The following is a 60,948-nucleotide window of genomic DNA, read 5'->3' as shown; positions in this document are numbered from 1 at the left end:
TTAGTTTCTAAATAAGAAACAACATACCAAATTAACCAAAAATCAAGGAGATCACGAAAAAGTTGTAACAATCCCATTAGGCAACTATATCTCTTAAACAATTAACTATATAAAAAGCTAAAATGTAATCAAATTTATGAGGTTCTTGGCTCAAGTTTTGGGTAATAGAAATCAGTAAAACCCTCACGAAAAGTATCAATCCACCGGGAAAACTCAAAATTTCACCGCCAAAATGACGTTGTCGCCTAATTGCACCTCCTCCACCTGTTGTCGTTGTCGGACTGACGCCTTCTTCGAGCGCTCATTCATCTCAACAGGACGCCAGACAGTTTACCTATAACATCCCCTTTGCGATCTGTCGGCTACCGCTTTTCTGTCCGGTCCAGGCTCCTCTCTACCAAAGTGAGCTATACTTGGTTTCTTACGGTACTCTCTCATTGCTCTTTATTTCTTGGTTAAAGATTGTGAAGTGTGAACCGTGATTGTGAAGATATATAGAACAAAGTACATCTGACACCAATTGCTTTATCGTGTAAGATAGACTAAAATCATACACAATTGCTTTATGATAAAGCATGTAAAAATATTTATCATTTTTATACCGTGTTATTCTTTGAAAATGTAAAAACAATTTGAATACAATAAAGGGTATAATACGTAACATATGTTATCTTATATATAGTGAAAAGTAACTAAGTAACTTGTATTTTTCTCCAAACTGGTTGTTTGTTACATATATTTAATTTATTTGTTTAAAATTTGATAGTATCATATTTTGAAACGATTTCTTTACATGGTTATTATAAAGTTTTGATTTCGGCCCCCTCGGTTTTAGTATTCATGTTCCGCCCCTGATTAATAGCAACTTAAAAGTAAATTAGATTTGCAGGTTAATACTTATTTGTTTGAAAATGGATTCCTATGGCAAACTTATACATAAATCTTGTTTATATTATTTTAAATTGTAATCAAAATCAACTAAAACTAATAATTATACTAATGTAAATATAAAAACATCCAATTGCATTACAATTAAACAAAACGTTATATGCCTAATAAAAGTTTAGCTTGTCGAAAAAGTAATTAAATTAGACTCATAAGTTCAAACTCAATTGAGAACACTTAACACTCTAAAATAGAAAAAGGGCCATCAATAATTAATCAAGACATCAACGTGGCAGGTGGTGCATCGAGCACAATCGACAAAGCAATACTCACAAATATATTTAAATAAAATATCCAAATCAAAATTGAATATGAGAATATCTAATCTAAAAAGCAAATAAAGTTTAACCCAAAACACAATACCTTACTGTCATCCTCATAAATCCGAACTACAAATACAGAACAAGAAGCAAATGGGAGATGGAGATGGCGACTGGGAGGCATCAAGCGAGCAATCATTGTGTGTGTGGTCAGCAAAGGCAAGCGGCGTTGTGGTGGAGTGAGATGGAAGAGCGGAGGAGAGGGCGAGATTTTATATGAAGTGACGACTTTGTATGGGATGAGTTCTAAGGGTTATGGATTCAATATCTTTCGTTCCGTCTATTTGATTTATTTACATATGTTTGTTAACGATTTCAGAAAACCCAGGAGGCCAAGAGCAATATTATCCTTAGATATAAGTTAATTAATGAATTATTTATGTTAGTAGGCTAAAAAAACGGGGAGGCCATGGCCCCTTCTGGCCTCTTAAAGGATCCGCCACTTGGCACCTTACTGAAAAATTAATAAGTTATCTCATGTGGCTTAGGGATGTTATTCGGGTCGGAATCGAACCAAACCGAACCGACCCGAACAAACCGAAAACCGAATAAGGGTAATTGTATGAGCCGAAAACCGAACCAAATAAGCAATACGGGTTCGGTTCGGTTCGGTTCGGGTATTATTCGGTTCGGTTCGGTTCCTGCCCGAATAACTCAAATAATATGTACAAGATGATTAAGGAGTCGAATAACCCGAGTAACCCGAATATTTTGTATTACTTTTGTAGCTCATGATTTCATAACAAATCTTTTAAAGAAACTAAATTAAACACTAAAAATTAAACATCCAAAACACCCAAAAATCTATCTTTAAGTATATAACCCGAATAACTTCATCAATATGGAATAAAACAAGTAAAAGAACATATATGGTTGTTTTCATTAAATTCTCTTATTCAAGGTCAAAGTCCCCATTGCTTGGACTTATAGAAAAAAAATTAATTGTTAACATAGCACATTCAAATTTCAATTGATAACATACATAATAACACATTTAAAGATTGAGTAGTAGATTAACACATCCAATTTTCAATGAGTAACAATCATAATAACACATTGAAAGATTGAGTAGTAGATTAAGATATAAATTTTTACTTGTGTTTCTTGATTTGGAACCCAATTTTCTATGAATTGAATGGAGTAGAAACTAGAAAACAAGATGAGGAGATGATTCACAGAAGTTTGAAGTACGGAAGTCAATCTAAAACTAATGCTGATCAAAGACTAATGTCGTAAGGAGCAATTGTCGATCAAAAAAATATATCGGAAAGCGCAATTCACAATCATCAACTGTTGATCAAACAAAATTGTCGCAATCATCAATATGTAAGTAGTCGACTCGATTTGGTGTAATAGGATATTCAATTTGGTGTATTAAGTGGGTAATGATCTTCGATTTGGTTTTTTTGGGATCGATTGTGATGATCACAGAACCGAATACGTAAATTGTGTAAGGGAAAAAAACGACTCTTCGTATTCGGTTCGGTTCTTTAGACCAAATAAGCCCTTATTCAGGTAACCCGGACTGAATAACCCAAAAACCGAATAAGCGTTATATAGATACCCGAAAACCGAATCGAATTGCTTATTCGGGTCTAATTCGGTTCGGTTCGGGTTTTCGAGCCAAATTATCATCCCTAATGTGGCTTATCAAAAAGTTGGTTTATAAGCTACGATAAATTACTTCTAAAAAGTTGGTTTATAAGTTACGATATTATATTATTGGGGCCGAAATAATAAATTGCAATAAGCTTAATAAAACAAATTAGTTTTACATGTCAAACAAATTAAGCAATTTTTTAGTCTCACCAAACACTAAGACTAAAGTGCAAAGAATTTAAAACAAAAGAAATGAATAATAAATAACATATACTAACTAACAAAGCCTAAAACAAGAAAGATAGAATTTTGGCAATAATTTGATATGGTTTTGTAGTTGTGCAGGTATCGATAGCAGTGTCCACCCAACCTAAACCAACAACAAACAATGACCATCACAATGGTTATTGTGGTTACTTCGTGTTCTCATGCTCTTCTTTTCTCTGATACCAGACTCCTCTCTTCTTATGGACATGAAACTCGCTTAACTCAAAACAGTGAAACACTCAACTGTTGGAAATAATTTTTGGTAATATGTTTAATAGTAGTAGATTCCTTTTGGATTGGCCTTACGACCTAAATAGCAATAAGGAAATGAAGAAAGATAACTTGTTAAAGAAACTTTTTAAGTAATTAAAAAAATTGGAAATTATTTTGATAATTAATTAAATTCTTTTAATTAGTTAAAGGGCTTGAATATTAATTAATCCAAGAGATTAATTGGATATTCCAAAAGCTCCTGGAAACCTAACTAATCTAATTCTTTTAATTAATTAAAGGGCTTGAATATTAATTAATCCAAGAGATTAATTGGAAATTATTTTGCTCCTTTTGTTAATAGTACTTGATCTCATATTTCATTATTTTCTAAAGAGCTAACTAATCTAATTTTTCTTTACTTGCAATAGTCTTTTTATATGATCTTGGCTCATTTGAACCAATATTATCTTCGATTGTTGATACATATGCAACTTAAACAATGTCACAAGTATTAACACATCTTGCAAATTTAGCACACTTATGAGTATTCCTCTTTAGCTCCCTTCTTGCTATAGATTCTAATTGTGAAAATCATAATTACTGGCTCGGCCCTGTATACAAGAATATTTGTAATACTAAATAGGTCTCTCCACCCCGAACCCCCATGTGATAAGTGTTTTTTTGTGTACGACGTTAGGCCTTATGGCCTTTAGCCCACTTCAAACACTTAGCCTTACAAAATCGTCATTCGAATTTCTTCACTTCGTTCTGAGTCAAATTATCTATTTAGATCACCAATTTCCTACTAACACTCCAACATCTTTTTTAATCAAATTTAAACATTGTTATTTTTAATATATTTTGATTCATTTTTCACCTACATATAGACATACATTTATATTAAATCTTAAATTGCAAGAATTCCATTGGGACCATTTCTCCATCCAACTCTATCGATCATGTCTCTTAAATTAAAGCATGATGAATAAATCTTAAATTACATTACCACCTAAATAGACATACATTTACAACTAGTGCTTGCATCGATATAAAACCGAAAGTACTGAATTAAGTATACCAATTTCGTTCCGCTTCAGTAGATTCTTGTTCATTGTTGGTTTACAATTTCCTACCACATTTTCACACTTTTATTCCCCAGCTATGAATGGTATTGTTTCTTCGTTAGTTTTTTTTTTTTTTTTTCAGTCTGTTGGTTTCTAATTATATTTGTCTTTGATTTTTAATTTTGGAAAAATTATGATATAACTGCTTTTATAAAATACAAATTTTAATTATATGTTATTTAATAAAGTTTCTTTTAATCATATTTTTAAGAGAACAAGTTCCGAAAACCAAGGCAACGATTCTATATAAACAAAAGATACAAATTAACTAGAATTAAAATTCATGATAAAAAAAAATACTTATTAACAAAGATGAGGTAATATTTTGCATATAATCTTTAATAAACCATTCACAAACCTTATTAAATGTTTTATAATAACAAGATACACGAAAAATAAAGATCTCGAGAACATGACAAAACAGTATAGTCATGTAACTCCTCTTTATGTCTAAATAATTGTTGAAAATATATACGTCCAAATCAAACACAATGTATTTATCTTCGTTTTTTTAAACGACTGAGTTATCCTCTTTAATAAATGAAGGGTTTTTTTGCCACTTGTTAAATTCTTAAGAGTTTTGTCACATGTAATTTTGTGGGAGTTTTAGAATTATTATTTTCCACTTGTCATTTTTTGGAAGTTCTATTTTCTTAAAATAAAATTTCTTATAAGGAAAGATAATTATTCTATTAATTTGATAATAAAGTCTCATAAATGCTCTAAAGAATATTTGATTTCTTTTATAAATGTTCCAAAAAATTACATTATGTTATATAAAAGTATTATTTTATAAAATATTTAATGTTTAAATTTTTATATTAAATTTTTATTTTTAATAAACCCGTGTAATACACGGGTCTCACACCTAGTAAGTATATGTCAAGAATTGAAGTCATGACCTCCTTATTAGCCAAATATACTAGCCACCACTTGGATTTATCCTCGAACGAACAACAAAAAATTATCTACAAGACATGAAATGTACTTAATTGATCATATTAATTAATGTTGTAATTATCAATACATTAACCCAAAACATAATCATGGAATAATTTATTTTTTACCATTTGTTTATTAATGTATGGTGATAAAGTATTAAATAATATTGGATAAGAAATAATGATATTTAAACCCCATGGCTTTTACGTTATATCCAAAGTCTTACAATTATATAAAAAAAACATATAGTACTATATATCTACGACAAGAACAACCACAGAAAAGCATTCCTAAATCAGTATAAAGAGCCATATATGCACATCCACTCATCTACAAAAGCACACATTAAAGGGGGACTGGTTACTAGTGTCTTTTAGTTCTTCCTCTTTCTAGTTTCTACCCATTTCAATTTTCCATTTAACTTCTTATAAATTAGCCATGGAAGCCACTGTCGGCTGGTGCAACTCCGGCTGCCGGAGTCAATACAAGACCGGCCAATACCACGTGTTCATCCACGTGAGTATCAATATGGGTTTGAAAGGTGGGCCCATTTGGAGAATTTTGTGGGGGAAAATCAAGAAAGAGAAGATGAAGAAGAAGAAGAAGAAAAGGAAGAAGAAAGTGCATGGGGTTTTGAATACGACGCAGTTTAGTTATGATCCGTGTGAGTATGCACAAAATTTTGATCAGGGGTTGATGGTGAATGATTTCGATGATCTTTCGAGATCGTTTTCAGCTCGTTTTGCTGTCCCGTCTACAGTTTTCAACAAGGGATTGACTGTTTGATTGAAGCATGTACTATTTAGATGTAATGATCAATGTTTCCGAGTGGACTTAGTCAATGGAAAATAACGTAGTTTAATTTGTTTCTACTTGTTCATTTCATTTTCCTCCTATCTTTTTATTTTTACCAACAGGGGACAAGATTGGACATGACTAACAAATTTTGTAGGACTATTTTCTATGATGATGGAGGTTATTAAGGTCCATGGACCAGAGATCAAAAGGAGGTCCCCCTCTCATTTTATTCCATCCTTTTGGGTTGGAGAAAAGATTATACTCTATAATATATCTCACTAACATCCGTGTTAGTCTATAATCTTAATGGCAAACAAATTAAATAGACTTTTTTTTTTCATAAGGGGCCAACTTTGTTCATTCCTTTTTGTCTAAAAGAAAATGCAATTTCTGACTTAAAATATGATATAATCAAAAGTATGACTACTACCCGACCAATTAAAATAGCATACGATAACAATTAAATAAAAGGATATTAAGGTCTTGTTTGTTTTTTGGAAGCAAAAATATCTGAAAGTCTACATATCATCTCTGTAACCCTCTGTAGCAGAAGAGGGAAACCAAACGGCTGCAGCATGTAATAAAAAATATGTTCGTTTTTTAACATCTGCAGACTGCTACAATAAGTTAAAGTAAGGTGTGAAGATATTTGAAGCAGAGGGTCAAGTGTTGCGCCACACAGCACACGCGCATCAGTTTTTAAGTCAGAAGTCTTCTGAAAAACAAACAACTGCGAAGGGCCAAGTGTTGCACGACATAACAATAAGTGGCCAGAAGTGATTTTTTAGAAAAAAAACAATCACACCTAACTAACAAACTATATTTTAAGTTTATAATATTAAACAAAATAACCATTTTTGTAAATGATTAATATTTTTGGGATGGATCATTCCGAATAGGAGTGTTATTTAGTCGGTCCAATTGGTTATCGGATTCTTCGATTCTTTTTAATCAATTTTTTGGTTTTTAAAATATTAACAAAAACCGAATCAAATAAGATTCACTTTAATCAGTTGTCAATTTAATTGGTTAGGTTTGTTTTGTTAGTTTACGGTTAAATACAAATAACAAACTTATATTTCTCTTACATTAAAATGATTTTCTATAAATATTGTTAACAAACTTATATATTACCATGATACCATCCATTGAACTTTGCTTCTTACACTATCCTACACAAACATATTTGTAAGATGGTGAAACTTTCTAAAAACCCAAAGCCAATAATCATTTAATCTGTTAATTAGGTATCACGGACTTGACCCAGCACACTCTTGTCAAAGGTGACATGGACTCGCCGAACATTGGGTTGAACTCGGCATGCCGAGATCAAAAGGATAACTCGGCAATGGCAAGCCGAGTCTCGCTTCTTCTTCCTCCATCTTCCCCCTTTTCTTCCTTGGTGGAGCTAAGGTGGAGCTCAAAGAGCTCAACACCACTCCCCTTAGCCTTATAGCAGCCAAACAGTAAATAAATAATAATAATAATAATAATAATAATATTTGTGCTTGATGTCGTGGTCCTTCAATTTTAAATCACGAATGTGCACACAATTGACAGTGTTTCTTGCGCAAGATTAGAAGCAGATGAAGACCAAACATCATCTATAATGATTGTCATTATTTATGGTAACATATTAATTGTTTATTAATCTATTATAGAATGTATATGTTTACTTAAAATTAGAAAGTAAAAAGGTTTATAACTTTAAAGTCTTAATCATTTTGTTTGGTTAAATTGAATGGTGAAAATATTAAGTGAACTAAACTAAATAAGGCTTTAGAATTACAATTTACGAAAAATAAACCGAACAAGCTCAACCAATTAAATTGAACCTTATTCGGTTCAACCAGTTTATTTGGTTTCACTTTAATTCCGGACCACTCAAATCAAAAGTATTTTTGTTTCAAAAACGTTCATTTCGGTCCAAAATTCCGGATTTTGGAAGAGAAAAATTCGGGATTTCAAGAACGAGTCCGAAAACTAATGAACAATTTCGAAATTTCGAGAAAATGCTTCGATTATTTACTAAAGTTTAACAAAAAAAGCTTAAAAACATATCAAAGGGAAGTATATACATATAAACTCTTACACACATTTGATTAAAAAATAGTCTTATTAAACATTTCAAAATAGATATTTAAGACATAAGTGAAGAGAACTTTTAATAAAAATGTGCTACATTAAATATTTTTGGTCCATCCACACTATCAAGAACAAGTATGGAATGACAATTTAGGACAATACCATTTTCACAAAACATTAAAAAAAATGTTTCTTTTATTGAAAATCTTATTTATAATGATTATTTTAATAAATATCCTTAATAAATAGAGGAATTATGTAAACCAATATCAATCAATGTTGCTCGTATTTTGTAATGGTTGCTAGCTGAACAAAAAAATGTCACCGATTATAAGACATCATTCAATTGAAATTAATGAATCTATTTAATAAAAAAGTAGTACTTACTATGTTTACTATCTTTAAAGAGAGCAAAACAAAAAAACTTTATAGTAAAGGTGGTCAAGGTCTAGATTGTTAGACATTTTAGCTAATGAGAATTCATGATTCAAATTCAAATACATGTCTCCAATTCAGGGCCGGTCCTGACGGTGGGCAACCCGGGCGACCGCCCAAGGCCCACGATTTTAAGGGGCCCAAAATTTCTCAAATATATAATATATATACATATATAAAAAATAAAATTTGTGTATATGTCTTCTAAGGGCCCAATTATAAAATTAACCAAACTTTAGCCTAATGAAATAACCTTTTTTTGTCTAGACTATGGAATGCTTTTTGAAGTAACGTTAAGCAAACACTACCGTTTGGGGCGTCTTACAGGAATCCTCATCAAGCGGGAACCAATTAATCTAATTGACACCTCGTGAATCCTAATCGTTGCCTCGTGAATCAACATCAGAAGAATGATTCATAATCAGTTATGTCGTGTGACTTCTTCCCTTCTCGTAGTCTCATACCAGCCTTCGGATTATAATCAGTTATGTCGATTGAATGCAAAATTGCAAAGCACCAGATGAATGAGATAAAAACCATAAGGTTAGCTATAAAAAAATTTTGTTTGTTTTTTTCCTCTGATTCTTTTGTTCACTACTAGAAAAACAGCCTTTTACGACGCTCATTGCGCGTCGTAAAAGGCTCAAACGACGCGCAAATGCGTGTCAAGGAAGGCCCTGCGCGTCGTCTATAGACGACGCGCATTTACGACGCGCAATTACGACGCGCGTTTACGACACGCAATGCGTATCAAGAAAGGCCCTGTCATAAAAGAAGTCGACATGCATTCACGTGTCGTAACCTTACGACGCACGTGTTAATGACACACAATGCGTATCAAGAAAACCCCTGTCAAGAAAGGTCATGTCATAAATGAAGATGACACATATTTTTGCGTATCGTAAATTTAAATGTTTAAAAAAATATTATTTATAGATTTACTAATTTTCAAATTAAATTTGCATTTAATGTCTTATAATATAAATAAAGTACCATATACAAGAAATACAATCCATTGCATAAAATTTAATGTCATACAATTCTATTTCTTACAATATATAAATTTGTATTAATCTAATCTACAATAGGAATGTCATGGAATTGCAAAACAATTACATGTAGTATACTCTCTTAGGGGCAGAATCGTAATCAGCAGCTGGAATTGGCTAACTTGGAGTGGGTTTTGATAGCATAGGAGTCGTTAACTCTTCCAGGTTGCATTTTATTTTCTTGTCTACTGACTCAATCTGTAAAAATGAGGAAACTTTATGGATTAAGAATTGTCTATCATATGATATGAATTAAAAAAAAAAAAGGAAAACTCTTACCTTATGATCGTGCCTTTTTGATGTATTTTGATGACAGAAGTAACCATAGTAAAGTGCTTGGGTGGTAAGAGCTAAGGTAGTCACCAAGTACAGCTACATCCCACCCAAAAGTCAATAAAAAGTGCAAATTCAACTTATAAAAACAGAAAAATGAATTAAGACACTTTGTGGGTTAAGAACTGCTTACCATTGCCATATAGTACTGTGTTTGAAGCTTAAAGGTAAGAGAATACAGCCAAACACCATAATTAAAACAATGAAGAAGAAAAATAACATATCTTTAAACATAAATAGAAACTCATTGTTGCTTTCACAGCTGCAAGGTAATAACCTTTTTCTCAGTTTCTAACCAATCATACTTAGCTACGTACTTTCATATATTTTTTTCTTACCAAGACATTGGAAATTATAGCAATGAAAATTGCTTTGTGTTTGTATAACACAATGTAAAAAATTAAAAAAAAATACATGAAAGTAGTTTGTTATTTCTTACCCAATTACCTTTCCATATTGACCTTGGCCTCCACTTTGTTTCTTATGTAAATAATCAAATTCTGAGGCTTTCCAACAATTATGTCAACCTTTTGCAACATGAAAGTAAAATAGTAATAAAGGCTGACCAAGCATCATTTTACGTGTATAGATTTTACCTGTATAGATTGAAGCCTCATGGGTCCTTGAGACAACATCAATACCATTTTTGGGTGCAAAATAGTAATTAATAAAGGCAGACCAAGCATCATCTCCCTCAAAAACACTAGTGCAATAAGCATGCATTTCGATGATTATTTAATTTTCTAGTTTTTTTTTAATCGTCTTTAATGTATTAATTAGGAATAAAAAGGATCCATTACTAGTGAAAATCCATTGGTTCCTAGCCCCTCATAAGCATTGTCTGCATAAGGAAATTCACATAAAACATAAAAATCACAAAGTTAATCATGAAATAGTAAAAAAAAAAATGAAGTACCATGAAATTGGTATGCAAACTTGATTAATTTAAGTAGTTCTTCGTAGACAACATAAATAAAAGTATGAATAAGAGCAAATTTTTTAGCCAATCAGAGAAAGGGAATTTAAAGTTATATAAAAGTTAAGATTCAAGAGTATGAGACACGTACTCTTAGCAAAAGAGAAAATAAGAAAATAAGAATCTTGAAAAGTACCTTCATCTTCTACACCAAATGAATCCTCCACAGCTTCAACCCCAGATCTTTGTGCAGTGGGCTCCACATGGTTCAACTCAAAAGGCGTTGAACTTTTTGTGACGGGCTGCTCTCTTGTTGCTGATGGTGGTGCAAACTACCCTTTTTCTACTTCCAACTTCAAGGAACAAATGTGACAAAAATTCAGTATAAGGGTAATTTGGTAAATTGTATTTAGTTAAAGCAGCTAAAGATGAATTGCATATATTGGAAACATAAGTATGCTTTGGTAAATTGTATTTAGTTAAAGCAACCAAAGTCAAACGATCTTGTAATGCACTCACTGAACCATTTTACTTAACAGAATCGTTGTCTTCAAGACTGTTTTCAACCTCAGGAGCTTTCAACTGTTGCTTTTGGAAACTGTAACTGTTCACAAAACCAATTCTCATGTTAATATAACTCTGAATATAAGTAAACTAATATCTTATGACAATTTTACCTTGTTGCTCATGAAAGTAGTTTTTCTCTACGCCCATTCTTCCAAGAAATAACTTGATCCCCATACAGGAGCACCTAATTGGCTAGAAAAAGATACAATCAAATAGTAAGAATCCACACATCAACTAAAAAATCATCGTTCAATTATTCTAAGAAAAATAGGGGAAGAAGATACTTGACAATCGGTACTTCAGTAGTTCAGGAAAGCATACAACAGAAGTAAACAAACTCAGCATTAGAAATTATACACGGTGGCCTAGAAGTTTAAGCTAATATGGTCAAATTAACAGCTCATCCATACATGCCATTCAAATTCAAAACATTACTTTAGATAAATTCCTAAATAAACAAATGAAAATATGTATAGTTGTGTCGACATACTGCAACAATGGTAAACAGTTTTTTACTATTATGGAAATTCAACAACTTACGTATACTTAGAAGAACGGGGATCTTGATCTAGGTGATGTTGTATATAACATAAACCTTGCACATTCATCTAAAAATCAGGATTGAAAGCTAAACAACAATAAAAGATTTAATAATTTAATCACCACAAAATAAAATGACCAAAATACCCCCACAACCAACATAGGGGAGGATGGAAAATTATAAAGTGTCATAAGAGTAAGGAAGTTGATGCAGGGTCAATTTTGGAATAAAAATAAGTAATCAAAAGTTTTTCATAAGATCATATTTGATAGCTTTTAACAGAATCTCCATGATGTGAAGTGGTTATTGCAAAACTGCCTTTCACTTCAGTATGGTAGCATGAAAGGAAAGAGTAAGCTTATCAATCATGATGATGATATTACAAAAAATGAGTAAAATAACCATTGGCTCATTAAAGGATAGAGATAAACCTTGTCACAAACTTGTCAGGATATTGATCTGTCAGCGAGGTGGACTGCAGGCTAACTGATGTTGCAGTTCCAACTTTCAAGTCTAATGGATCAGCACCCTGCAAATAGAAAGCAACTTATCACATGCTTAAAGATAAAATGCTTCGAACATACAAATAGAATCTGTCAGTGTATGAAAAGGTCACCATACTTTCTGTAAAAACTCTAATTATCTTCTAAAATTTTCAACAACATTGAATGTATCCCTGCAATATATATAAATCTGTCAGGTTGAAAAAAGAAAGAAAAGGGAAATCAAAGAAAACACCTACAAACACAAGGAAGAACGACGGTTTTATATAACTCATTCCAGAGGAATTAGGTTGCTTGTTTCCTGAACTAGAAGAGGTCCCTTCCCCTCTAGCACATGCTAGGTTCTCAAATCCCTCTGAAATTATAAAAAAATGAAATCAGAGTTTCACTAATAACATTCCCAATAATTAAGAATATAAGAAATATTGTATTATTGATATTTAAATCATTTCATTATTAAACTTATAAAGAAATGCTAATTACCTGCTTCCCTCTGAAAGACCTCCTGTTTTTCATCATACACATCTACAGAAATATTTATGACATAAATCAGAATGTTGACAAATTTATAATAAATATAAAGAAAAATGTTGAAAGAAGATTATCTCAACTGTAGTCACCATCCTCCACCAGCTTCATGGCATCTTCAGTTAGTTGATCAGACATAATTTTTGTTTCAGCTGACATCTTTTCCTTTCTATTAGAACTTCCTTTCAGCCTTCTTAAAGCTTGCAACACCTGAAAAGAATATTATACTTATTATTTTCATCAATCAGTTTGAAAAATAATAAAAGAGAATTGAACAATTTGACATAACAAGAAACTTACTGTCTCCCTAGGTTGAAGCACATCAACAATTCATCTCTTGATATGAGACATCCTAAACACATACGAGAAAAATGAATACATAGAGTTCATAGAAAAAAAAAAAGTAGATAGAAACAATACATCGAAAAACTTTGTTTATGCCCTTAAATTTCTAGGCATCTGAATCTTTCTTTCCAGGTTTTGTCTTCTCCATTGAAAATCTCTGGTCGATAAAAACAATAGAAAACCTAGATTTTATGTGCTATCGATAGACAAGAAGCGTCTGGACTCTAGGGGGAGGGGTTTCGTTTGAAATCACGATGGTTTTTGAGGATTTTTATTCAAAAGCTTGAAATTTCTCTTCAAGGTTTGTCTGTGTTTTATGTGTTGAAAACATGAGAGAGGTAGAAGATCGAGTGAGTTACCTTACCAAATCTTCCTCATTCATAGATGCAACAGATCTCGGGGCAGGTTCTTGACATAGATACGCACCGATTCAACAACTACCAAGTTCGATAGAAAATTAAGGAAAATCTTCTTGAGAGGGGAAGTTATTTGGGAAGAACTTGAAGCATTTGAAACCCTAGACCTTGATTCGATGTAACTTGACAATAGCCATTGTAGATTGATAGATTGAAGACCTGGAGCGATCCCTTGTGAAGAAAGATGCGCGATTACAGAGAGTCCTTGTTGACCGAATCCAAAGATTCCGCCAATTAGGATTTTTTTAATGAAAAATGAAAGGGGTTAATGGATTGGGATGATGTCGTACCTGAGAAAACAAAGAAAAAGAAGGAGACCTCGCAGATCAATTACGATTCGCCTTCGAGGTTTATAGAGAGACGAGAGGTAGAGAATGAAGGGAGATCTAGAGGAGAGAGTATCAGAGAGGGATAGTGGATTGTACAGATGAAAAATAGATAGAAGATAGAAAAACAAGGCGGGTTGTTAAAATTTTAAGGATTTCGTTTCCCCCTCGTCTACTAAAAGCGCGTTTCATTAAAATTATAAAGCGACAGGTACAGACGACGCGCGTTTAAGATGAAGCGCCCTCCGTGTTTTTAATTTTTTTTCTTGAGACACTAAATTAAGGGCACGCAATAATGCGTGACGTAAATCCTTAAATTTTTTTGGAGAAATGACACTATTTTAAGGGCACGTCCTTTTGCGTATCGTTAATCAGCACGCGTCGTAAAAAGCGCGTCATTAAAGGTCTATTTTCTAGTAGTGGTTTCTCATTCTGATTTGATTTCTTATTCACGCTCCTTATAGTTTTTATTTATTTATTCATTTATTTTTTTTTTTTTTGATTTTGTTTGTGTATCTGTGTCTCAGATTGCTAGATTGATGGAGACTGGATTGTCAATTCTTTATAGATTCTACCTACTTTTCATATTTCTTACTTAACAAGATAATTTCTTTGTAGATATCTGGTTCGGAACTCAAAATTATAAATCCAATCCTAATTTTTTTGATGTTTTATTGTTGTTTCTGATTTTATTTTGTATTCACATTCCTGATTCCTGGTCCTCGTATCTAATCAAATGTTGAAAGCTTATAGTTTTTTTTTTCTCAGATTTCTTGAGACTTAACTTTATATCTTCTACCTACTTTTTTAGATCTTTTTACTTAAGAATGTAATATATTTATTGATATATGATTCAAAATTCAAAACTTTAAATCCAGTTTTAAATTCAGATGTTTGATTGTTTGTATTTGATTTTATTCTGCAGTTGCACCTTGATTTAAATTAAATATGATATTAGGCTTCTATAACTTTAAGACAGAAATCATATATTAAAAATCAGATGTAATCTTTTCATATAAGTAGATAGTGTTTAGCTATTGACAATCTATAATGTTTTCCAAAAAACAATTATCTAGAAGCCAAAAAAAAAGGAAGAAACGAAAAATTTCTGATGCCTTCAATCAAACTTATAAAGGATCTATACATAATTTTTTTTAAACCGTCGAGTTCGTATAGTTTGAATGAAAATGATACTAGTTTGAATGCAGAAAAACTAATTCGAATTAAAATGATAGTAATTTCACTTTTAGGTAATGTTATGGTCATATTTATGTTTCTAATATTAATAGTGATTTTTGTGGACTTTGTAACGTATTGTTTATTTTTGAATTAAATTAAATTTTATTTATTATTTGGGGGCCCATTTTTTCTTTTTGCCCTGGGCCCATAATACATTTGGACCGGCCCTGCTCCAATTTAATTGAGGTAAAAATTGTAACTAGATAGAAAAAATTTGATAGTTGGATGGGTTGTTAGTAATATCATCTAAAATAATTAATATTAAAAAAGTTTTTCTTCGTTTCATAACTGTTCACAACAAGTTTTTACATACGAGGCATAGAGCCATAGAGGGCAAACAAGAGGATTATAGGTCAATAAACAGAAATTAGAGAATTTATTTAATGAAAAGGAGGATTGAATCGTTACCCACAAGAAAATGTGGCAATTGTAGGACAATAAAAGAAATTAGGTGAATTTATTTATTTAAAAAGAAAATCGAATCCTTACCCACAAGTGGCAATTATAGACAATAAAAAGAATACTGGTGAATTTATTTGATAAAAAATAGTACTATCGTTTAAGAGAACAAAACAAAAGCTGTATGATAAAAAAAGGTGGTCAAGGACTCAAGGTTATTCTAGACATGATAGACATTTTAGATCTTCAATTGTCAGTTATTTGTTTGAATCTTTTTTGGGATTTTTGTTTGTTCTTTCCCTGAGTATTTGTTCCTCTTTGTGCTCTTGTTCTTGTTTTTCTTTAAATTTTAGGTGAATTCTTTAACTCCAATCCTTTTTTATCAAAATCTGTCAAAGAAAATCCTCCTTTATAAAAAGAATTATGAAACTAGCATCATTTTCAGAGTCTGTCATATTTCCCTGTTCATATGTAAGAAAAAAAAGGTCAAAGGTGATATACTGATATTCATCTGACTTCTGAATGAATGAAAAAAAAAGGTCCAAGAACAATTGCAGCAGCAAGGCATGTGCTTCAAAACAAGCATACTGACCAATTGCTAATTTTATCTATCGTCTGAAAGGGAATACTTGGTCCCATTTCATTAAATTCATACCCACTGACAAATCCACCTAATCAATGACACCCATTTCCTATTGTACAAGTCATTAATGCGTCGAAAAGAGGTTGATTTAAAAACCCGTTACAAGTGGTCGATGCATGAAGAGGGGGCAGCTTACAGTTGATCAGTTCCATCGTGGAAAAGGCATCCAGAACCATGATCAATGTGTTTCAAGCCCTCACCTGTGTAAACCGGCTACATTAATGATCCATTTCTAGATGCAAATGGTAAGTACATGTAATGATGTAACGTTTATCAATAATTGGCAACTAAATTTTATGTGTTTCAGTGCACAAGATGAATCCTGTTTATTGTTCCATAACAACTGGTAACAAAATATCCATAGTTTTCTTCAAACAAAATTAAGCCAACATTAGCAACACAATATATGAGATTCAGAGTGTTAATTCGCTAAATGTTACGAAATGGAGCATGTTCAATGCTCTATAACAATGAATTTCTTCGTAGAAAATTACTAACTGGAAATCAGATGCAATCATGCAAATTGTGACAGATAACGAAAGAGCAATTTAACGGTGAAGATGAATTGGAAATTATATTCTGATCGATCGGTGTTATTGTCAAAAAAGGAAAAATTATGGAGCATTGGACAGATTCACATATTATTTTTGCAAATGCAACTAGAATTCATACAATTTTCGTTTACCAAACAAAGATGATCACACGAAAACGATGGCACATATGAATTGGAAGCTTCATTGATAGATATGATGATTTTGTTGTCTTAAGTATGTCGAGTGATTTAGACAGAACGGCACAGATTTTTAGAAAAATCAAACTATGATTGTACAAGACGAAATCAAGGCAACGAAAAAAATGCAAGTAAAAGATGGCACATAAAAAAATTCATTATATGTCAGAAGTGGGATTTGAACCCACGCTCTCTCACGAGAACCAGAACTTGAGTCTGGCGCCTTAGACCACTCGGCCATCCTGACTTCGATGCTTTTTTTAAGAAATTATTATATAAAACCAGTTCATCAGGCTTAGTTTCTTTTTCCTCTTATTAGAGATCGATGTTTGAATTTTAAGTTGTAACGTTTAAATTTGAATACAAACTAGTATTTAGGTCATATAACTCATTTCATTTGTAAATTGTAATTAATAAAAAAGAAAAATACAAAAAAAGTTATATAAAAATGCAACTTTAAAATATAATAAGAGATAAAAATTGTAACTTATAAAATAGTAATAATTTAACTTTAAAATAATAAAGGATGAAAACTATTAAATTAAAATTTCTTTTGGGAAAAAATGTAAATGTGAAAATCTGTTATGACAAGAAGCAAAATCCTTATTTTCTAGAAGAATGTTTATTTTGCATCTTGTATTTATATTTTGTTGTAATATAATATGGATTTAATCATTTTTTGTTTGAAAAGAATAAAACACAATGAACATTAATCTTATGAAGGAATACCGACATTACAAATTAATAGGTATATAATTACATAAAGGTTTTGGTTATGTAAAGTATTCTTTCTTTTTTAATCTTAATCTCTTTTTTTATTAGTATAATTTACGACATATATTCTTAGACATTAAATTTGAAAATAGATGTTTAAAATGTAATTATTGTGGTAAAAGGAAGAAAAAAGTTTCATTTTCTCTGGTTTACACTACCATGTGGATGATTTGGAATGCAAAGAATGTGTTGGTTTTCAGAAATTAAAGGTGGGCTGCTTTACATGTACCGATGATATTAGTATTAGCAATTTTAGTTGGATCAACTTGTTAAAAGATCAGCCCAAGACAGATTTTAAATCAGTCCGAGTCGAGTTCGAACTTAATATTAGGCTCGTTTATTAAACGAGTTTGAGCTCGAGTTTATGTCACTAAGCTCGATTAGGTCCGCAAGCCTAAACGAGCATATATATAATATAACTTATTATTTTTATATGTTAAAATAGAAACATATTTGAAGAATTAGATATTTAGGGTATTAATAAACGAGTTTTTTAACACGCTTAAAACTTATTTACGCCCGTTAGACAAAAAAACAAGTCGAGCTTGTATAATTCTTCATGAGATTGAGTCAAGCTCAAGCACGAGCCCTTATAACTTAAATGAGTCTGAGCCAAGCTTGACAAGGCTCGGCCTCAGCTCACCCCTAATCATACCCACACTACCCCTTCCTTTCTTTCATTACCAATCCAACACCACTATAGTTCATCACCCACTACCTAACTTAAAATCTATTAATCATCCTTCGACATCGACGGTTATGTTTGCTAACAACTTCATTGATCAATTACCATAGGCAATTGACTCATTGCAACTATCATTAAGTCTTCAAATCATAGTCCAAAATATCAAATCCAAAAAAGATTTGTGGATGATGATCAAACCTAGAAAATCAAACAAATAAACTCAAACCTAGGTAATGCAAATCAAAACCTTATTATCAAACCAGAATAAACTAATGAGAATCAAACCTAGAAAGAACCCAAGAACTAATGTCAAATCAAACCCAGAAACACAAACAAAAATCAAACCTATAAAATCAAATGAAATATGAAAATTTGAAAAATCTTAGAGACCATCTATGAAATTCACACATGATGTCTCAATTACCCGATCTACTTATGATAATAAAACGATTTTCAAGAAAAAAAAGTTGTCAAGGTTCATTACTTTTGTAAAACAGTTTCATATCAACACAACATACATTTTGCAAAAATTAGTTTTATATCAACACAACAAACATTTTCTAAAAATTTATCTTTAATCGTATTTCTTATTTTACAATAAGCACATAATCACTTATATCCAGTATGTATCAAAAAATATTTCATGAAAATACTACATCTTATAAATGTTTGCAAGCTTCTATAATTTTATGAAATACCCACATGCATATCAATATAGAGTGAAACAAGGTCTTTCTTTTTACCACTCTTCTCTTTATGTTCTCCCGATAGTGAATCTTCCAATTTTGCTAATGACCATATACAAAATCAGTAGGCACTATATAAGCATGTTCGAACAGGTGTTTAAAAAAACGGATAATTCTATTACTATCAAGATTGTTGGTGGTTTTAGTGTCACCATGTCATTTTAAGTAACTGGAACTAACATGTGAGCTAAGGGGCTTCATGTTTTGTACTCTAATCCATGTACGGGGCTATGCGGAGTGCACGCATGTATAAGATCGAGTCAGAAGCCGGTTCGACGACTAGTCGGGGGTTCAGGGTTTCCAAAGGGGCAGCGCCCCTAGCGGGGTCAAGGGTAATCCAGATTAATATTACTTGCTTCCAAAGCAACTAATGACGGCCCAAACCTAATGAAACCCTAATCGTGTTTAATATATAAACGACTTTTCCTTTCCAGAACCCTTTAGCATACTAGCTTACGTTTTCTGTGCCTAGAAACATAAGTGTCCACTTGGATTATCCTAGGCTGAATTTCTTGTTACCCAGGTATAGGGTAGAAATATCAGTTCGGAAAGTGATATCACGATCCAAGCTGGTATCCAGATCTCCACCGCAAACCCTAATATTCCCAACAAAGATCTCATTTGTCAACTTTGTTTTGGAAATATAGTGTGCGGCTTACCATCAAGTGTTCGACCAACAAAACTTGTAGTCAATGTTAGTAAATATTGATGTCTCAATCTAGTCTTCCACTTCTGTTGGTTGTCTCGGTTTTGCCCAACACCTATAATAAATAAGATTACATAATATTTGTGAACAATACCGAAACTATCTTAATAAATAAGATTATATAATAATATTTCTAACAACTATATTAATGATATATATATATATATAATATATTGTCATATATTCATTTGAAATTTGAAACAAATACAAAATCGAAAACATGAATAAATAATTGAAGGTAATAAATAGCATTTATACATGATTTTGAACCCAAAATCATCCATCTTTCCAGCATTTGAAAGATAGTCGTGGGATTTATTCTTATTTTTAAGACAAAGACACATGAGGCAAACATTAATGTTGAAATAAGATTTATTTATTACGTTAATCAACCATGCATTTTTTTTGAACGACAAAATTATATAAATGAGGCCCCAACTAGCAAGTGACTAGGAGGGCACCAAGAAGCAACAGATACACAGATTGTCATGACATACACTTTTCAAAAGAAAAAAGCAACATGGTCATAAACAATAAAATGGAGAAGACATCCATTCTCCCCACCTATATAGTCCACCATTTCCCCTGCTCTTTATCCAAAAATAAACCAAAGATTTGATATTTTCAGCACCTTTATTGGAACACATCATCTTTTGATTGAATATGCAATTATTATGATACTTCCATAAACTCCAAATGAGTCCATAAAAGATAATCATTATTCTGTGACGCCTCCTTGTATTACTGCTCATGTTTGCAATGTAGTTGATCATATCTCCAAGGTTGTTACAATCGGGCCCTATTTTTTTCGGGGCCTTGTGAGGTTGCACATGTTGCACACCCTTAGGGTGATTATGTTGGAAGGTGGACAAACTTTGGGCAAAGTTTTAGTTTTAATTTGTAAGTAAATTTTTGAATAGAGATGTGATAACTTTGAGTATTTAATTTCTGCACGGAGGACAGACTTTTAAAGTCTAGCTAATAATGAAACAAATAAGATGGGTAAAAGGGTGATATGAGTAAAAAAATATTTAGCGGGTCTTTAAATGTTTATATATTTAAAATAAATCATTCCAAACAAATTAAATTCTTAGTATAACCTTTATAGTTATTTTTATAGATTACGTATTTATAAATATTGTTGAAGTATAAACACAAGCCATTTTGTAACTCAATATCTATTCAGCCAATTTGCCACAATAACAAAAATTTAAGCGACCACAGTGGGAGTCGAACCCACGACCTTTTGATCCGAAGTCAAACGCGCTAATCCACTGCGCTATGCGGTCGTATTGATGATAAAAGTTATTTTTATAGACTACATATTTACAAATTTATAAATAATTGTTGAATCATACACACAAGCGATTTTGACTGATAGTATGGTACTATTAAAAATAACTCAGCTAAATACATTCAGCAGATTTGCCACAATAACAAATTTTAAACGACCACAGTGAGAGTTTAACCCACGACCTTTTGATCCGAAGTCAAACGCGCTAATCCACTGCGCTATGCGGTCTTATTGATGAAACATACACACAATCGATTTTGACTGATAGTATGGTACTATTAAAAATCAAAATTAAAAAAAAAAAATAACTCATCTAAATACATTCAGCAGATTTGCCACAATAAAAAAAATTGTAAACGACCACAGTGGGAGTCGAACCCACGACCTTTTGATCCGAAGTCAAACGCGCTAATCCACTGCGCTATGCGGTCTTATTGATGAAGTGTTTGGTAAAGATATATTTATCTAATACACAACGTTTTTGCTGAAAGTTAAATTCCAATGCAAGTTCAGTACATATAATGTAGATAGGTATTTTATTTCGTACTAAAATAATAAGGAATGCAATATCAATCTATGTATTTGTAACTCAAAATAATCAAGGATAATCACCAAAGAGTCTTTAATCTAACGTAAGGTTGGATTCTTTCCAATAAAAGATCATGAATTCAACTCTTTCTAAGATTCATAGACATTATTTAGGAGTATGTTTGTTTGATGTTTAAAAAAATAAAGATAATCACTAAAATAATTACGAAATACTTGTTCTTTTTTTAAATTGATCACAAAAATAACCATATATTTTATAAATTGTTTCTTGCACAATCAAAACTATTTTCTTACCATTTTAGAAAAAAAAAAAAAAAAAGCTTATCGCTTTATGAAATTGTAATTATTTTAAGCCAAAACTTCAAAAATGGTTTCTATGGTTTTCAAAAATATCAAGTTTAATCCCTAAGTTCAAAAAACCTCACAGATGGTCCCTGTGGTTTCAAAACTTTTGACAATTGGTCCTTCTGGCTCACTCCGTTAGCATTTCACCGCTAACTCATTTTTAATACAATATTGCAGGGGTAATTTCGTCATTTCAGTTGTAACCTTCTCTCTTTAAAAGAAATTGCATGTCCGATTTTTGGGCAAACCCTTTAGCTTTATCAGTCGTCATCTCTCCTCCTTTCCACTGTTGCTCAACCGTTGCACCCTTCACGACATCCAATCGCTTCTGATTCAAAGATGGTGACTTGCATATGTGGGAATGAAGCAATGAAGATCACTTTATAGACGGATCGTAACCCTGGAAGACAATTTTGGAACTGTAGAAGATGTGTGTAACATCCCAAAATTCAAGCCCAAAAATTTCATTTTTGATTAATTAATTCATAAACATTCATTATCAAATATTGTATAAACATGTCATCTCAAAACCAAGTATCATGTTTGAAACCCACAACCATGAACAAATGTCATATCAGAGTACAATCCCAGAAAACACCGTGCGGAAATCATATGTGAGTGTGTGTGATGTCATGCTACGCCGCCGGCTCCTTCCCCTTGGATGAAGAGGTACCTGAAACCAAAAACTGAAACTGTAAGCACAAAGCTTAGTGAGTTCCCCCATCATACCACATACCATACAATCCCATCGGTATCTTTCAACCGGTAATCGTCATCGGTATCTTTCAACCGATAATCGTCATCGGTATCTTTCAACCGGTAATCGTCATCGGTATCTTTCAACCGATAATCGTCATCGGTATCTTTCAACCGGTAACTGGGGACTATTCCACCCCTACCACTAGCAAACAATAGCAGATATAAGCACACATTCAGACATATCCGGGTACTGACCTACCCCTTGGTCCTACGGACCACTATCAGGGAAACTATCCCTATCATGCAACATATCATACAGATATAACACATAACCAAATGCAAACCAGACCAAGATAAATTATCACAAAGACAATTATCTTCTAAATACTCCTTAATGGTGGGCCAGCATTGTGGCCTTAGACCCACCCCTACTGGAAGGCAACTCACCTCGTATCTGCTGAACTGCGCGGAAATCCTCAGACTGCTGTCGCGGCTGCTCCGGAAGTCCCCCGGCTAAAAATTCCCAAAAACACTTAGTCAGAAACTAACATCTACCCCTAGGGTAAAATGACCCTTTTACCCCTTGACCAAGTCAAAGTCAACGTCAAAGTCAACTTCCAGATGACCTGACTCGCTGAGTTGACTCGTCAACTCGCCGAGTCCATATCCTTCCATCATACCTCATACCCGTCTCTACTCGTCGAGTTAGGCGATGACTCGACGAGTTTTCCTTCTAAATGAACACCGACTGAATCCACATCTGACTCGCCGAGTTGTATGAACAACTCGTCGAGTTCATCGTCAACTGATACTCATGTCCTGACCTGACTCGTCGAGTTGTATGAACAACTCGTCGAGTCACTCTTCATCCTATAAACACGTTATGTCCTCGACTCGCCGAGTTGATGAACAACTCGCCGAGTTCCATGAAGATTGTCTTGGACTCGCCGAGTACCATGAATTCCCAGAACCCTTTGCTTAGTCCAGAACGTTGGGTCACTCTCGGGACTCCTAAAAACGCTTCCACACTCAACTGGTCCTTACGACCCTCGCTGATATGGGACCAAAACCCTTGGACTCGCCGAGTCCAGGAATGGACTCGCCGAGTCTATCACATTCCTTACAAGGAACTTCGATTTCTGATGTACAACACTTAACCAAATGATAGATCCATGCCCCTAAACTCGATTTAGCACGTAAAGTTACAAACTTTACGTGCATGCATGGGACATTAGAGCTAAAAAGGCTCTAGAATGGTTCTTTTGTTGCATGGGGCCTTCCTTGGTGCAAAAAGCAACCTAGATCTGACATGTGGCTCAGAAAATGACATGATAAAGAAGCCCAAACCCCCAACCATGTTTGCAAACATGGTTGGCCACCAAAAATGGCTTATAAGAGCCCTAAATCAACCAAAAGAGGGATCTAACAAAAGAATGAGCAAGGTTCAGACTTTATACCTTCCAAGGACTGCAAATGATGAACCAAACTTGAATCCTTCAGTCCCCTCTTGATCCTTCTAAGCTCTTCCTTCTTCCTTGAGACCAAAACCCACAAGAATCACTCAAAAAGCCTTAGATCTTCACAAAAACGGCTAGGGTTGCTATGAGGAGTGTTTGGGAGCATCAAGGGGGAAAGGAGGCTGCATAAGGTCGTTTAAATAGGGTGCAAACCACTGGATTAAGGTTTTTTCCCAAAAAGCGGCTACTCGCCGAGTCCGCGACTTAAACCCCGCGCCTCATCCCGCTTCTACTCGGCGAGTCAGTCCTTCGACTCGCCGAGTCCAAGGCCAAAAGTGCAAAAATAAAGAAGATTTAATAACAGAACACATACCAAAAACCAGGTGCTACAAATCTCCTCCACTTATTTTAGACTTCGTCCTCGAAGTCTACTGCTCGATCCTGGAACAGCTCGGGGTAGTGCTCTATCATCTCGCTCACCGACTCCCAAGTCCACTCCGACCCCTTCCGGTGCTGCCGCTGCACCTTCACGAGTTCTACCCTTTTGTTTCTCAGATCCTTCGACTTCCGGTTAAGGATCGCCACAGGCCGCTCAATGTAATTCAGGCTGCCATCGACCTGAATGTCCTTCAAGGGTACCACCGCCGTATCGTCCACTAGGCACTTCCCCAGCTGAGAGACGTGGAAAGTGTTGTGGATCTGACTGAGCTCGGCTGGCAGATCCAGCCGGTACGCCACCCTGCCCACCCGAGCTACAACCCTGAACGGCCTAATATGCCTTGGGCCCAACTTGCCCCGCTTCCTGAATCGGATGACGCCCTTCCATGGCGACACCTTCAGGAGAACCATATCCCCGACCTGGAACTCCAGGTCTGATCAACGCTTATCGGCATAACTTTTCTGCCGACTCTGAGCAGTCTGAAGCCTGCTCCGGACCTGCTGAATCTTCTCTGTCGTCTCGAGCACTACTTCGGTGTTCCCCATGACTCTCTGGCCAACCTCGCCCCAACATATCGGGGTCCTGCACCTCCTCCCATACAACATCTCGAAGGGAGGATGGTCGATACTCGCATGATAGTTGTTATTATACGAGAACTCTGCCAATGGGAGGTAGGTATCCCAACTACCTCCGAAATCTAAAACGCATGCCCGCAGCATATCCTCCAAAGTCTGGATGGTCCGCTCGCTCTGGAAATCTGTCTGCGGGTGAAAAGCGGTGCTAAAATGCAGACGAGTACCCAGCTCGTCATGAAACCTCTTCCAAAACCTGGAAGTAAACCGCACGTCTCTGTCTGAAATCACCGAAACTGGCACTCCGTGCCGCGCCACCACCTCCCTGATATAGATATCGGCCAATTTCTCGGCCGAGACGCTCTCCTGAATCGGAATAAAGTGGGCGCTCTTGGTCAATCGATCCACGATGACCCATATCGAATCCATCCCCCGCGCGGTTCTGGGAAGCTTCGTGATAAAATTCATTGTAATATCCTCCCACTTCCACAGCGGGACATCCAACGGTTGCATCTTGCCGTGAGGTCTCTGATGCTCGGCCTTGACCTTCCTGCAGGTCAAGCACCGCTCCACGTACCATGCCACATCCCGCTTCATGCAGGGCCACCAATAGTCTAGATGAAGATTCCTATACATCTTCGTCGCCCCGGGATGAATGGAGAATCGGGATTTGTGCACCTCCTCCATCAGGACCTGGCGCACTCCTCCATGATAAGGGACCCACACCCTACGGTGAAGAGTCAATAACCCTCGGCTATCATAGTCGAAAGAGGAAACCTGTCCCACAATCCGCTCACTCTTCCGATGTTCCTCCTTCATAGCCTCCTGCTAAGCCTCCTGGATCCGCTCTAGAAGCGAAGTCACCACTATCATTCTTAGACAGACATCCCTGATCAGCGCTGCCTTGCGGCTAAGCGCATCGGCCACGACATTGGCCTTTCCCGTATGGTAGAGGATCTCACAATCATAGTCCTTCACCACATCAAGCCACCGACGTTGCCTCATATTCAGATTTGGTTGGTCCATGAGGTACCTCAAACTCTTATGGTCCGTGTAAATCGTACAACGAACCCCATAGAGGTAATAACGCCAAATCTTGAGGCCAAACACAACAGCCCCCAACTCCAAATCATGCGTCGAGTAGTTCGCCTCGTGAGGCTTCAGCTGCCTCGACGCGTAGGCGATGACATTAGAGATGGAAACGGGGGCGGGGAATACAGGGGACCCCAATCCCCATCCCCATCCCCGAATCCCCATTCCAATCCCCATCCCCATCGGGGAAAATAAATAAACCTCCATCCCCACCCCCAACGGGGACTGGGGATCCCCAACGGGGAAACGGTGATTTCTTTTTCTCTTTCAACATGCAAACTTTTACATAAGAAAAAACTCTATATTTCAATTTTACCAGCATAAGTTTAAAGATTTTATAAAATATATAAGTACCCATAAATTGGATAAAAATATAAATAAATTTTCTACCAAATTTAAATACATACATGAAAAATCAAGTAGAAAAAAAATTATCGGATTGATATTTAAGGTAAAATAGATCAATCAAAGAGAAAAAAAATATATATACACGAGTTTAAATTAGATAAAAGACAAAGTAAAAGGTATAATTTCAACCAAGTAATTACTAATGAGTTAAGTTACTTAGATCAAATTTTATGTATTATAAACTATACTATAAATATATGTTCTGTATTATTTTTATATATTAATATATGTCGGGGGCGGGTCCAGGGTCGGGGATTAAGGGTATCCCCATCCCCATCCCCATCCCCACTTTTTTTATTCGGGTATTCCCCATCCCCATCCCCATCCCCGGTCAACCTGTGGATTCCCCAGTCAAAACGGGTGCGGGTTTCGGGTTCCCCATTGGGTATGGGGCTTTTTTCCATCCCTAGATGACATGCCCTCTCCGCATCAATACTGTGCCCAATCCTGCGATGGATGCATCGCAGTACACAACAAAATCCTCCATGCCCTCTGGCAGGGCTAAAATTGGCGCCTCGCACAATCTCTGTCTCAGCGTTTCAAATGCGGCCTGCTGCTCAGGCCCCCAGCGATACACCACCGACTTCTTAGTTAGTTGGGTGAGCGGGACTGCTATCTTGGAGAAGTCCTGAATGAATCTCCGATAGTAGCCTGCCAATCCTAGAAAGCTCTGAATCTCAGATGGAGACCTCGGAATCTCCCAATTCATCACGACCTCTACCTTGGCCGGATCTACCGAAATCCCGTTCTGGTTGACAAGGTGCCCAAGAAACTGCACCTCGCGCAACCAGAACTCACACTTGGAGAACTTAGCATACAAGTTCTCCCTCCTCAAAGTCTCCAGAACCTCCCGCAGATGCTCCTCATGCTGCTCCCGCGTCTTGGAATAAACCAAGATGTCATCAATAAATACTATCACAGACCGATCTAACATCGGTCTACACACGCGGTTCATGAGATCCATGAACGCGGCAGGAGCATTGGTGAGCCCGAAAGGAATCACCACAAACTCATAGTGGCCATAATGCGTCCAAAACGCAATCTTTTGCACATCCTCCTCTCTGACCCTCATCTGATGATACCCTGAATGCAAATCAATCTTGGAGAACCAGGATGCTCCCTGAAGCTGGTCAAAGAGGTCATCAATCCTCGGGAGTGGGTAGCGGTTCTTCACCGTTACCTTGTTCAACTCCCGGTAATCTATACACATCCGATGCGACCCGTCCTTCTTCTTCCCAAACATAATCGGGGCTCCCAAGGTGAACTGCTAGGTCTAATGAAACCCTTGTCTAACAGCTCCTGCAGCTGTGTAGACAACTCCTGCATCTCAGGAGGAGCCAACCGATACGGTGTCTTGGCTATCGGAGCCGCACCTGGAACTAGGTCGATCCTGAATTCCACCTGTCGTTCCGGAGGTATCCCAGGCAACTCCTCGGGGAATACGTCCGCAAACTCCCGTACCACAGGTACATCGTCCGCCGTAAACCCTACCCGTTTCCCGGGTATCCATAACATACGCGACATAACCTGCGCAACCCTGTTGGAGGTAGTGCCTAGCTCTCACTGCTGAACATAAAGATGGTCCTTGATGTGGCCTCTTGCCCTGGATCACCAGCTCTCCCCCGTATGGGATCCTGACCCGCACCAACTGATGCGCGCAGTCGATCACTGCCCCATTAGGGCTGAGCCAATCCATACCTATAATCACCTTGTTCCCACGCAACGGAATGGGAACCAAGTCTACCAGGTAGCGCTCCTCAAATAACCTCAGCACACAATCTCGAAATACCGTCGATGCCCTCACCGAACGGTCGTCTGCAATCTCTACCTCTAGAGGGCAACCCAACATGCCCGAAGACTCGGAAAATCTCTTGGTAAGCGCAAGAGACACAAATGACCGGGTAGCGCCCAAGTCAAACAATACCAGAACCGGGATGTCGTTCACATGGAACGATCCTAAACAGAGCACATATCAAAAACACAATCACAACAAAAAAAAAAGATCAGAGGGAAAGAATCATACCCGTCACCACATTGGGTGCAGCGCGTGCCTCCTCGGCTGTCAGCTGAAATGCTCGGCTCCGCACCATTGGAACCTCTGCCTTGACCTTCCGGCCATCTGTAACCCGCGCTGTCACTGAGACCGGTGCTGCCGCTGGCACTGCTGCTGACGCTGCTGTCAATCTCGGGCAATTGGCCCTTTTGTGGCCCCTCTGATTGCAATGGAAGCAAATCAGGTCTGTCATCTGTACCACATGGGCAGGGGCAGTACAATCCCTGCCAAAATGCCCCACCTTGCCACACTTATAGCAGCCCGAACCCGGCCCAGTGCGGCAAGCTCCCTCGTGTGACCGACCGCATTTCCCACAGCGGTCCCGTCCTACTTGGCCTTTCAGCCTACCATCAGATCCCTTGGGCTTCTTCCCCGAAGCCCCAGTCGTCAGCCCCTCCACTGCCTTCCTCTTCTGGACGTGCTCCAGATCAATCTCCCTCTCCCTAGCCCTGGCAATCATGGAATCCAAGGTAGGGCAAGCCGAAAAACTAACATGATCCCGAATGTCAGCTCGTAGCATGTCATGGTAGCGGGTCCTCCTCATATCCTCATCACCCGCGTACTGGGGCACCAGCAATGCCCTCTCCCGGAACTTGGCGGTGATATCCACCACAGTCTTCGTAGTCTGCCTCATATCCAAAAACTCCCTGGCCAGCCGCTGAAGCTCCACAGCTGGCGCAAACTCCGCCCTGAATCTGGTCACAAAGTCCGACCAAGTCATAGCCTCAATAGCCGAGGCTCCCAATGAGTCACCAACAGACTCCCACCAATCCCTAGCCCTGTATCGCAAGCATCCTGCTGCATACCTCACCTTCGACCCCTCTAGGCAGAAGCTTGTCAGCTGCACAGACTCAATGTCTGCGATCCATCTCCTAGCAGCAATGGGGTCTTTCACCCCCATGGAAATCCGGCGCACCACTCCCATGAAAGTCCTTAAATGACAGTGTGCGCGTACCCAGCTGGCTAGACGCCATATCACTCCTGAATGATCGAAGACGATCCTCCATCAGCTCAACAATCCCCTCCTTGATCGACCCGAAGATGATAGGGGTCGACTCAAGGATACCTCTCGTGATCTCAAACGCGATGAACTCGCGTAGCCTGTCATAAACCTGCTCGGATCCCGAACCCGAGCCCGATCCTGATCCTGATCCGGAACCTCCCGCTCCAAGTCGTGTGGTCACCATACTGAAAACACACGCATAAACGTCAGAATCATACATATACTCGAGAGTTCTATCACGCTCCTCAAGGTTCCCGATTTCATCTACGCCCTCCTTGATTCAAGTACGGGTCCTCTGCTTTCAGTAGTACGGCCCCATACTACCTTCCACATCTACCCGTGCTTTCCTCAAGGATTGCTTCGACTTCACCAGGTCCCTTTACCGATACCCCTTTCCACTAACCTCATCCTAGGCTTCCCTACGACACTCTCCGACCTACTCTCCGCCATCAGCTGCGCAGGAGTCCCTACCATTTCCCCCTAACTAGCTTGTAGGTACTGTTACATATCCACTCCTTAGTTAATTGGAAATAGCCAGAACCCCTATAGCACAAAGCAAGCGGCATTCGTGCATCGAGTAACCAAATCAGGCATAACCTATACAAGCCATCCTACTGCTGACTAAACAACCCTAGCATATAGCTCATACAATAGGCATATAAGGCATCCTCCTAGATCCTTAGCCCTAACTAGCACGCGATTATCAGAATCATATATCAGGCACACAAGGCATCTTCCTTGATCCTTAGTCCTATTCTAGCATGCAATTCTGAATCAAGCCATATAGCATAACATAACATGTATGGGTATCTTGGGGAGAACTTACTTGAGCCTGGCCGGTCGCATGCATCACACACCTTGTCTTTCGTAAAATCCTTTTGCTTAGATTTTTAGAAAACCATTTTATTGCAAAAATATTTTAGCCCCTTAGTTTGAGTCCAGACCCCCCCCCCCCCCGAGGGCGTGTCCGAGTCCCTCAAACCAGGGCTCTGATACCAACTTGTAACATCCCAAAATTCAAGCCCAAAAATTTCATTTTTGATTAATTAAATCATAAACATTCATTAGGAAATATTGTATAAACATGTCATCTCAAAACCAAGTATCATGTTTGAAACCCACAACCATGAACAAATGTCATATCATAGTACAATCCCAGAAAACACCGTGCGGAAATCATATGTGAGTGTGTGTGATGCCATGCTACGCCGCCGGCTCCTTCTCCTTGGATGAAGAGGTACCTAAAACCAAAAACTGAAACTGTAAGCACAAAGCTTAGTGAGTTCCCCCATCATACCACATACCATACAATCCCATCGGTATCTTTCAACCGGTAATCGTCATCGGTATCTTTCAACCGATAATCGTCATCGGTATCTTTCAACCTGTAACTGGGGACTATTCCACCCCCTACCACTAGCAAACAATAGCAGATATAAGCACACATTCAGACATATCCGGGTACTGACCTACCCCTTGGTCCTACGGACCACTATCAGGGAAACTATCCCTATCATGCAACATATCATACAGATATAACACATAACCAAACGCAAACCAGACCAAGATAAATTATCACAAAGACAATTATATTCTAAATACTCCTTAATGGTGGGCCAGCATTGTGGCCTTAGACCCACCCCTACTGCAAGGCAACTCACCTCGTATCTGTTGAACTGCGCGGAAATCCTCAGACTGCTGTCGCGGCTGCTCCGGAAGTCCCCCGGCTAAAAATTCCCAAAAACACTTAGTCAGAAACTGACATCTACCCTTATGGTAGAATGACCATTTTACCCCTTGACCAATTCAAAGTCAACTTCCAGTTGACCTGACTCGCCGAGTTGACTCGTTCGAGGGCGTGTCTATTTTTAGAAAACCATTTTATTGCAAAAATCTTTTAGCCCCTTAGTTTGAGTCCAGACCCCCCCCCCCCCCCCGAGGGCGTGTCTAAATCCCTCAAACCAGGGCTCGGATACCAACTTGTAACATCCCAAAATTCAAGCCCAAAATTTTCATTTTTGATTAATTAATTCATAAACATTCATTAGGAAATATTGTATAAACATGTCATCTCAAAACCAAGTATCATGTTTAAAACCCACAACCATGAACAAATGTCATATCAGAGTACAATCCCAAAAAAACACCGTGCGGAAATCATATGTGAGTGTGTGTGATGCCATGCTACACCGCCGGCTACTTCCCCTAGGATGAAGAGGTACTTGAAACCAAAAACTTAAATTGTAAGCACAAAGCTTAGTGAGTTCCCCCATCATACCACATACCATACAATCCCATCGGTATCTTTCAACCGGTAATCGTCATCGGTATCTTTCAACCGGTAATCATCATCGGTATCTTTCAACCAATAATCGTCATCGGTATCTTTCAACCGGTAATCGTCATAGGTATCTTTCAACAGGTAACTGGGGACTATTCCACCCCCTACCACTAGCATACAATAGCATATATAAGCACACATTCAGACATATTCGGGTATTGACCTACCCCTTGGCCCTACGGACCACTATCAGGGAAACTATCCCTATCATGCAACATATCATACAGATATAACACATAACCAAACGCAAACTAGACCAAGATAAATTATCACAATGACAATTATCTTCTAAATACTCCTTAATGGTAGGCCAACATTGTGGCCTTAGACCCACCCCTACTGGAAGGCAACTCACCTCGTATCTGCTGAACTGCGCGGAAATCCTCAGACTGCTGCCGTGGCTGCTCCGGAAGTCCCCCGGCTAAAAATTCCCAAAAACACTTAGTCAGAAACTAACATCTACCCCTAGGGTAAAATGACCCTTTTACCCCTTGACCAAGTCAAAGTCAACGTCAAAGTCAACTTCCAAATGACCTGACTCGCTGAGTTGACTCGTCAACTCGCCGAGTCCATATCGTTCCATTACACATCATACCCGTCTCTACTCGTCGAGTTAGGCGATGACTCGACAAGTTTTCCTTCTTAATGAACACCGACTGAATCCACATCTGACTCGACGAGTTGTATGAACAACTCATCGAGCTCATCATCAACTGATACTCATGTCCTGGCCTGACTCGCCGAGTTGTATGAACAACTCGTCGAGTCACTCTTCATCCTATGAACACGTTATGTCCTCGACTCGCCGAGTTGATGAACAACTCGCCGAGTTCCATGAAGATTGTCTTGGACTCGCCGAGTCCGTTCATGCACTTGCCGAGTACCATGAATTCCCAGAACCCTTTGCTTAGTCCAGAACGTTGGGTCACTCCTCGGGACTCGTAAAAACGCTTCCACACTCAACTGGTCCTTACGACCCTCGCTGATATGGGACCAAAACCCTTGGACTCGCCGAGTCCAGGAATGGACTCGCCGAGTCTATCACATTCCTTACAAGGAACTTCGATTTCTGATGTACAACACTTAACCAAATGATAGATCCATGCCCTAAACTCGATTTAGCACGTAAAGTTATAAACTTTACGTGCATGCATGGGACATTAGAGCTAAAAAGGCTCTAGAATGGTTCTTTTGTTGCATGGGGCCTTCCTTGGTGCAAAAAGCAACCTAGATCTGACTTGTGGCTCAGAAAATGACATGATAAAGAAGCCCAAACCCCCAACCATGTTTGCAAACATGGTTGGCCACCAAAAATGGCTTATAAGAGCCCTAAATCAACCAAAAGAGGGATCTAACAAAAGAACGAGCAAGGTTCAGACTTTATACCTTCCAAGGACTGCAAATGATGAACCAAACTCGAATCCTTTAGTCCCCTCTTGATCCTTCTAAGCTCTTCCTTCTTCCTTGAGACCAAAACCCACAAGAATCACTCAAAAAGCCTTAGATCTTCGCAAAAACAGCTAGGGTTGCTATGAGGAGTGTTTGGGAGCATCAAGGGGGAAAGGAGGCTGCATAAGGTCGTTTAAATAGGGTGCAAACCACTGGATTAGGGTTTTCGCCCAAACAGCGGCTACTCGTCGAGTCCGCGACTTAAACCCCGCGCCTCATCCCGCTTCTACTCGGCGAGTCAGTCCTTCGACTCGCTGAGTCCAAGGCCAAAAGTGCAAAAATAAAGAAGATTTAATAACAGAACACATACCAAAAACCAGGTGCTACAATGTAGTTGCAGTAGGGGTTAGAAGTCCTTCACACTTATCTATTTCCTTTTGCACCACACATAACCTCTTCATGAGATACTCTCTAATATACTCTAAGCAAGTGATAATAGGTTTATCCCTACCTTCATCTAGCTTAGAATTGAATATTGTTGGATTAGGTGTCTAAGCCTATAACTATAATTGGTATGTACTTGAATTGATAGCAGCACAGTCCTTTTGGGTTGCCCTCAAACCTAGCAACCAAACAAGGAAATTATGAAAGGAGAGATATTGATTTATTATAAGATTAATAAATTAATATAAATGGTTTATTAATATGTTAAAAGATTAATATATTGATTAGGAATCATAATGTATAATTAATAGTTAGACATAAATTAATTAGAATTAATTTTGGGGTTAACTGTATTAATTATAAAGTGTAGGGACTAGTTTGTAATTATCTAATAGTTGAGTGGAAGGCTCCAGAACCTCCTTGGAAGGGGGTGGACGTAATCTATAGTGGAAACCCTAATAATTTAGTCCATGGGGGCTTGGATAAGGCCGTTGGGTTTGCTTAGACCCTAAGCAAGGAGCATTAGGGTTTTTCCCTAAACCCTAGATCCCTCAGCTATATAAGGAGCCTCCTGGCTCACATTTTGGGCACTCCTTTTTTTGAAGAAACCCTAGGTTGAGAATTGCATACTCTATCCGTCTCTCTCCTTCTAGTTTCCTTCTTGCTAGCTATTGTGTGTGATTCCATTAGAGGCATTACATTTGTGGTGCTAAGCTTCCAAGAAGATTAAGATCAAGATCAAGAGGATTGTCAATTGTTTACTATAACATTTGAAAGGTATGTAACTCTTGAACCCTAGTTTGTTATTTTTGCAAATAGCCTCTCTCTTCTAGGGTTCTTGTTTTGCAATTCAAAGTTATATGTTCAATAGTTAAAACATAGATCCAAAGTAGGTTGCATGTGAACTTAGGAATTGTTTTTCTAGTTTATTTGTTTTACCTAAAACCCATCAAATACCTCACAAAGGTTATTCAACAAACAATCAGTATGTGCCCTTCCTGAATAATAGATATTAAGAGAAGACAATTACACATATAGTAAACACACAACATGGAAGATTAACATTTCTCAATAAATTTCTAGAAACTTACCACTAAAGTGAGATTTAGCCCAAGTGTTTGTTGGGATCTTACACACCCAAGCATGAGCCTCTTCATTGATCTTCTTCAACTCATCCATTGCTCTGTTAAAGTGATTGACTGTTGTTGCTCTACCACACTCCCAAAGCTCCTCACTTAAGTCTTTTCCTTTCCACTGTTTCTTCATGTTTTCCTGGATATACCTCAAACAGAACCTGTGTTCTGCACTAGGGAATACCTTCTCCATTGCTGGTATTATTCCCTAAACAAAAGTCAATGTATGCAACTGATGGGTTTTAGTCATAAGACATCCTATGTGCTCATACAAACCCTAAAGCTCGGATCTAGGTTCCTCTATTGTACATACTTTGAATCCACGACTACAAACCCTAATTCTAGCATATGGAAATCAGAATTCACATGTAAATAGGTTTAAGAACATACCTTGATTGTTATATAACAATAACAATCCAATTCCTCCTTGAATTGACCTTGGAAAGCAGAGAGTCACAAGTGTCACTCCTCTAATGGCTTACAAACACCATAAGCAAGTGGAGAAGGTATAAGGAGAGAGGAGGGAGGTTAGAATTCGTATTTAGGACTTCTTGGGAAGGGATACACGAATTCATGACCTTGGGGTTGTTTATATAGGTGTAGAGATAGGGTTTCAGTCATTATCCTTATCTAGTTGATTATCCATTAAGCAACCAATAAGATAATCCTTGAATCCTTATCACACTCGAATTCTAAGGCTTTCCAACCTTAAATTCGTCCACCATATATAAAAGATAATCCTTACCTTATTTTGTAACTATCACATAATTACAATTCAGCCCCTCTAGTTTAATTAATTACACTTGATCACAAAACTAATTCTTAATTAATTATTGACCAATATTAATTAAACAAATATGATTTCTCCTTTAATATATTATCCTTATAACATATTAATAAATCATAATAACCTCTCTCTCTATTTATTTCTCCAATCAAGTTGCTTTGGTGAAGGCAACCCAAAAGGACCATGCACCATCGGGTCAAGTACATACCAAAATAGTTATGGACTTAGACACTAATCCAACAGTCTCCCACTTGGATAAGTCTAACAACTATTATGCGCATGACTTCGGATCCCGATCTGCAATCGTAGCTTTCCAAAGCCGCTGTCAACTCTGATCATAACAAATACGCGTGTCCTTAGATAAGGGATCATATATTCCTCCATTCTAGATATCATATGAGATATGATTTCAAATCATTCTCTTTGTACTATATCTCGATTCCCGATTTATGACGACTGACTAATTGAACAAATCAAATTAGCCCTAGCCCGGCCGAGCATTTACGTTTGTCATCACTAAATCATCGAGGGGCCCAAAGATATCGCTTTTATTCTACTTTGAATAAAAGGAACGGATAAACTTTGATACAATGCTTGCTTGCACTCACCCACTGAATTACACACAACAATATGTTTTATAACACCAAGTTACTGGTGCGTTTACATATTATCAATGTGCAACCGATTTGCAAGATACAACTCACACATCTCGGTTTCAAGAATATAAGATGTTATCGTCTCACCAATCACTCGTGATACAATCCATGGAGTGATCCAAGTGAGCGTGGGTTTAATCCAATGCTCAAATCATATTCATAAGCACTCATGAACGTTGCAGCAAACTCTTGCTTATGTCTAATATTCTTTTAGACAATCCACACACCAATTCATGACAGTCTTCATTCATATCTACTTCCAACATATGAACGACTGTGGCCCGTTTGAATAATTCGATTATTCTTAATAAACACAATTATTCTGGAAGTCAAAACATGCAAATGTGAAACACAAGAATAATACTAATCCCATATGGCCTCAAACCTTTGAGTATAAATAAAACGCCTTTTATTTATCACCATATTGATTACTCATTATTTGTCGTTTCGGGTAATCAACTTCTTACTCGAATTCCAACACTTGTCCCATGCTCCTAGCATGAACACAATGTTTACCTATGGTTCTTACTTTGTGAAATAGATCTCATTGAATACATTTCCAATCCTTCTCATTTCACAACTCCAAATCCATTTTCCATAAGTCAAAGAATATCAAATTCTTGCTACTTATAGAATATGCTAGATTCTAACATTCTTTGCAACTATCCTTTCGTAATGTCACTGCACCAAAGTCACAAAGACTATTGTCAATGATATTACAAAGTCTTCTATTGGAGATTGTTACAAGACAATTCCATAGACGTGATGTCTCTCACTCAAAGTACATTCTTTGAACATCCTTTTGCATAGAAGTTTCTAATCTAGTCATAGATTTCTCAATATTCAATTCCCAATATGGACACACTTCCATATGTTCCATATGACAACTCATTCTTAATAGAATCTTATCTATTCGTAATGATGCCGATATGGTCCATCCAATATGGAAACATTTCCATATTTTCCAATACTATACTTCCAACCATTCACAAGCGACCAATCCTCGTCGAACTTTGGATTGTCCTTTGATAGTTGTTTAATTGTTTTTAGTCAAAACCAATTCTAGTCCCTTTTCCCTCTAAATGCGCTCGACATTTGGAAAATTTTAGAATGGTCAAACATTAAAGCATTTGCAATCGATCCTATACCCGAAGCGTATGGGACACGACGCATAATGTTTTATTTGCTATGTTCTCAAAATTCGAATTGTGAAAAGGGATGCCGTAATCATAATCGAAATTTTAAGAACACACTATGTACCTTTGACTAAATTTATTAACATTTCTCAACCTAATCCTTTAGATTTGAAATGAAGCATAATATTCTCTCCCTTAATTATAGCAAAACAACTCTTCAACTATTGCGACTTTGCAAAGTATGACTCTTGTTTTCTATAATTAATATTGCTAATCTTGCAATACTTTCCTTAATAATCATACAATCATAACATTTATGCTCCCACTATCATGATGATTATTATAAAACATAACACTTATGCTCCCACTAGCTTCGACATATATTCATAAACATCTTAACTTTCAGAAAAACAATACTTATTGAATTTCTTAAGTTCATGTTTCTAATACTTAGTGCTTTGATAATCTTTTATCAAGGATTCTTTATACACCTTTGCCTTCGATAGTTCATATGTGTGTCTAAACAATTAAGACTAATTGCCAAACCTCACAATTCAAATTATGGAAAGGGATGCCGTAACCATAATTGAATTCGAGAATGCAATTTTACAATCACTATCTTCTTAAAATCTTTCTTAGTGAAAGCATTTCCTCACAATCATTTTCATGAAGGAGGAAATCTTATGACACTTAGATTTTAAACGGTGTAAATGTTCCTATCCATGTGAATTTGTCAAAACCAATGTTTACGACAAATTCAAACTCATATGGATCGAACTTTCTTAATCTTGATTTCTTACCTCATGGTAGCACAACTGCCCACCACGTCTTCCAAGTAGTTAAGCATCTCACCCTTTCTTATCAATGTACCTTTCATTGATTAAGGTGCCTTGCCTTTTATGCATTCAAGATGAGAACTCATAGAACTCATATGCATAATTAACTCAATTGGAACAGCACATAATCAAAATAATGTCAATACGATAGGTTGTCAACCTCAACTCGTGTGCTAGTGATGATTGGTAAGGTTTATTTGATTTGTTCTTGAAACTATTTAAGACCATTAAGACTCCCACTGACTCCTTGACATATACGATTCTTTTGTCAATAACCATTTCTTGACAAACAAATATTCAAGAGTTAGTGTAGCTTTTATCAAAACACTTCATAAATTGGTACTAGTTGGCCTTTGTCTTATTCAAGACATCACAACTTCCTACATTTGATGAATGTTATAAACCTTTAATACTTTTCACTCATTGTCACAATCTTAACTTTAAGACTTGTTATTGGAACGAAGTATGATTGACTTATTGATTTAACCATTTCTTCAATTCTTGATTCCTCTTCTTAGACATACAATTGTACTAAGACTTACTCAGAGGATCAACTGAGATATGGTTCTTAATCACTAAGACATATCATAAAGCATAAAAGCTACTCTCCTTTCTTCTTAGAATGGAGAAACTTTTATCTTTCTGCCTACTTGATTCTTCTTATTCGTTTTGCTATTGATTTAAACCCTTTAATCAATTCAGAATTACACCTAATCATGTAAGTATAATCATATTTACTAAACCTTTAGTAAATCATGACGAATATCATTGTTACTCTTATGGTGGACTTGATCAACACGCAACTTTGTGTATTCGATCTCCAAGTCCTTCACTTGACACTTTGTCAATGAATTAGTCTAATTTCCAAATATGAAATTTCTCATTCATCGTGCATCCACGTTGCATGATTCCAAGTTTCTGTCCAATTGAAACTTTGGGCGATGAGAAACTCTCCCTATTTGGCAAATTCTTGACATTTCCATAAATATCATAACTAAGAATCATATCCATTCGTTGTAGAAATATTCGAACATCAATTTTTCATAACGATTTCATTGTAAGGAAATAAACAAATAAGTCAAACAAAATTTATTTTATTTATAAGAGCAGCGGAAAAAATTTGTCCTTACAATGCAAAATCCATTGAAAACTATGTACAAAAGAAAATTTCTAACGACTCTATCATAACTTTCTAAGCTCAAAATCTAATCTTCAAGTCCATGCGATCGAGATCCATCTGTTGTGATTAGATTCATCTTGCTCTCTTATCAAGCTTCCTTTCTTTTCACCGACCCTACAAAACACTCAAATGTAATCTTATTACATCATGTATTAAGAATCAATGAATAGGAACTTAATGGAGTTAGATAGTGGATTTTTACCTAAAGCGCAGTCATACCTTTGACTCTCCCATCTCTTAGATCTCTTAGGTAATTAGGGAAACTTCATCTCCAATGCCCCTTCTCTTGGCAATAAAGGCAAATTGACTCTTTTGGAATAACACATGGAACTACTTCAGACATCGCCTTTCTCTTATGGTCAAACTTTTCGATCATTGCATGTCTTTCATTGCCATTGTCTATATCCATAGAGGTCTTGAAGGCAGATTCACCAATCAACTTTGCTTTTCTATTGCGCCAAACCATTGCTGATTCGGCAGCAATAAGCATATCGGTGAGATCTATAAGGGTCACGTTGTGATTCGTCATATAGTACTCTCTTACGAACTCACTATACGAGTTAGAAAGTGACTGAAGAACCCAATCAACAGCCATTTCTTCACTAATAACGGATCCCATCATTCTTAGTCTATCAATGTGCGACTTCATCCCGAGGACGTGTGTACACACCGACTTACCTTCTTTATGTTTACTTGCCAAAAGGGCTTGAGTGATATTGAACTTTTCAATTTTTACAATTTTGTGGGTTAGGGAGAATTATTGGAGGAGGAGGAGGAAGTGAAGCATGATTTCTTGTTCCTCGATGAAATCGTGGAATATCATCTTCATGTGGAATGCTTGTTCCACGGGATTTGGGAAGACCATAGTTGTCGAACTTTGACATCTACAATACGGGAGAAAAATGAATTCAAGTTAGTTGATAGATTGAGTCCTTGGTAGATCACCCAAATGAAGTTCCAAGGCTAGGACCCAACACAATACGCTACAACCTAGAAAAGGGATGCCGTAATCTAGTTGCAGAATATTTGAAGGTAAGTGAATGACGATTCACTAATTTCCACCATGAAAAACGAAAAAGAAATTTAAGTTTTAAATCTATGAAAACTCCTAGATCCTTTGAGATACATTGAACTTTCAATGGCATGTTTATATCTCGATATGCCCCTCTTGTTTGTGACTGGGATGCCGAGGATCACAAAGCGAGTGTGAATAACCATGCAAACTACATGGTGCCCTCACATGTTACGGTCACCTATTCGATGTGCCGGTAAACCACACACGCTCCACCGAACTATGACAAACATTGAGTCACCCTTTGCTACCTTTGCTTAGACCCATTTAGTGTGCCGGTTAACCACACACGCTCCACTAACGTCTTCGCAAGGGCACAAAGTGTAATTTCATGGAATTGCATCAATTCACTTTTGCCTAAGTAACTAAGATTGGGAATTTTATAAAACATTTAGTTACTTGATAATTCATTATACTTATAATGGAAGGTTTCGTCCTATCCTACCCGTTCGGCTAACGACCCTCCACTAGTCAAGAGTGCGGTGGGTAAGAGTGGATACCCATTCAATCGCCATTTTATAGGCAATTTCCTTAAACACCCCTTATAGACCAGCTTCGTGAATGAGGCCTACTAACGGTAAGACTGACTTTTAGTTATACATATATATAATGTTAGACTTTTAATGTTATATATAGTATAGGGTGTATTTTACACTTTTAAAATATTAGGTGGTTCAATTTAACAATTATACTTTTAATTCACTTTAAATTGTAAACCTAAACTTTTATGGATTTATTAAACCTCTTTAATTAAACACCTTAATTAGTCAATAAAACCATAAGGGTGTGATTTGAACTTTTTCAAAACTATACTAGAGTTTTAGAATTTAACATTCCTAATTGAACTTGTAATCAACTTTTAAATTCCAAAACTTGAGGGCAAGTTTTGAAACATTTCAACACATTAGGGTTTAGAATTTAAATATGCATCAAAATTAAACTATTTAATCAAAATTTAAATTCCAAAACTTGAGGGCAAGTTTTGAAACCTTTTTCAAAACATTAGGGTTTCAACTATTTAAATTTCAAAACAACAAAGCTTTTGGGGTTCAAATTTAAACTATAAAACCTAAAGGGTCATATATGAAACTTTTCACAACAACAAGGATCAAATAACAAATAATTCAAATTAACATAATTATCCATATTTGATGATTTCTTGCAAAATAATTTATCAATTTACTTAAAATAATTAATCAATTATCTTATAAGGAAACAATTATCTTATTAATTGATAAATATCTTCAATTAGATTAATAATATAGTCAAATATATCATATAATCGGATTAATAATGATCTAACATGATAAGGTAATTATCCCAATGCAAAAACAGCAAGAAATCCCGAGATAAGCACTGTCTGACGCACCGACTCGCCGAGTCACCCTCTGGAACTCGCCGAGTAGGGCTGACTCGCCGAGTCCAAGAGTGACACGCCGAGTCAGGTCGAACAGTGAGGCCAAAACACGATTTTTAGTTACATCAAGCATCAATACAATAGAAACCAATCATGGCTCTGATACCACTGATGGGTTTTAGTCATAAGACATCCTATGTGCTCATACAAACCCTAAAGCTCGGATCTAGGTTCCTCTATTGTACATACTTTGAATCCACGACTACAAACCCTAATTCTAGCATATGGAAATCAGAATTCACATGTAAATAGGTTTAAGAACATACCTTGATTGTTATATAACAATAACAATCCAATTCCTCCTTGAATTGACCTTGGAAAGCAGAGAGTCACAAGTGTCACTCCTCTAATGGCTTACAAACACCATAAGCAAGTGGAGAAGGTATAAGGAGAGAGGAGGGAGGTTAGAATTCGTATTTAGGACTTCTTGGGAAGGGATACACGAATTCATGACCTTGGGGTTGTTTATATAGGTGTAGAGATAGGGTTTCAGTCATTATCCTTATCTAGTTGATTATCCATTAAGCAACCAATAAGATAATCCTTGAATCCTTATCACACTCGAATTCTAAGGCTTTCCAACCTTAAATTCGTCCACCATATATAAAAGATAATCCTTACCTTATTTTGTAACTATCACATAATTACAATTCAGCCCCTCTAGTTTAATTAATTACACTTGATCACAAAACTAATTCTTAATTAATTATTGACCAATATTAATTAAACAAATATGATTTCTCCTTTAATATATTATCCTTATAACATATTAATAAATCATAATAACCTCTCTCTCTATTTATTTCTCCAATCAAGTTGCTTTGGTGAAGGCAACCCAAAAGGACCATGCACCATCGGGTCAAGTACATACCAAAATAGTTATGGACTTAGACACTAATCCAACAGCAACATCAGTTAACCAAATGTATTTAGAAAAGGTAATAAAAAAATTTAGGTGATACACACCTTTTGCCTATCTGAAATGAATGTAAAGTTTGAATTTGGTCCCAGATCCAGATCTTCTCCTAACAGTTCCAAGAACCAGGTCCAACTACTTGTTGATTCTGTCTCTACCACTGCATATGCTACAAGGTATATGCCATTGTTTGAGTCCAACCCTACAACAGTTAACACTTGCCCAGGGTAAGGGCCCTTCATGAAAGTACCATCCAGACCTAGAAAATCTCTTAACCCAGATTTGAATCCTAACTTTAATGCACCTAGACAGACATATATTCTTCTAAAAGTTCTTGTGGTAATAGACAGGGAGGTTTCTGGATACACATCAATCCGAACTGTTGTACCAGGATTAGTGTTGAGTATCTCCAACACTTAATCCCTTAAAAATCCATATTGTACTTGGTAGTCCCCACTAATGATACGCTCAGCCATTGACTTTTCCCTAGCAACCTTTTGCAATGACATTCCTACCTCCAGTTTCTTGCACAACTCTTCGTGTAAAGCTTTCATTGGAATTTTAGGGTTACTCTGTATTTGTTGAACAAATAAGTTTGTTACGTATCTGGAAGTGCACGCTTTAACCGCCCTTGTTTGCAAACATTTATGCTCATCCTATACTGTTTTCATCAACCAATCCTGATTTACATTAGCCCTTAATATTTGGACTGCCCATGGACATGTACCTTTATTGGTAATTACATCTTTACCCTTGCACTTTGCCCTACTTCTAGTTGAGGGCCCACCACCATCAACTACTTTAGAAGGCTTACTTACAACACCTTTACATTTCACCCTAATCTAGATTTTGTCATTTTATGCTAGGTATAAAGACCTCCTTTGTGCTATAGCATGTGAGTTCATGTAGTTTTTAACATCAAGCTTGGTTTTGAAGACCTGGCCACTCTGAAATGGTTTAACATGAACCTCTCCATGTGAGCATGTACTTGACTTACTCAACTCTTTTAGCAATCTCTTCCTATCATCTTCATGAAATCCTGCAAATTGATAATCATCAGTGGCAATAACTTCCAACTCATCATCAACCATGTCAATCCCTTCATCTTTTGAATGATTGTTCAAGATTCCATGTTTATCTACATCAACAACATTATGGAACTCACTCATGTCTGCATCTACATCAAATTGTATGCTAGACTCATCCACATTGTATTCACTGTCATCAAAATCATCTCCACTATCCTCAGAACCATGGCCACTCTCAGAGTAGAAAGCCTATCCACTATCATCACTCACCATACCCTCTAGATAATCCACTTCTGGTTGTTGTTCAAATGAAGTTTAAACATTATACTCATCATCATAATCAGAATAAAGTGAGTAATCCTCTATAAATGGTTCATAGTCATCAACTGTTGTAGTATTAGCTCCATCATCAGCTTGGCAGCTTGGTACCTGTACATGGTAAGTTCCCAATGGTTCTTTAGTTTCGACTGCACTAGTGCTCACTTCTTCTTGAGTTTCAATTTCATGATTCACCATTTCCTCTTGAATGACATGACTTTGTTTTCCTTGTGACCTTATAAATGGTAGAATACTCTTTGAGTAATCATGGCCTTCATCAACATCTAACACTTGTGACTGCTCATAATCAGGGTTCATAGACTTGTTTAGATCAAGCTTTCTACTACATGCTCCTGCTTCTCTCCTACAAGGTTTCTTTCTATTCATTTCAGGTGACACACTATTAGGCTCCAACTCTTTAATAACAACTTTAGAAGGAGACTTGTAATAACTAGTACCCTTGTCTGACCAGTTTCAATATACACCCTAATAAGTCTATGTTTAGGGACATATGATACCATTTTAAGTACATCTTGATCATTACCTAAAGGCATTAAGCCATAGTCCAAAGGGTATTTAGGGATACAGACAATGATAGTAAAGGGTTTTCTCAGTTTTGTACCCTAGTTCTCGAACCATGTCGTCAAGCTCATGAACTGAAAATAAATCAGTGTCAACATCATCTACATATGCTACAACACCATCAACGTATTTCCTTCCAGGTGCTTTGGTGAAGACACCACTGTAGTGTATCTTCAACGTGAAATAGTTGTCATAACCTTCTGGAAACACAAAAAAAAAAGAGTAAAATCAATGATTTTCTTACGTCAACACAATAGACCAAGAAAAAACAAGTTTGGTTGTAGTATTGTACCATATCTTTTTCCTAAGTCCTCCACGGTTACAATTTTTTCTCGAAAACACCATATTGATAGCACCATTGCAATTCCTGCAGCTTAAAACCCTAAATCCCAATTTCTGTTCTTGCTTCTACGATGGGAATGAACCCGATGAATACAGATGTAACTGGTTATCTTCTTGGGAGAGGGACGGGTATTGGTGTGCAAGCAATAGGTAATCATTTCATATTAAAGAGAGAAGGTTACTACTGAAATGACGAAATTACCCCTGCAATATTTTATTAAAAAATGAGTTAACAGTGAAATGCTAACGGAGTGAGCCGGAAGGACCAAATGTCAAAAGTTTTGAAACCACAGGGACCATCTGTGAGGTTTTTTAAACTTAGGGATTAAACTTGATATTTTTGGAAACAACAGGGACCATTTTTGAAGTTTTGTCTTATTTTAATAACATTGTAAAATGGTATAAAATATATTAGATTATTTATTTATTTTTTTAATTTTGACATTTAATTTTGACCACTTAACCGGTATCCATCAAGTCACCCAGTATCATTTATTATTGGAGCTGACATGCCAAGTAGGTGTCGTGGCAGCCACATGGACTCATACATGGCATTATAGGCTGTATAAGAGACATCTCCTCAAACTTTTGATTACCTTCTTCGAGAAATGCGTATTTTAAATGTTCAGGTAAGGTTTTCAGCTCTAATTTCGTGTTCTGTACATTGAAAACGTCGAGACCATAGGAGGGACTCGTCGAGTCCAGGCTAAAATCTTTGACCGATCGCAATTTTCCTGATGGACTCGTCGAGTTAGTGACCGTGACTCAGGGAGTCGGCTTTTCAGATCTCCTTATTATTTCTTCGTATTCAGATTCTTCAAGCATTCTCTCTATCTCTTGCGGGTCCCTTTCAACATCAAAGTCATCTTCAAGGGCGCATGTGGATTCGCTTGGCTTGTCTTCCTTTAATTCTTCCATTAGCTCATCGAAAACATCCACCGAGAAGGCCGTGTCATCACTATACTTGGAATGTTTCATTGCTCGATCAACTCCAAATGTGACTGAATCTTCTCCCACCCAGAGGTAAGCTTGGATTCTCTCATGTCTACTATGGCACTTGCGGTATTTACGAAAGGTCTTCCAAGAATGATCGGGACTTGGTGATCTTCTTCTATATCTAGGACTATGAAATCCATGGGGAATACAAATTTATCAACTTTTACCAATAAGTCCTCACATATTCCCCTCAGAAAAGTCACCATCTTGTTTGCTAAATGTATTGCCATACAGATTGGTTTCGGCTTTGGAAGGTTCAACTTTTTAAAGAAAGAATATGGCATAAGATTGACAATTGCCCCTCGAATCCGCCAATGCATAACTTATAGCTAAGTTTGCAAATTGGCAGGGCAAAGTTAAGCTACCCGGGTCCCCCATCTTATTTGGTAATTTGTTTAACATTGCAGCTAAACAATTCTCATTAAGCACCACCTTGGACACCTCTTCCAACTTCTTTTGATTAGTTAGTAGCTCTTTTAGGAATTTTGCGTACTTGGTCATTTGTGCAACCGCTTCTATGAAATGAATGTTGATTTGGAGGGCTTTGATGTGTTCCGGGAACTTTTGATAATCTTCATTCTGCTTTTCTTGTCTTGCCCGGCTTGGAAATGGAAATGGAGGTTTATATGGTTTCAAAGTAGGATCATATTTCTTTTCTGACTGTGGACTCATCGAGTCCTTCTCCTCGACTCGACGAGTCGGATCGACTGACTGGGATTTCGGGTCTTCTTTCTGCTTTTCCTGCACCTCTCTTGTATCATCATTCATTATAGGTGTCAGAGGGGTAATTATTTTCCCACTTTTAGTTGTCACAATGTTAATGTGAGCACCTCTCGGATTTTTCTCGGTATTGCTTGGAAGTTCACCCGGTGCTCTTTGATTGATTTGTAGTGCAAGTTGGCCTAACTGTTTTTCAATGTTTAGTATAGACGCCTGCTAATTTCTCATCAATGATTGTTGCTCTTTCATCAAGGCTTGTTGTTCCCTAATTGCAGCATCAGTTTCATTGTGTCTCTTTTCAGATGCAGTTGCAAATCTTGTGAGCATGTCTTCAAAGTCCATCTTTTTATCTTGCATCGACTCCTCCTTTTGATAGAAACCTCTTGTCATCATCTTGTATTTTCCCTCCTTTGCCTTTTTGTGTTCATCCTATGGTAGCCACTCCTTTCTCGGTTTTCTCCAATCCTTATCATATCTATTGCCACTTGAATAGCATATTTGTACTTTCCGGTTCCCATTCTCATCTAGATCACAATCCTTAGTAAGGTGAGGCCCGCTACAATGGTCACATCCCACCCGGATGACATGGATGGATAGATCCATCTTTGTCATTCTTCGGTCTAAGCTATCCAATTTTGCCATCACTGCCACTATATTATCGGACACCGAGTTCACCACCCCACAAGTCAATTTATTCCTTGAATTATGATATTCTCTAGAGTGCTTAGAGAATTCTTCAGTTAACTCTTTTATAACTATGAGGTTTTTCTTCGTGAGTGGTCCTTGGGAGTCAAGGAGCTGCCTTGTTGTAACATTTACTTCATCATAGAAAATGGAGACTTATTGTTGAATGTTCAAGTCATTGTGGAGGAAATTCCTAAACAAGCTTTTGTATCTCTCCCATGCCTCATATAGTGACTCGCCCGGTTGTTGCTTGAAATTGGCAATGACTTTCTTCAATTTTGCTATTTTTGAAGGAGGGCAAAATTGGTCAATGAACTCTTCACGCATTTTGGCCCATCTGGTGATGGACCCTGGAGGGAGTGATTTTAGTCAATCTTTTGCGACTCTCTTAAATGTCACCGGTAACATACGAAGCATAAGGGTCTCGCGAGGCACATTAGGAATGTTGAAGTAGTCAGCTATGTCGTTGACCTCGTCGATATGCTTGTATGCGTCTTCGTAATCTTTCCCGTAGAATGGGATGTCCTTGATTTGAGCGAGTATGTGGCTCGAAGGTAGCAGTTGCTAGAATCACGGGTTGCACGAGTCCCGACCCGGTATCATCACGCATCCTCTTCTTGTATTCACCCATGGTGATATCAGAAATGTTAGCCATGGTGTTATCGGGTTCGCCTTCTTGGTCGCTTTCTTCTTTAGTTTATGTTTCGGTTTTGTATTCGGTTTCTTTTGGAATTGGATCTTGTTCAAAACTCTCGAGCTAGCTTCCGTCGCTCTTCTGACTGCTAGACTCACCAACTTTCTTGCTTTTGTTCTTTCCAAAAACCGATTTAAGGTCCTTGAAATGTGATTTCTTTGGCAGGTTAGTGTCTTCAACGGTCTTATCCTTGTACTTCATCAAAGCTGATTCCGAATTTTCAAAAGGTGGTTCCAAAGATGAGTTCGATCCTCGGGTCATAAAATACCTGAAAGAAACAGAAAACACGCATAAAAAGAACAAAATTGTAATAAAACAAAATTGAAAATTTTACAAAGGATTCGTCGAGTCCGTTCGACTGGACTCAAAGAGTTCAACATAAAATTTTAAAAATTAACAAGACTACTAAATAACTAAAACTAGATAACTAATTAACTAAAATGGTAACTTTGTGCAAGATAAATCTTACACAAAGGATCGATAACATTAGCAATTAAGATAACTAATTAAAACCGTTCCCGGCAACGGCTCCAAAAACTTGATGTGTGTAAAATGCACTAGTTTAATCCTACTACTTCAAACACAAATAAACACACGAAAGGCAGTGTATCTATCGTTAGCAATATAGTTCAAGCAAGCAGGGTATCGAACACAGGAACGGTAACAACTAAATTAAATACTAAAATTACCTAATTAAAACAAATAATAAAAAGAAGGGGTTTTCTCTATTTTTGAAAGATTAGAAACTTAACAATTAATTAATACTTAAACAAAAAAACAACTAGCAGCTAAGGAAATTGAAGATAACTAGATTCAATAATAAAAGAGACTTCTGTTTAGGTTCGAATCACTTGTTTCTATAATTGATTTTATGGCAAGTGCAATGGATTATTTTGTCATTGACTACCGATAATTGTGATTAGACTCGTGTTCACTATTACTAATCCTTAGAAAACAGTTTAATTTAAACAGTGGTCAATTGGTTAAACTAATGAATTTCTTAGTATTTTGATTCGAGTTAAGTAAGACTCGTAGTTTAGCTAATTAAATGACTAATTTAATCAACATCTTGTATGGTTGTTCAGCACACAAGCTTACACATTAACTTACCTGTTTTCTGTTAATCCTAGGTTCATATTCACTAAGCATATAATGTTGTTTTCACATAAATCATATGAAGCAAGTAATTAAGAGGATGTTCATGCAACTCAATAGACTTGGTAATTAACAGAAAAAAATTATTGTCAACACATAAGGATCGATTACAAGCTTAGCAAAACAGTTTTCACCAAATCAAATAATCCACACCATAAAATCAATTTTTATTAACAAGTTATTCTACCTTAAACAGAATATACGAGTTTTAGCTCATAATTATAGTAAATAATAACTCAAAACGAAATCTAGAAGTAAAAACATGGTTTTGTTCAATAGATTAAGAAGAAGTTAGTATATGTTGCCTTTAATCACTTTCGAATTGAACTCTAGGGTGAAATCTTCGAACTCCAGAGCTTCAATAACCCTTCAATCGCAGTTGAGTCGCCAAAGGTATCCAGAAGAGGTTTTTGTTTCGGATTATTATGTCTTATTTATAATTTTTTGAAAATAGGGGCGACTCGTCGAGTCCAGTGACCAACTCGACAAGTCCATCACTAAGAATCCGTGTACGGAAAGTCTTTAAGTCTTCGCGAAGATTCGTGTCTACTCGGCGAGTAGATGGCCAACTCGTCGAGTTCTTTATTCTTTTAGCCTCATTTTCTTCTTTATTTGTTCCCCGAGCTTTCGTTTTCTATTCCCGCTTCCTTTTTAACTCGAGCATGTCTTTTAGGCTGCAAATACAATTTAAACACAATTAAATACCTTTTGTTCAATAATTAGGCCAAATTAGCCAAAAAAATATTAAGATTTTAGATAAACTATGTAACTAATTATGCACATATCAGTCATCTCGATTTCCAGTCTCTTGGAATAACAAAAGCATGAAAGAATATACTTTTGTTGCAGGTCTTTCCAAGATGAGAAAGAATATTATAAATACTTTGAATGGTATGATAAACTAACTAGTGTATGGTACAAGTGAAGTTTAACAAGTTGAAGTCTCAAACCATTACTTCCCACGATCCTACTATTTATAAATCTCAACTCCAGTTTTTTGTTTTTCATTTGGGTTATGATTTCCTTATTTGTCCTTTTGATAATCCTTGTAAGGATGCTACTTTTCTTATTGTAGAAGGGTTAAGTAGTTAGGTCAATAATTTGTGTAGGTCTTGGGGATTACACTATGGCATTGACTAGGAGATATATCGACGAACACACATTGGTTATTGGCAATAATGTGTTTAACTGGAACTCTCTCATTTTTATCAAGGTTAATGTTCTTTGTTGGAGGCTTGCATTAGATAAACTTCCAACAATAGTTAATCTAATGCACAGAGGTATGGATATACCTCTACTCATTGTTTGGCTTGTAATTTGGTGGCACAACATGGGTATTGGGTGTGGTTTGTAAGTTCACATTTATTGTCTTTATTGATTGGAAGATGTGGCTCACGGCTTTAAGGTGCAACAAGAAAGTAAAAAACATTTTAGAAGCTATTTGCCTTGCTACTCGGTGGGTGATGTGGGTGTATAGAAATAATTGCTTGTTTTGTTGTGTTAAGCAAAAAAGAAAAGTTATTCCACAAGATCGTAGCTCTTTTTTTTTTTTTTTTCTTTTTTTTTTTTTGGGGGGGGGGGGGGGGGGGGGGGGGGGATTGTAATAGGGGTAAGAAAGTTAATCCAGAATTGGATGTAGAACTGAGAACCTGATTTTTCATTTCCTGATGTGATTGTTTTTCTTTGTTAAGTTACTTGCTAAACTTTTTAATAAAATATTTTAGTTGTTAAAAAATACACATTCGGTTAACAACATGTAATTTAACTCCAATTAATTGTTTTATTTGATTATAACTTATAGCAAAGACTTATACACACTTATTGAGAAGGTGCATTTGTTTGTAGTTATTTAATGTTTATAGACAATCTTCTTTGGTTTAACTCATCCACGTTCATTTGTGTTAGACATACTGTATAACTAATCGTTTATCCGCGTCAAACAACGGGTGCGAATAATTTCATATAGAAATTGGTTTTAGAGGTGATTATTTCTTTTGCATCAATTATTTCTTTTGCACAAATAATTTGCTACAACTAAAAAATTGTCAATAAGATTAATGCTAGCAAGTATGAAATCAATAATAATAAAAAATATAGAGTTATGACTGTCTTAAAATGTGTATGAACATATGATTGATTGTATATTATTAATCGTAAAACACTTTTTAATAAACTTTACTTTACCTTCTTAGATGATATTATTACTTAGCGGTGTTCCAAATTACCCGATTCCATAAATCTGGAAAATATGATCCGTAATTATCTGAAATTTCTGATATGTACAATAGTTCGGTTCGGTTTTTACTAAAACTGAAACCGAATACATTTTTTTTTTGTTTTCTCTATTTTTGGAAGAATTAAATTGTCATTTTTTAGGTTTTAGGTTTTTTTGATTTATTTTATTTTATTTTAACAATATTTATGGCCTTATACGTTGACATTTTTGTTTTATGTTTTTACCTTTCCATATTAAAAATAGTAAAGCTTAGGAAACATAAACTTATTAGTAAATGTTGGATATATACAAATTACAAATATAGATATGATTTTTTAACTTACACAATGTTGGATATATACAAATTACAAATATAGATATGATTTTTTAACTTACACATAACAAAACTAACTTTTTTATCTTGAATTTAATTGAAGGAAAGATGTGTTATAATCTTAGTTTATAGTGATAACATGTTAGATAGTTGATTATTGATCATCTATAATTTTTTTTTAGAAAGGAAGAGACCTAAACAGAAATAGAAATTAAGACCTATTCTTCCAATACATTCCAAAAAATATAACAATTACACTGTACAAACTTTTACTTGACATATTTCTTGAGTTGCGTCTTGTAAGGGACCATTATTCTATAGTAACAAAAAGCTCACATCAACTATCATAAAATGGTCTACCACTTAGAAACATAACGTAAGAAAATTATAAAGGGTTACCATTTGAAAATTCCTCAATGCTTTAGGTTTAATTTCTAACAAAAATCCACATCATCAATTCAAATAGCAAATTCTAAACAATTTAGTTAATGCAATTTAACATAAATTTCAAAGTTTCTATGACCAAAAAAATAAAATTGTTAAAGCTAGAAAATTAATCCAATAAGATGAAAATAAACCACTTATATTGATTTATTAAAAAAACTAAAACTAAGATAAATGTAAGTACATTTCATTTCCTTGCATTTAGCCTTTTAGATTAAAAATAATGTGGTTGACGTACCTATAATTTTTTCACCAAATGAAACATTATTTTGGACCTTGGCTATTCACAAAAAAGTTTCACTCATGACTGCTACCACGAAGTTTCCAAAATCTAGTATGATTTTGGTTTTTTCTTAGACAAAATAAAAAAAAAAAGTGCAGTTCACACATATACTTACACAACCAACCAAACACACACCCACAATTGTTCTACTTTCACATTTTTAGTTGTTATAATCAAACTTGCAATCAATGTTTCTTCCAATTAAATGAAAGTAGAATGCTTCAATTGATATTAAATGAAAGTAGGATGCTATAATAACAATTAGATGAGAGTAGTATGCTATGATAATCAATTAAATAAAAGTAAGTTTCTTTTTATTAAATATCATTGTCATTCAACCTCCAAAAGTGGGGATGGTGGCTACTACAACCAAATAGTTGTTTTACTTGCAACCAAAATCATAAACTTACAAATTTCATGTAAAAGTTTGTGAAATATACCACACAGTTGGTGCAAAATATGTGACCATAATCCACTGCTTATTCTCATGATACAATTATTTAGTAAACATTTGTATTTTTTATATCCAAAATATTACCTCTTAATCATTTGGGTATGTATCTTGCCACCATTGTAAGGCAATATGCAAGCCTCTGTGTCACACCCCAAAACCGGAATGGCGGAAACGTTCAAGGGTGGAGGACATCATGTTCAGTATCACAACAATGCATAGTAGTAAACAAGCAACAACATCATCCATTGCATTAATAGTATAATTTAATACAAGTGTGTTCTGTTAAGTTTAATAGACACCAAAAAGTAAATCAAAATATGAGATGAGTCTTGAATGTGCTCCATCTTCTCAAAAGCCTGGTATCGGTACCTGTCTACTGATGACCTGAGAATACAAGTTATTTTGAAAGAGTTGATCAGCTTTAAAGCTGGTGAGATCATAAGTATTTTAGTGTAATTGTTTGTATGAAAGTGTTTGTATGCACTTGATGAATAAGTTTGTAAATGTTTGTAAATATTTGAACTCTCCTAGAAAACCCTATGTTTTCTACTAAAAGCAGCCTTCTACCAAGGCATCAAATGTTTGTATGTATAACTCTTGTAAGAGTATGTATTTTCCCAATTCTGACTATCATTAACCAAAAATATAGTTTTTACATTACTGTTCATTATGAGAAGATCACAAGTGAATGCAATGGGGAAATAAAATACTATTGTAGTGTTGTATTAGGTAACTACTGCTGTACTAACTACCTTAATCCAATTGTTAATTAAAGTACCATGTAATATGCCTGTACCATACTACTGACTAAAAACACGATGATGAAAGACGTCGGAAGAAATTGATGGGTTTTAGGTAAAACAAATAAACTAGAAAACAATTCCTAAGTTCACATGCAACCTACTTTGGATCTATGTTTTATCTATTGAACATACAACTTTGAATTGCAAAACAAGAACCCTAGAGGAGAGAGGCTATAATCGAAATTTACAAACTAGGGTTTAGTAATTACATACCTTTCAATTGTTATAGTAAACAATTGATGACTCCCTTGATCTTGATCTTGATCTTCTTGGAAGCTTAGCACCACAAGTGTAATGCCTCTAATGGAATCACACCCAAACTAGCAAGAAGGAAAGTAGAGGAGAGAGGGAAGAGGGAGTATGCAAAATTTCGGCCCTTAGGGTTTCTTCAAAAGAAAAGAGTGACCAAAACATGAACCAGGAGGCTCCTTATATAGCTGAGGGGTCTAGGGTTTAGGGGAAACCCTAGTTATCCTTTGCTTAGGGCCTAAGCAAACCCAAGGGCCTTATCCAAGCCCTATGGACGAAATTATTAGGTTTTTCCCTAAAGATTTCGCCCACCCTTATCCAAGGGGGTTCTAGAGCCTTCCACTCAACTATTAGATAATTGCAAACTAGTCCTTGCACCTTATAATTAATTCTTTTAACCCCGAAATTAATTCTAATTAATTTCTGGCTAACAATTAATTAAACAAAATAATTTCTTATTAATATATTAATCTTTTAACATATTAATAAATTCATTTATATTAACTTATTAATCTTATAATAAATTAATATCTCTCCTTTCATAATTTCCTTGTCCGGTTGCTAGGTTTGAGGGCAACCCAAAAGGATTGTGTTGTTATCAATTTAAGTACATACCAATTATAGTTATGGGCTTAGACACCTAATCCAACAGTCTCCCACTTGGATAAGTCTGTAACTATAATTGCTAGTATGCCTTCTAAATTTGACCAGCAAATTGTAGCTTCCAAAAAGCTGCTGCCGAACTCTGACCCAGTCAGTTACATGTCCTAAGATAAGTGATCATATAATCCTTCGTTCTGCTAGATATCCCTAGACAAAAGACATAGAATGCAATCAACCTCTTTGTCCAGAATCTATGTTTCCTGATTCCTGATTAGTGATGATGTAGGACTTCTAATTGAACACATCAATTTAGTCCTGGCTGGGCCCAGCATATAAGTCAACACCAAATCATCGAGGGGCCCACAGATATTGCTTTTTCCCATTAAGGAAAAAGGAACGAATAAACATTGACTCATATGCTTGTATCTTTTACTCATCAAACCATACATGATAATACGTTTTATAACACCAAGTTACTGATGCGCTTTCGTATTACCAATGCATAGCCGACTTGCAAATTACAACTCATATATCTCTGTTTCAAGATTATAAGATATTATCGTCTCAGTATTACTCGTGATGAACTCCATGAAGTAATACTCTGAGCGAGGGTTTATCCAATACTCAAATCTCAATTTCTGAGTACTCATGAACGTTGCAGCAAAATCTATTGCCATGTCTATCCTTAGACAATCTACAATCCAGTTCATGACAGTCTTGATTCACTACTTACTTCCAAAAGTACGAGCGACTGTGGAGTTTGAATAATCTTATTATTCGGGAAGTAAAACATGCAAAAATGAAACACAATAATTGACAAAAGGTAGAACCCAAACTTATAAATAATACTTTATTATTTAATCACCAAAAGTCAATTACATTTACTTTGTTACAAGTTTCAGAACAAAACTAATCTAACTACTAAAACTAATATCATCTTTCAGTCCTATGCTCCGAGCATGCTGAATATGCTTAGCCCTACTCAGACCCTTTGTGAGGGGATCTGCTGGGTTATCTTCAGATGACACCCTCTTCACTATAAGATGGCCTTCTTCTACTCTATGTCTGATGAAATGGTACTTTCTGTCGATATGTCTAGTTTTACCATGATCTCTCGGTTCCTTTGTCAAGGCAACCGCTCCTTCATTATCGCAGAACAGTTCCATAGGCTCCCCGATGAAGTTCCTCAACCAAGCTGCTTCTTTCGACGCTTCACTTGCTGCTATGTACTCTGATTCACAAGTAGAATCAGCCACCGTATCTTGCTTGGAACTCTTCCAAGTAACTGCTCCTCCATTTAATAAGAATACCCAGCCTGACTGAGAACGGAAGTTATCTCTATCCGTCTGCAAGTTGGCATCACTATAACCATCTACTCTCAAAGTATCATTGCCACCAAGTATAAGGACCCAGTCCTTCGTACTTCGCAAATACTTGAGTATATTCTTCACGGCTATCCAATGAGCCCTAACTGGGTTTCCCTGATAGCGACTGACCATGCTCAAAGCAAATGCCACATCAGGGCGAGTACATGTCATAGCGTACATGATCGATCCAACAGCGGAAGCATAAGGTACACGACTCATGTCATCTATTTCCTCATCTGTACTCGGGCATTGAGTCTTACTCAATTTGGTATTGCTCTGGATAGGTAGCTCTCTCTTCTTGGAATTTTCCATACTAAACCTCTTTAGTACCTTATCCAAGTATGTGCTCTGACTAAGTCCAATTAGTCTCTTCTTTCTATCTCTCAATATTCTAATCCCAAGAATATAGGCGGCTTCTCCTAGGTCTTCCATGGCAAAACACTTTCCAAGCCAAGACTTAACTTCATTCAAGGTTGGAACGTCGTTACCAATGAGTAATATGTCCTCGACATATAACACCAGAAAAGTTACTATACTCCCACTAGCCTTGATATACACACAAAACTCATCTTCACTTCTAGAGAAACCAAACTCTTTGACTTTCTCATGGAAGCAAAGATTCCAGCTGCGAGATGCTTGTTTCAATCCATAAATAGATTTCTCAAGCTTGCATACTCTATTGGGAAACTTTGCATCAACAAAACCCTCCGGCTGACTCATGTAAACATCCTCAGCCAACTTCCCGTTAAGGAAGGCAGTCTTGACATCCATCTGCCAGATTTCATAGTCATGAAAGGCAGCTATGGCGAGCAATATCCTAATAGATTTAATCTTAGCCACCGACGAAAAAGTCTCATCATAGTCAACCCCTGGGGTTTGAGTGAAACCTTTTGCAACCAGTCGAGCCTTGAATGTATGCACATTCCCATCCATGTCTGTCTTCTTCTTGAAGATCCATTTGCACCCAACTGTCTTCCGACCTGGTGCACTATCAACCAAATTCCAAACTTGGTTGTCATACATGGACTTAATCTCGTTGTCCACTGCTTCTTTCCACTTGGAAGCCTCTGGGCCTGCCATTGCTTCCTTATAAGTGACTGGTTCATCTAAGTTTACCATTGTTCTGTCACTTATGAATGTGTCACCATCTGAAGTAATATGAAAACCATACAACTCAGGTGGCACACTCACCCTAGTGGATCTTCGAAGCGGTAATGATTTATCAACTGGTTCAACAGGAACTGTTTCCTCTGGTTGAGTGCTAGTGTCATCTAAGGTTCCTTCATTGGTTGACTCTTGAATCTCTTCAAGGTTAATGGTACTCCCACTGTCCTCTTTGAATATGAGCTCTCTTTCCAGAAAGACTCCTCTTCGAGCTACAAACACCACGTTTTCACTAGGTCTGTAGAACAAATATCCAAAAGACTACTTTAGGTAACCAATGAAAACACATTTCTCACTTCTAGCTGCTAGCTTGTCGTGAGTCTCTCGTATTACAAAAGCTTCACAACCCCGGACTTTAATATGTGCTAACGAGGGAACTTTCCCTGTCCCCATTTCGTGAGGTGTTTTGGCAACCTTCTTTGTAGGGACAAGATTGAGGATGTGGGCGGCTTTCTCTAAGGCATACCCCCAGAAGTGAATAGGAAGCAAGGCACGACTCATCATAGAACGAACCATGTCTAACAAGGTTCGATTGCGCCTCTCAGCTACACCATTTAACTGTGGTGTCCTAGGAAGAGTCAATTGTGAGACTATCCCACATTCTTTCAGATAGTCATTGAACTCGGTACTAAGATACTCCCCGCCTCTATCGGATCTAAGTATCTTGATCTTTCTGCCCAATTGATTTTCGACTTCATGCTTAAACTCTTTGAACTTTTCAAAGGTTTCTGACTTATGTTTGATCAAGTAGATGTAACCATATCTGCTATAATCGTCAGTGAAAGTCACATAGAATCGATTAGCATCCCTTGTGGTTGATCTGAAGGGCCCACACACATCTGTGTGTATGAGATCCAACAGACCTTCACCTCTTTCACAAGACCCTGTGAATGGTGATTTTGTCATCTTTCCTAAAAGACAAGATTCACACATATCATCTGATTTTAGGTCAAATGATTCCAACACTCCATCCTTTTGGAGTTGGGCTATGCGTTTCTTGTTAATGTGTCCAAGACGACAATGCCACAAGCATGCCTTGTCTACACTATTAGACAAGTCAATATTTAGTACACTATTTCCTAAGCTATCAACACAAGTCACTGTTTCATACACACCATCACAAGGTAAAGCTTCAAACACAAAAACACCATTCTTATAAACAGAAATTGAACCATTCAAATCATTAAAAGAATATTTAAAACCTTGTCTGAACAATGCATGAAATGAAATAATGTTTCTCGTCATCTCAGACGAATAGCAACAATTTATTAAGTCTAATCTAACATCATTACTAAGCAATAGTTGATAAACTCCGATCTTGGTCACTGGTGAAGACTTTCTGTTCCCCATGATCAAGTTTATCCTCCCATGCTCTATCTCCTCACTTTCCTTTAGCCCCTGCAAATCAGAACAGATATGAAAACCACATCCTGTATCAAGGACCCATGAACGAGAAGATAATGAGTTATTAGCAGAAATAGTGTAAATACCTGCCGAGGATGGCTTCACTTTGCCATCCTTGATATCTTGCAGATATTGTGGGCAAGATTTCTTCCAATGCCCCTTTTGATTGCAGTAAAAGCAAATGGCCTCTTTTGGATCAGAAACATGGGGAGTGGAACCATTGGGCTTAGCCTTCGGGCCATTACTAGATGACACAGCTTGAGCCTTGCTCTTCCAGTTTTGCTTGGGAGGACCTTTCCTCTTCTTCCCCTTTCCCTGTCCAATGGCCAAGACAGGGGCACTTGCAGGTGTGGAGGGTATACTTTTACCCTTCATCCCTGCCTCAGCTGTCTGCAACAAGTTGTGCAATTGGGCCAAAGTCTGCTCAGTGTTGTTCAAATGGTAAGTTAAGATAAACTGACCATAACAATCAGGCAACGAGTTCAAGACCATGTTAATGGCCAATTCCTCATCGAAGTGAATGTTGAGCTTGACCAAACGCTCTATGTAGTGTTGCATTCTTTGCACATGAGATACAACCGATTCCCCCTCTTTCATCTTGCAAGCCATGAGTGACTTGACTACCTCAAAATTTTCTTGACGAGCTCGCTTATGGTACTTTTCCATAAGGTCCTTGTTCATCTCAAAAGGCCAGTAGTCCTCATAATACCTCTGCAATTCTGGGGACATGGTTGCAACCATGATGCATGCCACTTTAGTAGCATCATCATAGTGTTTCTTATAGGCAGCAGACTCTTCGGGAGTGGCTTTTGACTCATCAAGTTCTTTGAGATCCTTTTTAAGGACATACTCTTTGTCCTCGAATCTAAGCGCCATCTTGATGTTACGCATCCAATCGTTATAGTTGGAGCCATCCATAACGACTTTGGAGCAGATGTTTAGTAGAGAGAAGTTGTGGCTGGAGGATGATGAAGCAGAAGTGTTTCCAGGAGTAGACATCTGAAAAGAAAGATAGTTTTAGTCAAATTACAAGACACCTCAATATAATAACCCAAAGATATCATATCAAGGTTAGGACCCAACTATGATGATTTACAACTTAGAAATGGGATGTCGAGATCCAAGTTCAAATCTCATAAAGGTAGGTGAATGACGATTCACCAATTCCACCATTAGGAAAAATAAACGAAGTGAAATTCCTAATTCTTTTGAGATACATTAAAACTATTTAATGACATGTTTTAATCTCGGATTATGCTCTACTATTTGTGACTGGGATACCGAGGATCACAAACTAGATGTGAACAACCATGCAAATGTGCTTGGTAACCTTATTGTCTTAATCATTAACTATTGATGTGCCGGTAAACCACACACGCTCCATCAAAATGATAATTATAAGATACACATTACTACTCTTTATTAGTGCCTTTTAGTGTGCCGGTTAACCACACACGCTCCACTAACGACCAATAAAGCATAATGTGCAATTTCATGGATTAGCATACTTTTCACATTTTTCCTAAAGTAACTAGAGTTGGGATTTTGAAAAAATGGTGTTCTAGTACTTTCTTTAATAACATTATACTTTTAATGGGAAGTAGTTGTCCTATCAAATCCGTTCTGCTAACGACCCTCCACTAATCAAGGAAGCGGTGGGTGAGAGTGGACACCCATTCAACTACCATTTTATAGGCAGTTTCCTTATACCCTCCTT

At 36.6% G+C, this 60,948-nt stretch overlaps 1 protein-coding gene and 5 non-coding genes across 6 annotated transcripts; 1 reads left to right on the top strand and 5 right to left on the bottom strand.

Moving 5' to 3' along the window:
- Nucleotides 1-9,746: 9,746 nt before the first annotated feature.
- LOC145068193 (uncharacterized) lies at nucleotides 9,747-13,369 on the bottom strand. The gene is made up of 7 exons (XM_079015172.1): nucleotides 13,249-13,369; nucleotides 13,121-13,162; nucleotides 11,704-12,992; nucleotides 11,546-11,630; nucleotides 11,223-11,379; nucleotides 10,057-10,951; nucleotides 9,747-9,975 (listed from the first exon to the last, which is right to left on the bottom strand). The coding sequence occupies exons 1-3, from the start codon at nucleotides 13,322-13,324 to the stop codon at nucleotides 12,790-12,792; spliced, it is 321 nt and encodes a 106-aa protein (XP_078871298.1). The 5' UTR covers nucleotides 13,325-13,369; the 3' UTR covers nucleotides 9,747-9,975; nucleotides 10,057-10,951; nucleotides 11,223-11,379; nucleotides 11,546-11,630; nucleotides 11,704-12,789.
- Nucleotides 13,370-17,426: 4,057 nt separating this feature from the next.
- On the bottom strand, nucleotides 17,427-17,510 carry TRNAL-CAA (transfer RNA leucine (anticodon CAA)). The gene has a single exon. It is a non-coding gene; the product is annotated as a tRNA-Leu (tRNA).
- A 3,879-nt stretch (nucleotides 17,511-21,389) lies between these two features.
- TRNAR-UCG (transfer RNA arginine (anticodon UCG)) lies at nucleotides 21,390-21,463 on the bottom strand. The gene has a single exon. It is a non-coding gene; the product is annotated as a tRNA-Arg (tRNA).
- A 159-nt stretch (nucleotides 21,464-21,622) lies between these two features.
- TRNAR-UCG (transfer RNA arginine (anticodon UCG)) lies at nucleotides 21,623-21,696 on the bottom strand. The gene has a single exon. It is a non-coding gene; the product is annotated as a tRNA-Arg (tRNA).
- A 129-nt stretch (nucleotides 21,697-21,825) lies between these two features.
- On the bottom strand, nucleotides 21,826-21,899 carry TRNAR-UCG (transfer RNA arginine (anticodon UCG)). Its single transcript has one exon. It is a non-coding gene; the product is annotated as a tRNA-Arg (tRNA).
- Nucleotides 21,900-48,234: 26,335 nt separating this feature from the next.
- Nucleotides 48,235-48,341, top strand: LOC145080837 (small nucleolar RNA R71). Its single transcript, XR_013695418.1, has one exon. It is a non-coding gene; the product is annotated as a small nucleolar RNA R71 (small nucleolar RNA).
- Nucleotides 48,342-60,948: the final 12,607 nt, after the last annotated feature.

This window comes from Lactuca serriola, chromosome 1, assembly GCF_051521515.1.
Source record: "Lactuca serriola cultivar US96UC23 chromosome 1, Lser_US96UC23_V15, whole genome shotgun sequence".
NCBI lineage: Eukaryota > Viridiplantae > Streptophyta > Magnoliopsida > Asterales > Asteraceae > Lactuca > Lactuca serriola.
Note: the sequence above shows the minus strand (reverse complement) of the source record. Positions and strands in the feature narration are given on the sequence as shown.

What these genes read in the sequence shown, in the direction of transcription:
- LOC145068193 (XM_079015172.1), bottom strand. Translation starts at nt 13,324, where the DNA reads ATGTCAGCTGAAACAAAAATTATGTCTGATCAACTAACTGAAGATGCC. An exon ending in GGTGGAGGATGGTGACTACA is followed by an intron (nt 13,163 to 13,248) that starts GTTGAGATAATC and finishes ATATTTCTGTAG; the next exon opens with ATGTGTATGATGAAAAACAG. An exon ending in GGTCTTTCAGAGGGAAGCAG is followed by an intron (nt 12,993 to 13,120) that starts GTAATTAGCATT and finishes TTATAATTTCAG; the next exon opens with AGGGATTTGAGAACCTAGCA.